The following is a 72089-nucleotide window of genomic DNA, read 5'->3' on the forward strand; positions in this document are numbered from 1 at the left end:
ACACCTCCTTGCAAATATTTGATGGCTCAGGAAGAATTCTAATTAAATTAAATAATAAAATTATCATAAAAGCAATGTAAATTCTAACAACTTTTAAAAATCACTTTATGAACTGAGTCCATAGAATCAAGACTGTTTTCCAATGGACTTATGCCAAGAGCATGTGAATGGGGGTGAGTCCCATGCCCCTGTTTTTGTTGCATTCAGACCCTTCCACTGCCAGAAACTTTCTCCCTGGTCTGAAACCATACCCACTGTTGTCAGCTTAGTATGTACGTTTGCAAGCATATGTGCCTTAGTTTTATGTGTTTGTCTTACACGCACAAACATAAAATTATCTTATGGGTGCTACACCTTGTTTTTCTTCAAAGTATGCTGGAGCTCTTTTTATCAGTACATAAAGGTCTGCCTTTATGTAACATAGGATTCCATTTCGTGACTGCGCCATTGTTTGTATAATCATAGCCCCACTAATAGGCGTTTAGGTAGCTTTAGATTTGGGGTTATTAATAATAATAGTGTTGAACATCTTGTGTAAGTCTCTTTGTATATATGTGTAATTATTTCCCATAGGATAGAAACCTTACAGTGTAATTGCTGGGTCAAAGGATGTGTCATTTTTAATGTAAATAGATACTGCCAAAATGTCCTCCAAAAAAATTATATCCTCTTAAGGAGTGCATGGCATCATTTTTTATCTTGCGAACACTGGACATAACCAGTCTGAAATATTTGCCAATCAGATGGGTGAAACATGGTATTTCATTGGGGGTTAAATTTACCTTTTTATGCATATGAGTGAATATGAGTGAGATTGAGATATTATTGTATGGCATGTTGTTTCTGCAGAATGGCAATTCACCTTGTCCTTTGTCTCATTGAGTTGTAGTTTTTTTTTTTTTTTTGTATTTTGAGTATTGAGACTTGGTGCTATATATTGCAAACATTTTCTCTCATCTTGTGCATTTTTAGTCTTTTAATTACAAATGCTTTTAATTTAAATTCAACTTAATATAAACTCATTTACTATAGTCAGATTTATAAATCATTTACATTATGTGATCAATTTTTTTAATCATAAAAAGGTCTTCCCTTTCCCATAACTATAAGCCTTTCTCTATATTTTCTTCTAAAATTTTCTAATTATTTTTTACCTTAAGCTCTTTAATAATCTGAGTATCTTGTCAGGAAAAATACTTATTTTCCCCCCAAAGATAGCTAATTCCTCCAACATAATTTATTGTAATTGATTTATTCTTATTCTCCACTGAATAGAATATTCCTTTTTATCACACAATGGATTGACAAAGTTGAATTGAAAAAGTCCATCAGTCTGTTTAAAAAAAATTCTCCCTCTGAGAGGATTGAGCACTGCTCTGTTGTCTATTCCTGCACCAAATCAACACTTTTGTTTATTTCAGGTTTTTCTACAGTATGCTTTGATAGCTAGTAAAGCAAGTATCAGTTCATTTCTATTCTTTAAACATTTTATTTTGGTTATTTTTATACATTTTATCTTCCTGAAGAAATTTTAGGACCAACTTGTCAGGTTTTCATTAAAAATACCTGGATATTTGATAGGGATAGCATTGAGAGAATATTGAATTTATCAGTTAAATTGTCAAGAATGAGCAGTTTTAAACACTGAGTTTTCCCATTCAGGAACTTATGTATTCTTCAATAAAATTGTATCTTTTTCTTCATATGGGTCTTGCATATTTCTGGTGAGGTTTGTTATATATATTTTCTCTGCTATTTTGATGTGATGTGATTTTTTTCCTCCTGGACATTTTCAGATTGCTTATTGATAGTGCATAGGAAAACTGTTATTTTCATGTCTGGCTCCTACACCTCTGCACTCAGTGGACTCTCTCCACCTGTTAGAATACAGGGCTCAGACATGAAGCTTTGCAGGTTTTTTTCAAGGGTCAAGTAGATCACGGGCTAGTGGGGTAAATAAGACATAGAGGTATTAAAATGGTAGATCCTTTCACATCGTCAAATGTTAGCTTCCCTGAGTCCTTTCGATCACTTGGGAACACTATCAGGCTAGGCAGGGAAGGTTTCCAGTGGCCCACGCCACATGTCGGGATGGAGGGACCCCTGGCCTTTAGCATCAGCTTCAAGGCTGTTCGCTGCTGAGTGGGGCTTGTTGTGTGATGTTCAAAGGCACGTGGAGAGCTGATCTCTACCTCATGTGAAGCCACAGGGGCAGTGAAAACATCAGGATTCAAACCTTACTTCTAGCATTTGCTGTGTAAAGTTGAGGAAGGGACTAAGCTCTCTGGGCTTCAGATGTTAACGCCTTCTTCACTGTGGGTCACGTTAAATAAAATACTGCATGAAAAGTGCCAGCTATACAATAAGTGCCCCGAAAATGGTGGCCCTTGTTGTCCTTGGTAAGATGATGGTAGTGGACATGAATTTTGAGTCTGAGAGTCCTGGTTTTGAGCCCTAGCTCTACCACTTCCTGAAGGCATGACCTTGGATGAGCTATTTGGACTCTTTAAGAAAGTCGGGCTGGTCATAATTTAAAGATTCAGTGAGAAAATGTATGTGTTAGTACTTTGTGAACTGTAATATTTCATGTGACAGTAGCTGGTAGTCATGTCACTTCTGACAGTCTTCCTTCTCTAGGAAAGAAAAAAAATGCTCTTGTTGAGATGTAGATAAGAAATATATTTTACTAGTTCACATTAAAATCACATTTGTAATTAGAATATTTAAAGGGAACTTCAAATAATATGTGTAACCAGTGAAGAATTTCAGGATTTTGGATGACTGGAGTTGTGTGCATTTTAAAGATGTTCTCAGCTAGGCCATTTCCCATAAAGATGTGTAATAGGGATCCAAGGTAATCATCCAAGCCATTTGCTCAAAAAGCTCATGTCTGACTTCTCTCTTGAAGCTGAGCCTCACAGGACACTGCTTTTCAAAGACATAATGACACTGAGTACAGCCTTGGTTTCATGTCCAAGCCACACCATCATGGATTACTTGATGGGGGGGGGGAATGAAGACATCTCAGTTGCTTGGGTTCAGTATTCTTCCCCTATTACCATCAGAGTAGAAATAATTCTTTTCTTTTATTCACTGAATGTAGTCTGACATAAGAGGCATTTCAATTACTGTTATTAAAATGGAATAATTGATTATCACAAATGTTGCATCTGAGTCAGAAGTTCTTTAAAACTGGGCACAGTGGGCTGCAGTGTAAGAACTAACACTTGATTGAAGGAAAGCTTATTGCTGAGACACTGTTTTTTTCAAAGTATCCTATCCGGATAGAGTCTGCAACCAGGCAGTGGCCGAAATTTTAGAGGTGAAGCCAGATGCTAGCCATCCACCAACATGTGGCAACCATGTATTCTAGCCTTGAAACAAATAGAGAATTTTGTAAAGAAGCCATTAGAAGTAATGAACTTTTTCCAAGTTGAGCTTTAAGACTGCCAATTAATTCTTCACATTTGTTGCCAATACTCCTGAGCTTTAAATCTATTGCTCAGTGATTTTCAGAGAAGTAACATACTTCAAAGGTTGACTGGAAAAATCCACGTCCTGGTCAAATGCATGTGGAAATGACATGCATATACAGACAGAGGTAGAATTATAGGCAGGCATCTTTGGGATACTGATGTTTGTTTACCAAACATCAAATGACTCACCTGAAATTTCACAACCACAAGTGGTGATTCTGAGAGAAGTCAGAGGCATGTCCCCACCCTGCTTGTGAAAGACTTTTGTACGTGGTGTAGGGGGGTGGAGTCGAAGATCCATGGCTTATCGACAGGTGTTTGTTAAACTTGGATTTTTATATCACTGAGTATCTATATGAAACAGAAACAGACTCACAGACATAGAAAACAAACGTGGTTACCAAAGGGGAGGGGGAAGGGAGGAAGGACAATTTAGGAGTATGGAATTAAGAGATATAAACTACTACATATAAAACAGATAAGCAACAAAGATACACTGTATAGCACAGGGGATTATACCCATTTTCTTGTAATAACCTATAATGGAATATAATCTGCAAAAATACTGAATCACTATGCTGTACACCTGAAACTAACACAATATTATAAACCAACTACACTTCAATAAAAATTTATTTTTATTAGTATTTTTTCAGGTTTCATGTTTAGGACGTAAACAGGATTGTACCCGAGGGAAAAGCATACAAATAGAAGATTTTCTTCATCTCACTTTACCCTGGGTTGTGCACATCTGCTTCCAATACAGAGGGCTTGCTGAGAGGGGCAGGGGAAGGCAGAGTAGTGCTTATCGCAGTACTGCTGGATTACTGCTTATCGCAGACCCAGTTTAGGCAAAATCACCCTAGAGCAGTGGTTCTGATGCACTTTAGAATTGCCTGGGAGCTTTAAAAATATAGATGCTTTTGTTCCACCCAAACAAAAAGAATCACAGCCTCTGGCCTGCGCACTGGTGTTTATTGTGAGCTTTCCTGGAAATTCCAGCTTAAGCAGCACATCTGATGTGAGGACCACTGCTCCGAACATTCATTGTCTGAAAGATGAGTTAGTTCTCACTGGAAATGGAAAACTACCTGGTATTCCTTATTTTTTAGAAACAATGGTGGTGTCAGGGTTTAAAGTTATGGATTCAAAGAAGAAAAAAAATATGGGAAGTGCCAGGCATGAGTTCTTAACCTTAGGTCCCTGAGAACATACAGATTCTGTAAGCCCCTGAAATTGTGTGCCAAGTTTTGAGCTTATCTCTACATTTGGGGGATGGGGAGAGAGGGGTAAAGATTCATCCATTTCAGATGATTCTCAGAAGAAGCCACAAAGGGAAAAACCACCTCCCTGAAATCATACCCACACAAAGATGCACAGTTTTTAAGAAAAACACCCTACAGGTGGGAGGGTCCTGAGTGCTTCCCCAAACGTTCACTTTTCTTCTGTTTCTCCTGTATTCCCTGATTGCTCTGGTCTGGTCATCATTTCCTGGTTCCCAGGGGACTGCAGCAGCTCCCATCTGCAGTCCTGACCCAGAGAAAGTCATCTTTCCTTGGGACACCTCAGCACAGCTGAGTGGGTCTGACCTTCTCAAAACTACAAATGATGAAGTAGAACAGACAATCAAGATGAGCCAACACGAAGGAAATCATGACAAGATACATCATAAGACTCAAGGGTCACATGGAGCATCTTCTAATTCTTACCATGCTCCAGCTCCAAATGTCTGTTCCACTTCCCAGGTATCTTTACTGGCTGCTTTCGAACCTGCCATCTCCACTTGGCTGGGACCGTCTTAGTTCTGGCTACACGGCAACCTTCTCATGAGCCAAAAGTCTCTGGTATCATTGCCACTTAGAGACTCAGGTATCATTTCTGAAATAAAGGACATCTTCATGCCTTCAGCACCCCCAATCTCAGTCTGTTTTCAAAGCAAGGATGGCAAATATTGATAGGTTTGAACTCACATTCTCAATCCCACCAATCGATAGAGTGTCCTCGGGCTTCCCTGGTAGCGCAGTGGTTGAGAGTCCGCCTGCTGATGCAGGGGATACGGGTTCATGCCCCGGTCTGGGAAGATCCCACATGCCATGGAGCGGCTGGGCCCGTGAGCCATGGCCGCTGAGCCTGCGCGTCTGGAGCCTGTGCTCCGCAGTGGGAGAGGCCACAACAGTGAGAGGTGCGCGTACCGCAAAAAAAAAAAAAAGAAAAAAAAAAAAAGAACCTGGCTGGCACACTTTTTGCATACAGATGACTGCTTGCAGTTTAAATATCCGAGAAGGGAGTTGATACCTTCTGTCATCCCCGATTGGTATAGCGAATTAGGAAGGAAACATGATCAGCTGAAAGTGGAAACCATGTCAGGCCCGGAGTGACTGTAAAAATAGCCTGAAATAGATGAGCGAATGGAGCAGCGACCTGAAGCTGCCATATGTCCACAGGAAGCAGGCGGTGCGATGCCATCACCTTCATAGCCTGAATATGAATATTTGGTCCAAGTGCCAGAAACTTTGGCCTCTCCTAGTATATGATATCCCTGGCATACAGCAGCATTGCCACATGGAAATGCTGCCAGACAATGCAGCCTTTGCAGAAAATACCATTTTAGGGTAGTTTCTATAGCATTAATTGCGATTGCTTTGCATTTTTATTACATTTGTCCTTAAGTATGTTTAAAGTGTTTTCAAAGTTATTTTTTAAGAGCCAGTCATCATCTGAGGGATCTCTCAGTGCTTTGTTTATGGCATCTTCTGGTCCTTACCTTTGGAAGGAACACCAGAGCTTGTGTGGACATGAGCTGAGTGCTTCCAAGGTCACTGGATTCTCTGGCTGGGTTCTTTGATGGTAAGCAGCAGAAATGGACTCTGACTAACTTAAGCAGGAAAGAATGGGCATTTATAAGAAAGCATGTGCTAGTTTACACAAGGAATAGCTGAAGAACCAGACGGGACAGGAAGTAGGAAATCTCCAGAAATCTAGGTGTCAAGAACTAGTGCTCTGTCTTTTCAAACTGCTCATTGGTCAGGATGAAACCATTCATTTTTCCTCTTGAGTCATCCAGTCAAAATTCCTGGGGTGGGGCTTCTCTGGTGGTGCAGTGGTTGAGAGTCCGCCTGCTGATGCAGGGGACACGGGTTCATGCCTCGGTCCAGGAAGATCCCACATGCTGCGGAGCGGCTAGGCCCGTGAGCCATGGCCGCTGAGCCTGTGTGTCCGGAGCCCGTGCTCCGCAACGGGAGAGGCCACAACAGTGAGAGGCCCACGTACCACAAAAAAAAAAAAAAAAAAAAAATTCCTGGGGTGGAGAGCAAACTCTCCTTGCTGCAGTCAAGAGCCCACTCTTGGGACCAAGGAGGGGAAATACCTTGACTGACATAATTCTGTTATGGTAGCTTGATTGTCACAATGGCCCCAATTATTCCCCTCCCTTTATCCATGCCCCTTGTAATGTGACTACAGCTTTTTCCATCAAGGGGAGGTGATTGTTTCTTCACCCTTGAACCTGGCTGGCTTGATGACTTGCTTTAACCAACAGTAGGTTGCATGCCATTTCTGAGGCTGGGCCTTGGGGTCCTCATAAGCTTCTGCTTTCTCTCTTGGGCAACTGTCAAGCCATGAGAACAAATCCAGACCAGCATGATGGGGGATGAGAGGCCATGTGGAGTGGAGATGAGCTGTCCCAGCTGAGTCATCTTAGCCAGTGTATCCATTATCTATCACTGTGCCTCAGACTACTCCCCAAACTCAGTAGCTCAACTCAACAATCCCCATTTATTACCTCACACAGTTTCTGAAGGTCAGGAATCCAGTTGCAGCTTAGATGGGGCGTTCTGGCTTGGGGTCTCTCATGAGGTTTTTGGACAAATGTTGGCTGGGCCTGTAGTCATCTGAGGCTGGAAGATTCTCTTCCAAGGTGACTCCCTTACATGGCTGGCAAGTTGGCATTGCTTGCGGTTGGAGGCCTCCGTTACTCCTCACAGGGGCCCCTCTCCACAGGCTGCTTGTGTCCTAACAACAAGATGCCCCCAGCCCCACCCTCCCACCCCCGAGCAAGCAATCCAGGAGCGCAAGTTGGAAGCAGCAATGCCTTTTGTGACCTCGCCTCAGAAACTTCATACTTTCACTCTGCCACATTCTATTAGAAATGAGTCATTACCTTTGGCCAATATTCAAGGGGAGGAGAATTATGCTCCACCTTTTGAAAGGAAGAATGTGAAAGAATTTCCAGACACATCTTGAAACCACTAGAAAAAGCCAGCTTCCAGTCACCGCTCCAGCTGACCACAGAGGCATAGGCCCCTGGGATCAGCCAGGTCAGCCGACATCAGCAGAAAGTCCCAGCCAACCTGCAGATACATAAGGTTAAAAAATGTGTGTTTAAGCCACAAGGTTTTAGCATAGTTTGTTATACAGCAATAGTTAATTAGTACACTTGTTAAGACTGCATGCTGTGAGGGAGGGCTAGTTCTCCAAAAGAAAGTCAGACACAGAGATCTGCTAACATACCTGTTTTCACAGAGCAGGCAGTTCTGTGAAGGAATGGCACAGGTAGATGTCATACAGTGAAAGAATCATAGGAGTAGAAGCATTGCAAGGCCCAGACTTCTGTCAGACTATAAGCTCCCAGAGCACAACTGTCATGTTTATCTTCAGTAGCCCTGTGAAGGAGATCACAGTGCGGATGCCAAGTGATTGACTCTTTCTTAAAATTTATTTTATTGAAGTATAGTTGATTTAACAATGTTGTGCTAATTTCTGCTATACTGCAAAGTGATTCAGTTTTACATGTATATACATTCTTTTTCATATTCTTTTCCATTATGGTTTATCACAGGATATTGAATATAGTTGAATATAACTATATTGAGTTTAGTTCCCAGCAGGACCTTGTTGTTTATCCATTCTAAATGTAACAGTTTGCATCTGCTAACCCCAAACTCCCAATCCATCCCTCCGCTATCCCCCTCCCTCTTGGCAACCACAGATCTGTTCTCTATGCGTGTGAGTCTGTTTCTCTTTCGTAGATAGGTTCATTTGTGTCATATTTTAGATTCTACATATAAGTGACATCAGATGGTATTTGTATTTCTGACTTACTTCACTTAGTATGATAATCTCTAGGTCCATCCATGTTGCTGCAAGTGGCATTATTTCATTTTTTTAATGGCTAATATTGCATTGTATATATATGTACCACATCTTCTTTAACCATTCATCTGTTGATGGACATTTAGGTTGTTTCCATGTCTTGGTTACTGTGAATAGTGCTGCTATGAACATTGGATTGCATGTTTCTTTTTGAATTATAGTTTTGTCCAGATATATACCCAGGAGTGGGATTGCTGGATCATATGGCAACTCTATTTTTAGTTTTTTGAGGAACCTCCATACTGTTTTCCATAGTAGCTGTACCAATTTACATTCCCACCAACAGTGTAAGAGGGTTCCCTTTTTTTCACACCCTCTCCAGCATTTGTTATTTGTAGACTTCTTAATGATGGCCATTCTGACCGGTGTGAGGTGGTACCTCACTGTAGTTTTGACTTACATTTCTCTAACAATTAGCAATGCTGAGCATCTTTTCATGTGCCTGTTAGCCATCTGTATGTCAAGTGACTGACTCTTGATTAAAAGAAGAAACTGGTCATCCCTGGAGGGACATTAGCCTTGGCCTTTCCTAAGAGGTGCCATCTGAGCAGGGTTTCAAAGCTCCATAGAAATTTCTGAAGTACTCAGTTTTAAATACTGAATTATTCAAAGGGTTTGAATACGCAAAGCCTTAATGGTGTAAAGCAGGATGGCATAGTTTAGAAACCAGAGGTAGTTCAGAATTCCTAGGACTTGAGGTCCAAGGAAATACTGGTGGAAAAGCAGCATAAGCAGGTAGAAAAGGGGCAGACCATCAAAAGCTTTCCATGCAGGTGATCATTCATCTTAGGGTTCCCAGGACAGCCTTAGTGGAGGCATGCAGTCCTAGTGATGCTATTAATAGGGCTCCCTTTTGATATAAAATAAGTCCTGGTTTAGACAATAAGTTATATGGTCAGCTCAGTCCTATGCCATGATGAGAAGAACCAGTGTTCAAGTTTAATCAATGACTGGGCTTTTCAGTCTATAATGAAACAATGAAAAAATATAACTTTATTTTTGAGTTGAGAGTAAATTAGAGAGAAAACTAAGAATTATGAAAGTTATTTTTGGTGAGAGATTGGCAATTCAAGACTTTCAAAAAAATCTTGGGGCTTCCCTGGTGGCGCAGTGGTTGAGAGTCTGCCTGCCGATGCAGGGGATACAGGTTCGTGCCCCAGTCCGGGAAGATCCCACATGCCGTGGAGCAGCTGGGCCCGTGAGCCATGGCCGCTGAGCCTGCGCATCCGGAGCTGGGAGAGGCCACAACAGTGAGAGGCCCGTGTACTGCAAAAAAAAAAAAAAAAAAAAAAAAAAGTCTCCTTAACTCTGTTTTTCACATTTTTCACAAGATTATATTTTTTCCCTACAGCTTTCTGTTAGAAATGCAAACAATTTGTAATATGAACTGAAAATTTTCATTTGCTACATGCACCAGTGAACAACTGTCATGACACCACCATTATTTTTAAAAGTTGCATGAAATAACTACATTTTTTTCTCTGATCAGAGAAAATGGTCATGGGAGAAACTTCATTGTTTTTATTTTTCTAATTAATATTTAGTTACAGGAGTATGCTCCTAATGATGGCTCAAATGATGCAGACAAGTTTATAGTAAAAATTATTATTTAATTCCCTCCTGATTGTCAATTAACTCCTCTGAGTTAGGTAATGGTCTTTCTTACCCACAAAGTTATCAAGATATTGTCATATATTTTATTGAAATATTCTATAGTTTTATTTATAATTTCATTTCATTTAAGCATTTAAATATAGGTAAACTTGGGATATGATATGAGGTAGGAATCTAATTTTATAATTTTTTTCATTAGACAATTTTAATCACTAATTTAAATACTTACCTTTATTCTCATAAATATATGTTTAGTTTGGGGACTTGTGTTGTGTCCCATTAATCTAAGTACATATAGTTTTGTATTTATACTCCACTGTTTAAATTTCTATGGCTTTTTATTATGTTTTGGTCATTGATAGGACAAAGCCTCCCTTATCGTTCTATTTCTCAAAAATTCCTTATTGGCTTTTCACACATTTTTTTTTCTTTCAAATAATTTTACAATCAGGTCATCAAGTTCCAGTTTTAAAAATTCCTCTTGTGCACAGGGGATTCTGAGGACAGTGAAACTATTCTGTATGATACTGTAATAGTGGACATTACAAATTATGATATTATACATTCATGAACACTGAAAAAAACCTGTACTATATGAAGAGTGAACCTTAAAGTAAACTATGGATTTTAGTTAATAGTGACTCATCAATATTGGTTCAACAGTTGACACTAATGCAAGATGGTAACAAAGGGGACACTGAGGGCAGGGGGAGAGGAAGTATATGAGAACTCTCCACTTTCTGCTCAATTTTTCTGTAAACCAAAACTGCCCTAAAAAATAAAGTCTATTAATTTTAAAAAGTCCTGTTGGGACTTTAGTTGGGGGGTTGCACTGATTAACTTGTGGAGAATTGACATCTTTAAAATGGCAAGTCTTTGCATCCTGGAACATGGTGTGTCTTCCATTAGTTCATGTATCCTTTGATGTCCTTCATTAATGTTTTATTGTTTATTTCAGGTATGCCTTCCACACTTTTATTTATTCCTAGGTATATGATGACTTTTTTTTGCCATAGTGAATAGCATTTCTCTTATTTCTACCATATCTTCTTGTTGGCTGTCTCTGCTATTTAAGAAAGTTGTTGGCCCCGGAGGAAGATGGCGGAAGAGTAAGACGCGGAGATCACCTTCCTCCCCACAGATACATCAGAAATTCATCTACACGTGGAACAACTCCTACAGAACACCTACTGAACGCTGACAGAAGACCTCAGACCCCCCAAAAGGCAAGAAACTCCCCACATACCTGGGTAGGGCAAAAGAAAAAAAGAATAAACAGAGACAATAGGATAGGGACGGGACCTGCACCAGTGGGAGGGAGCCGTGAAGGGGGGAAGGTTTCTACACACTACAAGCCCCTTCGCGGGCGGAGACTGCAGGTGGCGGAGGGGGAAAGCTTCGGAGTAGCGGAGGAGAGCACAGCAACAGGGGTGCGGAGGGCAAAGCGGAGAGATTCTGGCACAGAGGACCGGTGCCCTCAGGCACACACCAGCCCGAGAGGCTTGTCTGCTCGGCCGCCGTGGCGGGCGGGGCTGGGAGCTGAGGCTCGGGTATCGGCTTTCAGTCGGAGCGCAGGGAGAGGACTGGGGCTGGCGGCAGGAAGAGAGCCTGAAGGGGTTAGTGCACCACGGCTAGCCCGGAGTGAGTCCGGGGAAAGGGTCTGGAGCTGCTGAAGAGGCAAGAGACTTTTTTCCCTTTTGTTTCCTGGTGCGCGAGGAGAGGGCATTAAGAGGGCTGCTTGGGGAAGCGCCGGAGACAGGCACGAGCCGCGGGTAAGGCGCGGACCTCGGAGACGGCCGTGGGCCGCCGCCACCACCGCCCGCCGCGGGGCCTGTGTGTGAGCGCGGGTCACTCTCCGCCCCGCCTTCCGGGGGGCCTGTGCACCCCGCCACTGCCGGGGTCCCGAGACCCGGGGACGGCTTTCCCGGGAAAGCGCACGGAGCGCCACGGGCTGCTGCAACGTCACGCCGGCCTCTGCCGCCGCAGGCCCGCCCCACACTGCGCGCCCCTCCCTCCCCTCTGCCTGAGTGAGCCAGAGCCCCCGAATCAGCGGCTCCTTTAAACCCGTCCTGTCTGAGCAAAGAACGGACGCCCTCCGGCGACCTACGCGCAGAGGCGGGGCCAGGTCCAAGGCTGAGACCCGGGAGCTGTGAGAGCAGAGACAGGGAAATCTCTCTGTGCAGCCTCGGAGGCAGCGGATTAAAGCTCCACGGTCCATTTGATGTGCCCTGCGTCTGTGGAGTGCATGAATGGACAGCGAATCATCCCAAATCGAGGAAGTGGACTTTGAGGACAAGATTTAAGACTTTCCCCCCTTTTCCTCTTTTTACAACGAATTATCCCAAATTGAGGAGGTGGACTTGGAGAGCAAGATTTTTGATTTTTCCCCCTGCTCTCTTTTTGTGAATGTGTATATGTAATCTTCTGTGTAAGATTCTCTCTGTATAGCTTTGCTTCCACCATATGTCCCAGGGTTCTATCGGTCCGTTTTTTTTTTTTTCAATAATTACTTTCTAATTTTAATAACGCTACTATATTTCATACTTTATTCTATTTTACTTTACCTGCTCTTTCTTTTTTTCCTACTTTCCCTTCCTCCCTCCCTCCCTCCGCTCCTCCTTTCCTTCTTTCTTTTTCTTTCCTCCCTCCCACCCTTCTTCTTTCCACTTTCTTTTTCTTTCCTTCCTCCCTCCCTCCCTCCTGTCTTTCTTTCTTTCCTTCCTCCCTCCCTCCCTCCTTTCTTTCCTTTCTTTCCATCCTTCCTCCGTCCCTCCCTCCTTTCTTTCTTCCTTCTTCCTTCCTTCCTTTCTTCCCTTCTTCCTTTCTTTCCCTCTCTCTTTCTTTCTTCTACTAATTCTTTCTTTCTACTTTTTCTCCCTGTTATTCTGAGCCGGGTGGATGAAAGGCTCTTGGTGCTGCAGCCAGGAGCCAGTGCTGTGCCTCTGAAGTGGGAGAGCCAACTTCAGGACACGGGTCCACAAGAGACCTCCCAGCTCCACATAATATCAAGCAGTGACAATCTCCCAGAGATCTCCATCCCAACACCAGCACCCAGCTTCAGTCAATGACCAGCAAGCTACAGTGCGGGTCACCCTATGCCAAGCAACTAGCAAGGCAGGAACACAACCCCACCCATTAGCAGAGAGGCTACCTAAAAACATAATAAGGCCATAGGCACCCCAAAACACACCACCAGACGTGGACCTGTCCACCAGAAAGACAAGATCGAGCCTCAACCACCAGAGCACAGGAATTAGTCCCCCCCACCAGGAAGCCTACACAACCTACTGCAACAACCTTAGCCACTGGGGTCAGACACCAAAAACAACGGGAACTACGAATCTGCAGCCGGCAAAAAGGAGACCCCAAACACAGTAACATAAGCAAAATGAGAAGACAGAAAAACACACAGCAGGTGAAGGAGCAAGATAAACACCTACCAGACCTAACAAATGAAGAGGTAATAGGCAGTCTACCTGAAAAAGAATTCAGAATAATGATAGTAAAGCTGATCCAAGATTCTATTTCCAAGATCCATAATCTTGGAAATAGAATAGACAAAATGCAAGAAACAGTTAACAAGGATCTAGAAGAACTAAAGATGAATCAAGCATCAATTAAAAACACAATACATGAAATGAAAAATACTCTAGATGGGATCAATAGCAGAATAACTGAGGCAGAAGAACGGATAAGTGAGGTGGAAGATAAAATGGTGGAAATAACTGCTGCAGAGCAAAATAAAGAAAAAAGAATGAAAAGAACAGAGGACAGTCTCAGAGACCTCTGGGACAACACTAAACGCACCAACATTCGAATTATAGGGGTTCCAGAAGAAGAAGAGAAAAAGAAAGGGACTGAGAAAATATTTGAAGAGATTATAGTTGAAAACTTCCCCAATATGGGAAAGGAAATAGTTAATCCAGTCCAGGAGGCACAGAGAGTCCCATACAGAATAAATCCAAGGAGAAATACGCCAAGACACATATTAATCAAACTGTCAAAAATTAAACACAAAGAAATCATATTAAAAGCAGCAAGGCAAAAACAACAAATAACACATAAGGGAATCCCCATCAGGTTAACAGCTGATCTCTCAGCAGAAACTCTACAAGCCAGAAGGGAGTGGCAGGACATAATTAAAGTGATGAAGGAGAGAAAACTGCAACCAAGATTACTCTACCCAGCAAGGATCTCATTCAGATTTGATGGAGAAATTAAAACCTTTACAGACAAGCAGAAGCTGAGAGAGTTCAGCACCACCAAACCAGCTTTACAACAAATGCTAAAGGAACTTCTCTAGGCAAGAAACACAACAGAAGGAATATACCTACAATAACGAACCCAAAGCAATTAAGGAAATGGGAATAGGAACATACATATCAATAATTACCTTAAATGTAAATGGACTAAATGCTCCCACCAAAAGACACAGAGTGGCTGAATGGATACAAAAACAAGACCCATATATATGCTGTCTACAAGAGACCCACTTCAGACCTAGAGACACATACAGATTGAAAGTAAAGGGATGGAAAAAGATATTCCATGCAAATGGAAATCAAAAGAAAGCTGGAGTAGCAATTCTTATATCAGACAAAATAGACTTTAAAATAAAGACTATTAGAAGAGACAAAGAAGGACACTACATAACGATAAAGGGATCAATCCAAGAAGAAGATATAACAATTGTAAATATTTATGCACCCAACATAGGAGCACCTGAATACATAAGGCAAATAGTAACAGCCATAAAAGGGGAAATCGACAGTAACACAATCATAGTAGGGGGCTTTAACACCCCACTTTCACCAATGGACAGATCATCCAAAATGAAAATAAATAAGGAAACACAAGCTTTAAATGATACATTAAACGAGATGGACTTCGTTGATATTTATAGGACATTCCATCCAAAAACAACAGAATACACATTTTTCTCAAGTGCTCATGGAACATTCTCCAGGATAGATCATATCTTGGGTCACAAATCAAGCCTTGGTAAATTTAAGAAAATTGAAATTGTATCAAGTATCTTCTCCGACCACAATGCTATGAGACTAGACATCAATTACAGGAAAAGATCTGTAAAAAATACAAAGACATGGAGGCTAAACAATACACTACTCAATAACGAAGTGATCACTGAAGAAATCAAAGGGGAAATTTAAAAATACCTAGAAACAAATGACAATGGAGGCATGACGACCCAAAACCTATGGGACGCAGCAAAAGCAGTTCTAAGGGGGAAGTTTATAGCAATACAATCCCACCTTAAGAAACAGGAAGCATTTCGAGTAAACAACCTGACCCTGCACCTAAAGCAATTAGAGAAAGAAGAACAAAAAAACCCCAAAGCTAGCAGAAGGAAAGAAATCATAAAGATCAGATCAGAAACAAATGAAAAAGAAACGAAGGAAACGATAGCAAGGATCAATAAAACTAAAAGCTGGTTCTTTGAGAAGATAAACAAAATTGACAAACCATTAGCCAGACTCATCAAGAAAAAAAGGGAGAAGACTCAAATCAATAGAATTAGAAATGAAAAAGGAGAAGTAACAACTGACACTGCAGAAATACAAAAGATCATGAGAGATTACTACAAGCAACTCTATGCCAATAAAATGGACAACCTGGAAGAAATGGACAAATTCTTAGAAATGCACAACCTGCCAAGACTGAATCAGGAAGAAATAGAAAATATGAACAGACCAATCACAAGCACTGAAATTGAAACTGTGATAAAAAATCTTCCAACAAACAAAAGCCCAGGACCAGATGGCTTCACAGGTGAATTCTATCAAACATTTAGAGAAGAGCTAACACCGATCCTTCTCAAACTCTTCCAAAATATAGCAGAGGGAGGAACACTCCCAAACTCATTCTACGAGGCCGACATCACCTTGATACCAAAACCAGGCAAGGATGTCACCAAGAAAGAAAACTACAGGCCAATATCACTGATGAACATAGATGCAAAAATCCTCAACAAACTACTAGCAAACAGAATCCAACAGCACATTAAAAGGATCATACACCATGATCAAGTGGGGTTTATCCCAGGAATGCAAGGATTCTTTAATATATGCAAATCAATCAATGTAATACACCATATTAACAAGTTGAAGGAGAAAAACCATATGATCATCTCAATAGATGCAGAGAAAGCTTTCGACAAAATTCAACACCCATTTATGATAAAAACCCTGCAGAAAGTAGGCATAGAGGGATCTTTCCTCAACATAATAAAGGCCATATATGACAAACCCACAGCCAACATTGTCCTCAACGGTGAAAAACTGAAACCATTTCCACTAAGATCAGGAACAAGACAAGGCTGCCCACTCTCACCACTCTTATTCAACATAGTTTTGGAAGTTTTAGCCACAGCAATCAGAGAAGAAAAGGAAATAAAAGGAATCCAAATTGGAAAAGAAGAAGTAAAGCTGTCACTGTTTGCAGATGACATGATACTATACATAGAGAATCCTAAAGATGCTACCGAAAAACTACTAGAGCTAATCAATGAATTTGGTAAAGTAGCAGGATACAAAATTAATGTACAGAAATCTCTGGCATTCCTGTACACTAATGATGAAAAATCTGAAAATGAAATCAAGAAAACACTCCCATTTACCATCGCAACAAAAAGAATAAAATATCTAGGAATAAACCTACCTAAGGAGACAAAAGACCTGTATGCAGAAAATTATAAGACACTGATGAAAGAAATTAGAGATGATACAAATAGATGGAGAGATATACCATGCTCCTGGATTGGAGGAATCAATATTGTGAAAATGACTCTACTACCCAAAGCAATCTACAGATTCAATGCAATCCATATCAAACTACCACTGGCATTTTTCACAGAACTAGAACAAAAAATTTCAAAATTTGTTTGGAAAAACAAAAGACCCCGAATAGCCAAAGCAATCTTGAGAACGAAAAACGGAGCTGGAGGAATCAGGCTCCCTGACTTCAGACAATACTACAAAGCTACAGTAATTAAGACAGTCTGGTACTGGCATAAAAACAGAAAGATAGATCAGTGGATCAGGATAGAAAGCCCAGAGATAAACCCACGCACATATGGCCAACTTATCTTTGATAAAGGAGGCAGGAATGTACAGTGGAGAAAGGACAGCCTCTTCAATAAGTGGTGCTGGGAAAACTGGACAGGGACATGTAAAAGTTTGAGATTAGATCATTCCCTAGCACCATACACAAAAATAAGCTCAAAATGGATTAAAGACTTAAATGTAAGGCCAGAAACTATCAAACTCTTAGAGGAAAACATAGGTAGAACACTCTATGACATAAATCACAGCAAGATCCTTTTGGACCCACCTCCTAGAGAAATGGAAATAAAAACAAAGATAAACAAATGAGACCTAATGAAACTTCAAAGCTTTTGCACAGCAAAGGAAACCATAAACAAGACCAAAAGACAACCCTCAGAATGGGAGAAAATATTTGCAAATGAAGCAACTGACAAAGGATTAATCTCCAAAATTTATAAACAGCTCATGCAGCTCAATAGCAAAAAAACAAACAACCCAATCCAAAAATGGGCAGAAGACTTAAATAGGCATTTCTCCAAAGAAGATATACAGACTGCCAACAAACACATGAAAGAATGCTCAACATCATTAATCATTAGAGAAATGCAAATCAAAACTACAATGAGATATCATCTCACACCAGTCAGAATGGCCATCATCAAGAAATCTAGAAACAATAAATGCTGGAGAGGGTGTGGAGAAAAGGGAACACTCTTGCACTGCTGGTGGGAATGTGAATTGGTACAGCCACTATGGAGAACAGTATGGAGGTTCCTTAAAAAACTACAAATAGAACTACCATATGACCCAGCAATCCCACTACTAGGCATATACCCTGAGAAAACCATAATTCAAAAAGAGACATGTACCAAAATGTTCATTGCAGCTCTATTCACAATAGCCCGGAGCTGGAAACAACCTAAGTGTCCATCATCGGATGAATGGATAAAGAAGATGTGGCACATATATACAATGGAATATTACTCAGCCATAAAAAGAAACGAAACTGAGCTATTTGTAATGAGGTGGATAGACCTAGAGTCTGTCATACAGAGTGAAGTTAGTCAGAAAGAGAAAGACAAATACCGTATGCTAACACATATATACGGAATTAAAAAAAAAATGTCATGAAAAACCTAGGGGCAAAACGGGAATAAAGACACAGACCTACTTGAGAATGGACTTGAGGATATGGGGAGGGGGAAGGGTAAGCTGTGACAAAGCGAAAGAGAGGCATGGACATATATACACTACCAAACGTAAGGTGGATAGATAATGGGAAGCAGCCGCAGAGCACAGGGAGATCAGCTCGGTGCTTTGTGACCGCCTGGAGGGGTGGGATGGGGAGGGTGGGAGGGAGGGAGATGCATGAGGGAAGGGATGTGGGAACAGATGTATATGTATGACTGATTCACTTTGTTATAAAGCAGAAACTAATTAAAAAAAAAAGAAAGTTGTTGATAATTTTAGTGTAATTTAAAGTAGTTTATTAATATATACCATGTTGTTAATGTTTTCCATTAATCACTAAATCTATATTGTTCCAAAATCAGAATTTTTTAATAGTTACCTTTTTTCTTTATGTCTTATCTCTAGTTTTTCATAACATACAACACATGTAGGCATATGGGCTAAAACCAAAATATTTTTACACTGACTGAAAAGAACTTTTAAGTCTCTCTCTCCAGGGACTTCAAGTAGAGATTTTTAACTCAGAAAATAGCAGTTTTGTGATGAGCTACAAGAGAATTTACATTATCTGTCAATAATGGTATTGCTTATGCACTTCCTTTCAGATCCCCAGTTATTAAAAATAGAATTCAGTTAGTGTTTGTTGCTTTGGAAGTTCTGACATTTATGATTCAACTCAAAAGGACAGCATTACATAGACAACTAAGTGATTATAACAATACTTCTGAGTACGTTGGAGGAATTTCAACACACTTACTGAATAGAAAATAATTTTTCTCATGTATGAAAGTAAATAAATTAGTTATATATTTAGATGATGTTGTCCATCTTTAAATCAAAGATTTTAAAGTCTCTTCAGTGTCTCCAAGATTTTAATTCTTTACCTTGGTCAGATTCTTTACCTTGGTTATTACTCATCTATAAGGTTCCTATATATTTTTTGCACTCATAGTTATTTAAGTTTTATCTTAAAAATTTAGATTGATACATCTTCCCTTAGTTTCAAAGTAAAATTAAAGCAGAAAATAAAGAGATAAGGGCAAATATAATGTAATCCAGTATGATTTTATTTTTAATCCCCTTTGCTGGCTTAATGGTTTTATAGAGTATATCTTTACTGACCACAGTCTACTTCAAAGTGCTAATATGCCAGTTCATAAATAGTTAAAGAACCTTACACTAATATACTCCAGTTTCTCTCCCTGCAGCCTTTGTATTATTATTGTGATACATTTTACTTTTTTATATATTATAAACTATACTACATTGTTATTAGTTTTGTTTTAAATAATCAATTATATTTTAACAGTGGAAATCACTTTTCTATTTACCCATGCAGTCACAGTTTATAGTGCTCTTCATTTCTTTGTGTAGATCCACATTCCCTGCTTTGGAGGAACTTCCTTTGGCATATTTTGTAGTTAGGGCCACTGGTAATAAATTCCTTTAGCTTTTGTAAACCAGAAAAGGTTTCTATTTCACCTTCAGTTTTCTTAAAATATTAATTTTTTTGGAGTATAGTTGATTTACAATGTTGTGTTAGTTTCAGATGTATAGCAAAATGATTCAGTTATACATATACGTATAATTCATTCTTTTTAGATTCTTTTCTCATATAGGTTATCACAGAATATTGAGTAGAGTTCCCTGTGCTATACAGTAGCTCCTTGTTGGTTATCTATCTTATATATAGTAGTGTGTGTGTGTGTTCATTCAAACTCCTGATTTATCCCTCCCCACATTTCCCTTTCGGTCATCTTTAGTTTCTTTTTTAACATCTTTTTTGGAGTATAATTGCTTTACAGTGGTGTGTTAGTTTCTGCTGTATCACAAAGTGAATCAGCTATATGTATACATATATTCCCATACCATCTTCAGTTTTTAGAGCCATTTTCACAGGTTATAGAACTCTAGGTTGGCAGTTTTTTCTTTCACTACTTTAAAGATGTTACTCCACTGCCTTCTTTCTAGCATTGTTTACTTGGAGAAATATGCTGACATTCTTATCTTTGTTCCTCTGTACAGAATATGTTTTTTCCTTCTGCTTGCTTTAAAAATGTTCTCTTTATCACTGTTTTTGAGGAGTTGATTATGATGTGGGGTTTACTGAGTTCTTAGATCAGTGAATTTAGAGTATACATCACATTTGGAAGACTTTGAACCATTATTCTTTTCAAACGTTTTTTCTTTTTTTGCTTATCCCCTGTCCCTCAGGCACTACAACTGCATGTATATTAGGCTGATTGAAGTTGTCCTATAGCCCTCTGAAGCTCTGTTCATTTTTGAGTTTTTCTTTTTTTCTATGTTTCATTTTAGTTTTTTTTTGTTATTTCTTTAAGTTTACTAATCTTTTCTTCTTCAATGTCTAACTTGCCATTAATCCCATCTAGTGTTTTTTTATTTTAATATTTTTATTTTATTTTATTTTTAGCCCAATGCATTGTAGTTTTTAATCTCTTGATCTTCCATTTGGGTCTTCTTTTTTTTTTTTTTTTTTTTTTTTTTTTGCGGTACGCGGGCCTCTCACTGCTGTGGCCTCTCCCGCTGCGGAGCACAGCCTCCGGATACGCAGGCTCAGCGGCCATGGCCCACGGGCCCAGCCGCTCCACGGCACGTGGGATCCTCCCGGACCGGGGCACGAACCCGCGTCCCCTGCTTCGGCAGGCGGACTCCCAACCACCGCGCCACCAGGGAAGCCCTGGGTCTTCTTTATATCTTTTGTCTCTGTAACTTTTTGCACATATGGAATACAGCTATAATAAATGTTTTAATGTATTTGTCTGTCTAACATTCATGTTAGTTCTGGGTTGGTTTCTGTTGAATTTTCTCTTTATTATGGGTTGTATTTTTCTGCTTCTTTGCATGCCTGGTAATTTTAATTAGATGCCAGACCATGTGAATTTTTTGTTTTTTGGATGCTGTATATTTTTGTATTCCTATAGATCCTCTTGAGCTCTGTTCTGGGATAAAGTTAAGCTAATTGGAAAGAATTTGACAGTTTCACATCTCACAGTTTTAGGGTTTGTTTAGAGGAACTAAAGCAATGATCAGTCTATGGTTAATCATTTCCAACTACAAGGCCCTCTTTGGACTCTACCCAGCACCTTGAGAATTGTGAGCATTTCCAGTTTGACCACTTGGGACAAACATTATTTCCAGTCTTATGTGAGTACAGAGCCCTGTTACCTCTAATACTTCCAGGTGATTCTGCCCCCAGCCTTAAGTAGTTTCTTCACACACATGCACTGATTGGTACTCAGCTGAATCCTTGAGGGAGAACCTCTACAGACCCATAGTGCCATCTCTGTCCTGCTCTCTTCTCTCTGTCACTCTATTCTACAGACTCTAGCCACCTTGGTCCCCCAGACTGTTGGCTGTATCTCTGAATTAGGAAGTTTGCCTATTTTCCTGTGGGTCCCTTCTCCCTGCTTGTTGAATTAGAAAATCTCTTCAGGCTGTAAGTGTCAAAAATCACAGGGCTTACCTTGTGATTTTTCCATCTGTTAGGGACCACTGCTCTTCATTACCTAATGTCCATTGTCTTGAAAAACCCGCAAAACTATTGATTTTTATTTATTTATTTTCTAACCTAGTGCCTTAATGACTCTTTTGTGTTTCTAAAATTTACTGAATGATATTCTTAGATTTTCTAGGAAAGAATCATATCAGTATAAAAAGAGATACTTTTTTTTCCATTTTAAATTTAGTACTTTGGTTTTTTTCTTATCTTCTTCTAGAAGGTAATACTTTTAGTTCAGTAATGAATAGTAGGGGTAAAAGGATAGTTGGTCTTTTCTCAAACTTTAATGAGAATGCTTCTAAGCTTTCATAATTAAGTATGGTATTTGCTGTACATTTTAAAAAAATTATTATCCATTCCTAAACAAGTTAAGAATTTTTCTTCTATGCAATGTATAGCATCAGATATTTTTGTTTTTGTGAAAATACAAGTATTACATCTTTCTAAATGCTTTAAGAGTCTATTCAGATGATCATGTGATTTTTTTTCTTGTTTAATATATCAATATAATTAATTCCATTAGCATATTTCCTAATGTTGAACCAACGTTGCATTCCTGAACAAATCATCAGTGGCCAAACTGTATTTAAAAAAAAAATCATTGGGCTTCCCTGGTGGCACAGTTGTTGAGAGTCTGCCTGCCGATGCAGGAGACACGGGTTCGTGCCCCGGTCCAGGAGGATCCCACGTGCCGTGGAGCAGCTGGGCCCGTGAGCCATGGCCGCTGAGCCTGTGCGTCCAGAGCCTGTGCTCTGCAATGGGAGGGGCCACACAGTGAGAGGCCCGCGTACCGCAAAAAAAAAAAAAAAAAAATCATTAAATTTTACTTGCCAATAACATACAATCTTAAAATCTATGTAAGTGGGAGTGGCTGATAAAATATGTGTGTATGCACATGTGAGCACATGGGTATTCGATCTGTGTCTAGTTTTGGAATCAAAGTTATACTAGAGTCATAACAATAGCAAGTTGGTAAGTGACTATGTTCAAGAAGTAATAGAATACATGAATAGCCCTATAACCAATAAAAAATTACATCAATATTAAAAAAATCCCCAGTGAGTACTATCAAACCTTCAAGTAGCTAATAATTGTAGTCTTATACAAATTCTCCCATAAAATAAAAAATATAGGACACTAAAAAACTAATTTTATGAAGCTAGAATAACTGGGATTCTCAGACCAGACAAAATTTATAAATCACACACACACACACACACACACACACACACACACCTAATCTCTGTGTAGGAAAGGATTAATAAAACTAAGGAAATAGGGGAGTTAAACAGAGAAGTTCAAATTGAAGAAGTCTATTCATTATAAAGTTTAAACAGGGAAGAAGCTATTTTCATAGTATATAACTTTCAAAGGGTCAGTATGAAAAACAGGTTTTAGAAAGGCCTTCTAAAATCAATGAGAGAGACAAAGTTTATCAGTACAAATAAGGGAAATTCTGACAAAAATGTTGCTTTAAAAACCATCAAGCAACCATAATACACCTTGCTGGTTAGAATGTAAATTCATGCAAGCATTTTGTAAAACAATTTGTCATTTAAAAAAAATTGAAGATGCATATAATCTACAACCGATTCCTAGGGATATATGCAATGCACTGAGGTGTGTTCAAGAGTGTTCATAGCAACATCATTTGTAATAGTAAAGTTTTAACAACAAGAAAATGTCCATTGATAGGAAGATGAATGGACTGTGGTATATTCACATAATAGAATCCTGTGCAGCAATGAAAATGAGTTGAATACAGCTCTATATATCTCAATAGGAATAAGTCTCATGATAGTGTTAAATGAAGAAATCATGTTGCAGTAAAACCAGACATTTATATGAAGCTCAAAGGCATATAAAGTATAAATAATATATTATTGAGGGATTCATACGTTATGACAGTAAATGAGAAAATGATGCATATAAATTTTAGAAGACTAGTTACTCTTAAGAGGTGATGAGAGAGAGAGAGGGGAGTTGGTATAGAGAGGAAAGAGGGTACAACCCATGGGGGACTTCAAAAGTATTGTTAAAACTCTATTAACCTTTGTGAAAGGTTTATGAGTATTTTACAATTATTTTTATACCTTTATATTATTTATTTTTCAGATATATAAAGTATTTCATAATAATAAAAATAAATGAAATAAATTTTGCATTCATACTAGCTGTATAGGTAATGGAATTTTAATTGTTTAACTCTATCTTACTCAGCCTCCTAAAAGACATGTCCTTAAAACTATAATTTATTCAAATGCGTTATAAACTAATTGAATTTTAAGATGATATTTGGAGGTCTCAAGTTCTTGAAAATAATTTTGTCTTTTGAAAAGTTACCTTATGAGCAACCAATTAAAATATTTAATTGAAAATATTAACCTTACATTGGCAGAATGTGTAAACACAATCAACTTCTTTTAAAATCCCTGTTTGAAATAATTAACATGTCTTTTGAAAATGAAAGTTATAATTTTTATTCATTTAAAGATAAATTCCTAACAGTAATATTAAAATGCAATTATAATTCAAACTGTGTTTTAACTATTAATTTTGTTTTTAACTGTAACATTACATTAAAAAAGAAGAAATATGGGCTTCCCTGGTGGCACAGTGGTTAAGAATCTGCCTGCCAGTGCAGGGGACACAGGTTCAAGCCCTGGTCTGGGAAGATCCCACATGCCGCAGAGCAACTAAACCCATGCGCCACAACTACTGAGCCTGTGCTCTAGAGCTTGCAAGCCACAACTACTGAGCCCACATGCCACAACTACTGAAACCTGTGCGCCTAGAGCCTGTGCTCCACAACAAGACAAGCCACCACAATGAGAAGTCTGCGCATGGCAACAAAGAGTAGCCCCCGCTTGCCGCAACTAGAGAAAGCCTGCGTGCATCGACGAAGACCCAACACAGCCAAAAATAAATAAATTAAATAAATAACTTTAAAAAAAAGAAATATAACTTCTATGTTGTTAGAACTGACAAAATGCCAAAAAGTGTACTCATACAATAATAAGACACAAAATTAAACAAGTTTGATGTGAGTGCGTGAGTGTGTGTGTTCAGCGTGTATTTTACATGTAACATTCTCCACAGGCTAACATCTTAAGGGAAAATAACTATCATTGTGAGTCCAAGAAGTCATGATTTTGAATTGACAGGAAGAACTCAATCTTCTCTCACATCACGCATGCTGACCTCAGGGTCTTTGCAGGAGTTGTTGCCTTTGCCTAGAATGTTCTCTTTCCCTAGGTATCCTTAAGGTTACCATCCTCACTTTATTCAGATCTCCACTCACCTTTTCAGAGAGATCGTCCCTTGTCATTCCATCTAAAATATTAACTTATCCCTTAATAGTTCATATCTCCTTATCTGTCTTCATTTTTCCTCCATCACGCTTATTGTTTTCTAACATGCTATTTATTTTACTTTTTTTCCCACTATCTGTCTCCAAAACATAATTTAATTTAACTTTCTCAAGGACAGGGATATTTGTATTTTCTTTTCTATCTATCTATCTATCTATCTAATGACTGTATCACCAATATTTTAATAAATATATCAAATATTTGTCAAATGAACAAAATATGAGTGAATGCCATTATGAAATAAGAACTATCCATCATTAGAAGTTGAACAGCTTTGATTAAAATAAACTTAAGTAACTGGGCTAAAGTACACCATAGACATGTATCTTCTGCAAGTTCACTGGAATCCAAATTGTTACAAATAATGCAAAATGAACTAATTTTATCATAAAGTATTAGGAGATATATTTAAAAATTGTCACAAAAGACTTTAGTGTAAGAATTATATATCACAGTGTTACATTGGTAAGTTTTAGACATATTTTGTTGTTGGAACAATAAATAAATATTCACATTTGTTTTAATTAAGATTTTATTTAAAGGCGTATTGCATGGCTTATTGATTTAGAATAGTTTAGGTAGAAGATTAAATATTCAATTGGGCACATAATGCAAAAATGTTAACAGTAAATTTAAAATACTAGTTTAAACTCTTGATTTAAAAATTACATATTATTTCTATCTTTTGTCACCATGTACGCAAACATCACCTGTACTCACAACAAATGATGTGATTTATATCCCTAGCCCCAGGTTTGGGCTCTAATACTCTTCTTGCTATATGTTATCTGGGCTGCTGGGAAAGAAGTTGAATCCATGTTTTGGAATAGGGAGTTTTCAAAGTGGGTTGGGATTTTTGTTGTTCAAAAAAGCAAAGAGTGTTTTAAAGGTTTAAAAGTGGTATAAACAATTTTCAGAAACCACTTGAAAGGTGGCTTTCATTGGAAAAATTGTGATAATTTGGCCAATTCAGATAAAAGTAAATTGTAGATAAGACAGCTTACCTCTGTGAAAGCAGGGGTCAATAATGATATTGGAAATAAAATAAATATCTTTAAAGATAACTAGTACTGTATTTTGTGTGATTATATTCAAATAGAAAACTCTTCTTAAGTTTAATTGTATCTATCTACCTGCCTATACTCCTGCTTTGTGATGCCGGGATGTGCCTGGGATTCTGCAAAACACATTCCTTTTCTGCCAGCTGCCTTCATGTTAGGTTTTTGTCAATCAGGACCCTGAAGAGAGCCTGCAGGACTGATGGAGGGAGACTTGACAGGCTCCTTCACTTCTGTCCCTGTGGGTTTTGCATCTGGTTCCTTCTCCTGTAGCAGTTGACTGAAGTTTGCATATTTTCTCATATATGCAGAACAGACTTCACAGCACCCCTCAGATTCACCAGCTGGCTAGCACCTCCTCCTGAGATATGAGCCCCAGGCCCGCAATACCCCTCTTCTGAGTGGTCTCCTGCAATTTCTCCTTTGTGATACCTCAGAGTTCTCTTTCTGCCCTTTCAGTTACCTAGTTAACAACCTTATACCTAGTTAACATTTTTTTTCATATTAAATTCTTTAAAATAAGTTTTATGATTCTGTCTTCTGACTGGTTCCTGACTGATATCTCTCATCCATTCCTACTCTTGTCTACAAGGTAACAACCATCAAAAGTTGGTCTGAATCCTTCTATACATTTCACCCTGCTTTTAGAATTATACATACATGCAAACACACACATACACACACATAGAGACACACACACCATGCAATCTACAGAACTTTGAATATTTTATCATATAATGTTTAGGGAAGCCCAAACCTCTCCAGGATTCTTTTTAATTCTTTGGACCCTCTCTTTCATGTATCTTTCTTCTCTGTGTGCTGTGGCTTTGCTGCATGACTCTATACTGTACCATGTTAACCCCATGTGAAGTACAAAAATCTCTCTGAGTTCCCCTTAGAGAGTGCAGTCACACAAAAGCACTGGTGGGCATTAGACTTTACTCAATATTCCATATGGGGATGGAAGAAGTGTTTACACTAGTTTGTATTAAAGATTTCTGTTCCCCAAAGTTTCCTCTAACTTGTTTCATCAATGGAGGTTTTCACTTTATATATATATTTTAAAGCTATCTTGTTCGAGGCGTAGAGATTCATGCTTATTTTATGATTTTGGTGGGTTATACCTTTTATCTACATTAAAAACATTCCTTTCAACATTCTTTGTTCATCCTAGACCTTTTTGTCCCTATACCCATTCCTTACCCAACTATGTTCTTCACTGTATTATGGGGCACTGATGTATGAGGCTGTGTTTCCCAGGCTACCTGGCTTCAGGTGGGTTTGGCCAGTGCGAGGCTGTGGAGGGACATGCGAGTGTGCAGGAAGAGAACAATTAGGGTACTTATCCCCTTTGCTTTTTTTGCCTCTTGTCTAGGCTTCTTCTCCTGGTGACTCCAGCTTCCACCAGTCAGCTCACAGTGGTTTTAGAGACAAGACACTGGGAACATTGCCTCCTTCCTTTGTCCCTCAGCCTAGTGCCACCACACCCTCTCCCCTTTTGATATCTCAGCCACTCCACACCTATGAATAGTTCTCTCCATTAAATTCTCTCTATTGAAAATACTTGCAGTGGTTTCCATTTTCCTGGTTAGACAGGAGGAAAACGCCATTTCATGCCTTCTAACTTGTCTGACATGGACGCTGCCATTTTTTTTCTTTTTGTTAGTATTCACCCGACATATCTTCATCTATTCCTGTGTTATGTCTCTCTTGTTTTAGTGCTTTTCTATTAAACAGCATGGACTGGGTTTTACTTTTTTACTTAATTGGAAAGGATTATTTACTGTTAAAAGGTGAAGTTAGCCCTTTTGCATTTATTGTGATCACTGATTTTTGTTATATTATTTTATAATCTTCTAATTATTATATTTCTGTTTTTCTTCCAGTCCCTTTCTTGACTTTTGACTGATGGATAAAACTTTCTTTGTTCTCTTTAACTATAGCAGTTTGAAATTTCTAAACTTGTGTTTCGGCATTGAGTTTTTTTCAGACTTTAGTTTTTAGAGCAGTTCTATGTTCACAGCAAAATTGAGAGGAAGGTACAGAGATTTCCCATATTCTCATGCCCCCATACATGCATATAGTCTCCCCCATTTACAACACCCCCCTCCAATGGTACATTTGTTATAAAAGATGAACTGACATTGACACATCATAATCACCCAAAGTCCATAGTTCACATTACGGTTCCCTCTTGGTGCTGTAGGACAAATGCATAATGACATGTATTTACTATTATAGCATCAGGCAGAAAGTGTTCACTACCCTAAAAATTTTCATTCTTCTCCTTCTACCACTGATCTTTTTTACTGTCTTCATAATTTTGCCTTTTACAAAGGCAAAATATCATATATTTGAATATCATACATTTGAAATCATACACTATGTATCCTTCTCAGATTGGCTTCTTTCATTTACTAATACACATTTAAAGTTCCTCCAAGTCTTTTCATGGCTCAGTAGCTCATTTCTTTTTAGTGCTGAATATTCCATTGTCTGAAAGTACAGCAGTTTATTTATTCATTAATCTACTGAAGAATATCTTGGTTTCTTACAAGTTTGGGCAATTATGAGTAAAGCTGCTAAAAACATCTAAGTGTAGGGTTTTTGGACAAAGTTTTCAAATCCTTTGGGTAAACACCAAGGAGTGCATTGCTGAATGGTATACTATGTTTAGTTTTTAAAGAAACCACCAAACTGTCTTCCAAAGTGGCTGTACCATTTTGCATTCCTACCAGAAATGAATGAAAGTTCCTGTTGCTTCCACATCCTTGCCAGCATTTGGTGTTGTCAGTGTTCTGGAATTTGGTCATTCTAACAGGTGTGTAGAGGTATTAGTTGTTGTTTTGATTTACATTTTCCTGATGACATATGATGTAGAATGTCTTTCCATATACCTTTTTGCCATCTGTATATCTTCTTTGGTGAGGTGACTTAAGGTGTTTGGCCCATTTTTTAATCAGGTTGTTTGTTTTCTTATTGTTGAGTTTTAAGAGTTCTTTGTATATTTTGGAAAACTATCTTTATCAGATATGTCTTTTACAAATATTTTTTTCCAGCATGTGAGTTGTCTTCTCATTCACTTGAGACTGTCTTTGACAGAACAGAAGTTTTAAATTTTAATGTGCTCTAACTTACTTCTTTCATGGAGTGTGCTTTTGGTATTATATCTAAAAATCATCACCATATCCAAGGTCATTTAGGTTTTCTCCTGTTATCTTCTAGAGGTTTTATAGTTTTGTGTTTTATACTTAGGTCTATGATCTCTTTTGAGTAATTATTGTGGCAATATTGAGTCTTCCTATCCATGAACATGGAATATCTCTTTACTTCTATAGGTCTTCTTTGATTTTGTTCATCACAGTTTTGTGATTTTCTTTATATAGGTCTTATACATATTTTGTTAGAGTTATACCTAGGTATTTCTCTATTTGTGTACTAATAAAATGGTGTTGTATTTTTAATTTCAAATTCCACTTGTTGATTGCTGGTGTATAGGAAAGCAATTGATTTTTGTATATTAACCTTGTATTCTGCAACTTTGTTATAATCAATTTTAAGTTCCTGAGTTTAAGATCAATCTTTTGAAAATAACTTTTAATTAAAGTGTAATATATATATATATATATGTATATAATTGCTCAAATCAAAAGTGTACAGCAAGATGAATTTTCAAAATGTGAGCAGCCTGTGTAATCAGCAACCCAGAAAATTCCTTCTTCTTTTTTAGTCACTTTTTCCCCCAAAAAAGTTACCCCTAATTTTTGGTAAGCTTTTTTGTGTTTATGTTTTTCTGTCACATCAATATTTATAATCTCTGAAGAAAATAAAACCTTTAGCATTTCTAAAAATTTCTATTTGTCCTCCTGCTCCCCAAGACTCAGGTTTTGATAATATCTGTTATTTAAAAAAACTCTATGTTTTAGCTCCAGATTTTAAAAAAATGGTTTAAAAATTTTCATTATGCCTCTTGTTTTTAAAAGCATCTATTCTGAGCAGTTGCAGTAAACGGTAGAAGTACACTGTCACCCTTGTTTTGAAGTAACTCTAGGGTTTATTGGTTGTTCTACCTCCAGTGTGTTTCATATACAAGATTTTTCTCTTTTTTGGATTATATATATTAGATTATATATTATATATATTTATATTGGATTATATAGTTTGGATTATATATACTTTTTTTATTTGGCTTGACTATATAATTGAATAATTTTCCTTTTCAAAAAACCCAAATTTGTTGGTATTTTTTTTTGAGTCCTAAGAATGTTTAGCTTGTCTTCATGTGCAAATGATAGAGTAGGTTGTTAACGAATTCAAGGATAGCAGAATTTTCTTCAGAACAAGATAGACATTTCTTCATTGTGTTTTAGTATTTAATATTTTATGATACATTCAGTATATGTTTATTTCTCTTCCTTTTTTAATACTGTTTTTTGTCATTCTAGAAGTTCTTAGTAGTATTTTTTACTACTCTGAACCTCTGAATTCAGAAACAATTGCAGGATCCATCTGGGAATATGTGACTACTTTCAGTATTTCTTTTTAATATTTAGCTGACACTTTAGTTATGGAAACTCAAGTCTTTCTCATATAATTTACATATATATCACTTGTCTTTTCCTTTACATTCTCAAATTGGACTTTTAAATTAATGCTTTGGTTGTTGAGTGTGTGTACATTTTGTTATTCCATCTTTCACTGTTTTATATTATGCTAAACATATTTTTGTATAAGAATTAAAAACATTCTAATTGTACCTCTTTATCAACCTGCTCTTATTATATGATGCAATATTGCTTTCAATATCAAAAGCAATATTCAGATTTTTGGCAACATTTTCTTCTCTTCCCTACATTAATGCTGTTTTCTTGGGAAACCATTTGTTTTGCTTTTACAGGGCAACACATCACTTTCATGCCATTATTTTTCTTTAAATCCCTGGTGAATCTTGCTTGTCTGTATATATATATATCTATGTATTAGTATCTAGAATAGTCAATAGTAGTAGTTGATGTAGAGCTCTACCTTAACATATGTTGACTTTATTATAAAATGCTAAATACTAAAACACAATGAAGAAATTCCTATATAGCAGCTGTAGGTTCCCCTTCCTCCAGTCATAAATGGGAGTATTATCTACAGTTTTAATGGGGTGAAGAGATGTGGGTCAACTTCTGTTAGGGTGTACAGACCCGTATCTACTGTGATGGCCTGAAATTGCCTGGGAACTACTCCATTTTTCTTTTTGGCTTTAATACCCATGCCAGGAACCCACACTTTGTTCTTGCTCCGTGAACCTGCTGACTCTGTAATTGAAGATTTTGGGGGCTTTCTTGCAAAAATTATTATTCATTCCTTCAGCTCCATCCTTGTTTGCCTGGATTAGGTTACAACTCAGTTTGATCACAACCTCAGTTCTGTCCCACTGTTTGGTGCCCTGTAGATAATTTCCAATGTTTCTTGTCTTCTAGTGGAAAAGTTTTGGCTCTTTACTGCTTCTATCAGATAATTACTATTTATTATTTTGCTTTTATCACTCAGGGGGATTTTTTTGGGGAAGATAAATTGGTAAATTTTGTTTATTTATTTATTTACTTCCTTATTTATTTAATTGGAGTATAATTGTTTTACAATGTTGTGTTAGTTTCTGCTGTACAATGAAGTGAATCAGCTATATGTATACCTATATCCCCTCTCTCTAGATCCTCCCTCCCACCCACCCAATCTCATCCATCTAGGTTGTCACAGAGCACCAAGCTGAGCTTCCTGTACTTTATAGCACGTTCCCACTAGCTATCTATTCTATGCATGGTAGTGTATATATGTCGACTCTAATCTCCCAGTTTGACCCACCCTCACCTTCCCACCCTGTGTCCACATGTCCGTTCTCTACGTCTATGTCTCAATTTCTGCCCTGCAAACGGTTCATCTGTACCGTTTTTCTAGATTCCAAATATATGCGTTAATATATGATATTTGTTTTTCTCTTTCTGGCTTACTTCACTCTGTATGACAGACTCTAGGTCCATCCGCATCTCTGCAAATGACCCAATTTCGTTCCTTTTTATGGCCGAGTAATATTCTATTGTATATATGTACCACATCTTCTTTATCCGTTCATCTACCGTTGGACATTTAGGTTGTTTCCATGTCCTGGCTATTGTAAATGGTGCTGCAATGAACATTGGGGTACATAAATCCTTTTGAATTATGGTTTTCTCAGGGTATATGCCCAGTAGTGGGATTGCTGGGTCATATGGTAGCTCAATTTTTAGTTTTTTAAGGAACCTCCATACTGTTCTCCATAGTGGCTGTGTCAATTTACATTCCCACCAACAGTACAAGAGTGTTCCTTTTTCTCCACACCCTCTCCAGCATTTATTGTTTGTAGAATTTTTGATGATGGCCATTCTGACTAGTGTGTAGGTTTTTTTTTTTTTCTTCTTCTGTAGGTGAGCCTCTCACTGTTGTGGTCTCTCCTGTTGCGGAGCACAGGCTCTGGACTTGCAGGCTCAGTGGCCATGGCTCATGGGCCTCGCTGCTCTGTGGCATGTGAGATCTTCCCGGACTGAGGCACGAATCAATGTCCCCTGCATCGGCAGGCAGACTCTCAACCACTGCGCCACCAGGGAAGCCCTGGTGTGTAGTTTTGATTTGCATTTCTCTGGTGATTAGTGATGTTGAGGATTCTTTCATGTGTTTGTTGGCAATCTGTATCTTATTTGGAGAAATGTCTGTTTAGGTCATCTGCCCATTTTTGGATTGGGTTGTTGTTTTGATATTGAGCTGCATGAGCTGCTTGTAAATTTTGAGATTAATCCTTTGACAGTTGCTTCATTTGCAAATATTTTCCCCCATGTTGAGGGTTGTCTTTTTGTCTTGTTTATGGTTTCCTTTGCTATGCAAAAGCTTTTAAGTTTCCTTAGGTCCCATTTGTTTATTTTTGTTTTTATTTCCATTACTCTAGGAAGTGGGTCAAAAAGGATCTTGCTGTGATTTATGTCATAGAGTGTTCTGCCTATGTTTTCCTCTAAGAGTTTTATAGTATCTGGCCTTACATTTAAGTCTTTAATCCATTTTGAGTTTATTTTTGTGTATGGTGTTAGGAAGTGTTCTAATTTCATTCTTTTACATGTAGCTGTCAGGTTTTCCCAGCACCACTTATTGAAGAGGCAGTCTTTTCTCCACTGTATATTCTTGCCTCCTTAATCAAAAATAAGGTGACCATATGTTCATGGGTTTATCTCTGGGCTTTCTATCCTCTTCCATTGATCTATATTTCTGTTTTGGTGCCAGTACCATACTGTCTTGATTACTGTAGCTTTGTAGTATAGTCTGAAGTCAGGGAGTCTGATTCTTCCAGCTCCATTTTCCTTTCTCAAGATTGCTTTGGCTATTCGGGGTCTTTTGTGTTTCCATACAAATTGTGAAATTTTTTGTTCTAGTTCTGTGAAAAATGCCATTGGTTGTTTGATAGGGATTGCATTGAATCTGTAGATTGCTTTGGGTAGTAGAGTCATTTTCACAATGTTGATTCTTCCAATCCAAGAACATGGTATATCTCTCCATCTGTTTGTACCATCTTTAATTTCTTTCATCAGTGTCTTATAGTTTTCTGCATACAGGTCTTTTGTCTCCTTAGGTATGTTAATTCCTAGGTATTTTATTCTTTTTGTTGCAATGGTAAATGGGAGTGTTTCCTTAATTTCTCTTACAGATTTTTCATCATTAGTGTATAGAAATGCAAGAGATTTCTGTGCCTTAATTTTGTATCCTGCTACTTTACCAAATTCATTGATTAGCTCTAGTAGTTTTCTGGTAGCAACTTTAGGATTCTCTATGTATAGTATCATGTCATCTGCAAACAGTGACAATTTACTTCTTCTTTTCTGACTTGGATTTCTTTTATTTCTCTTTTCTTCTCTGATTGCTGTGCTTAAAACTTTCAAAACTATGTTGAACAATAGTGGTGAGAGTGGACAACCTTGTCTTGTTCCTGATCTTAGAGGAAATGCTTTCAGTTTTTCACCATTGAGAATGATGTTGGCTGTGGGTTTGTCATATATGGTCTTTATTATGTTGAGGTAAGTTCCCTCTATTTATTTATCATAAATGGGTGTTGAATTTTGTCAAAAGCTTATCCTTCATCTATTGAGACGATCATATTTTTTTCTCCTTCAGTTTTTTAATATGGTTTATCACATTGATTGATTTGCATATATTGGAGAATCCTTGCATTCCTGGGGTAAACCCCACTTGATCATAGTGTATGATCCTTTTAATGTGCTGTTGGGTTCTGTTTCCTAGTATTTTGTTGAGGATTTTTACATCTATGTTCATCAGTGATATTGGCCGTAGTTTTATTTATTTATTTAGGACTGTGTTACATCTTTGTTGCTGCATGCAGGCCCTCTCTAGTTGCAGAGAGTGGGCTACCCTTTGTTGCACCTCTTGGGCTTCTCATTGTGGTGGCTTCTCCTGTTGTGGAGCACAGGATCTAGGTGCGCAGGCTTCAATAGTTGTGGCTCACGTGCTCCAGAGTCCAGGCTCATTAGTTGTGGCACACCGGCCCAGTTGCCACGGCATGTGGGATCTTCCTGGACCAGAGTTTGAGCCCATGTCCCCTGCATTGGCAGGCAGACTCTTAACCACTCCTTCACCAGGGAAGTCCCTGTGGTTTCCTTTCTTTGTGACATCTTTGTCTGGTTTTGGTATCAGGGTGATGGTTGCCTCGAAGAATGAGCTTGAAAGTGTTCCTCCCTCTGTTATATTTTGAATGAGTTTGAGAAGTTAGGTGTTAGCTCTTCTCTAAACGTTTGATAGAATTCACATGTGAAGCCATCTGGTCCTTGGATTTTTTTGGAAGATTTTTAATCACAGTCTCAATTTCAGTGCTTAGATTGGTCTGTTTATATTTTCTGTTTCTTCCTGGTTCAGTCTCAGAAGGTTGTGCTTTTCTAAGATTTTGTCCATTTCTTCCAGGTTGTCCGTTTTATTGGCATACAGTTGCTTGTAGTAGTCTCTCATGATCCTTTGTATTTTTACAGTGTCAGTTGTTACTTCTTCTTTTTCATTTCTAATTCTATTGATTTGGGTCTTCTTCCTTTTTTTCTTGATGAGTCTGGCTAATGGTTTATCAATTTTGTTTATCTTCTCAAAGAACCAGCTTTTAGTTTTATTGATCTTTGCTATCGTTTCCTTCATTTCTTTTTTATTTATTTCTGATCTGATCTTTATGATTTCATTCCTCCTGCTAACTTTGAGGTTTTTTTTTTTTGTTCTTCTTTCTCTAATTACTTTAGGTGTAAGATTAGGTTGTTTATTTGAGATGTTTCTTGTTTCTTGAGGTAGGATTGTATTGCTATAAACTTCCCTCTTAGAATTGCTTTTGCTGCATCCCATAGGTTTTGGGTTGTCGTGTTTTCATTGTCATTTGTTTCTAGGTATTTTTTGATTTCCTCTCTGATGTCTTCAGTGATCTCTTGGTTATTAAGTAGTATACTGTTTAGCCTCTATGTGTTTGTCTGTGTTACAGGTTTTTTCCTGTAATTGATATCTAGCCTCATGGAATTGTTGTCAGAAAAGGTACTTGATACGATTTCAATTTTCTTAAATTTAACAAGGCTTGATTTGTGACCCAAGATATGATCTATCCTGGAGAATGTTCAGTCAGCAATTGAGAAGAAAATGTATTCTGTTGTTTTAGGAAGAAATGTCCTATAAATATCAATTAAGTCCATCTTTTTTTGTTTGTTTGTTTTTTGTTTTTTGTTTTGCGGTACACGGGCCTCTCACTGTTGTGGCCTCTCCCATTGCGGAGCACAGGCTCCGGATGCACAGGCTCAGTGGCCATGGCTCACGGGCTCAGCCGCTCCACGGCATGTGGGATCTTCCCGGATTGGGGCATGAACCCGTGTCCCCTGCATCGGCAGGCAGACTCTCAACCACTGCGCCACCGGGGAGGCCCCATCTTTTTAAATGTACCATTTAAAGCTTGGTTTCCTTATTTATTTTTATTTTGGATGATCTGCCCATTGTTGAAAGTGGGGTGTTAAAGTCCCATACTATGATTGTGTTCCTGTTGATTTCCCCTTTTATGGCTGTTAGCATTTGCCTTATGTATTGAGGTGTTCCTAGGTTGGGTGCATAAATGTTTACAATTGTTATATCTTCTTCTTGGATTGATCCCTTGATTATTATGTAGTGCCCTTCTTTGTCTCTTGTAATAGACTTTGTTTAAAGTCTATTTTGCCTGTTATGAGAATTGCTACTCCAGCTTTCTTTTGATTTCCATTTCATGGAATATCCTTTTCCATCCCCTCACTTTGAGTCTGTATCTGTCACTAGATCTGAACTGGGTCTCTTGTAGACAGCATATATAAAAGTCTTGTGTATGTATCCATTCAAGCAGTCTGTGTCTTCTGGTTGGAACATTTAATCCATTTACATTTAAGGTAATTATCGATATGAATGTTCCTATTACCATTTTCTTAATTGTTTTGGGTTTGTTTTGTAGGTCTTTCCTTTCCCTTGTGTTTCCTGCCTAGAGAAGTTCCTTTAGCATTTGTTGTAAAGCTGGTTTGGTGATGTTGAATTCTCACAGCTTTTGCTTGCCTGTAAAGGTTTTAATTTCTCTGTCGAATCTGAATGAGATCCTTGCTGGGTAGAGTAATCTTGGTTGTAGGTTTTTCCCTTTCATCACTTTAAATATGTCCTGCCACTCCCTTCTGGCTTGCAGAGTTTCTGCTGAAAGATCAGCTTTTAACCTTATGGGGATTCCCTTGTATGTTTTTTGTTGCTTTTAATATATTTTCTTTGTTTTTAATTTTTGATAGCATGATTAGTATGTGTCTTGACATGTTTCTCCTTGGATTTATCCTGTATGGACTCTGCCTTTCCTGGACTTGATTAACTATTTCCTTTCCCATATTAGGGAAGTTTTCAACTATAATCTCTTCAAATATTTTCTCAGTCCCTTTCTTTTTCTCTGCTTCTCTGGGACCCTTATAATTCAATTGTTGGTGCATTTAATGTTGTCCCAGAGGTCTCTGAGACTATCCTCAATTCTTTTCATTCCTTTTTCTTTATTCTTCTCTGCAGTAATTGTTTCCACTATTTTATCTTCCAGGTAACATATCCATTCTTCTGCCTCAGTTATTCTGCTATTGATCCATTCTAAAGAATTTTTAATTTCATTTATTGTGTTGTTCATCATTGTTTGTTTGCCCTTTAGTTTTTCTAGGTCCTTGTTAACATTTCTTGTATTTTCTCCATTTTATGTCTAAGATTTTGGATCATCTTTACTGTCATTATTATGAATTATTTTTCAGGTCGACTGCCTATTTGCTCTTCATTTGGTTGGTCTGGTGGGTTTTTACCTTGCTCCTTCATCTGCTGTGTGTTTCTCTGTCTTCTCATTTTGCTTAACTTACTGTGTTTGGGGTCTCCTTTTTGCAAGCTGCAGGTTAATAATTCCCGTTGTTTTTGGTGTCTGCCCCCAGTGGCTAAGGTTTGTTCAGTGGGTTGTGTAGGCTTCCCGGTGGAGGGGACTAGTGTCTGTGTTCTGGTGGATGAGGGTGGATCTTGTCTTTCTGGTGGGCAGGTCTGCATCAGGTAGTGTGTTTTGGGGTATCTGTGTCCTTATTATGATTTTAGGCAGCCTCTCTGCTAATGGTTGGGGTTGTGTTCCTGTCTTGCTAGTTGTTTGGCATAGGGTGTCCAGCACTGTAGCTTGCTGGTCGTTGAGTGGAGCTGGGACTTGTTGCTCAGATGGAGGTCTCTGGGAGATTTTTGCTGTTTGATATTACATGGAGCTGGGAGGTCTCTGGTGTACCAATGTCCTGAACTCAGCTTTCCCCCCCTCAGAGGCACAGGCCTGATGCCCATCCAGAGAACTGGGACACTGTCATCCACATGGATCACAGTAAAAGGGAGAAAAAAAGAAAGAAAGAAAGAAAGAAAAAATAAAATAAAGTTATTAAAATAAAAGATAAAAAATTGTTATTAAAAAAATTTAAGAAGTAATAAAAAAAGAAAGAAAGAAGAGAGCAACCAAACCAAAAAACAAATCCACCAATGATAATCAGAGCTAAAAACTATGCTAACAAACAAACAAACAAAACAAACAAACAAGTGGACAGACAGAACCCTAGGACAAATGGTAAAAGCAAAGCTATACAGACAAAATCACACACAGAAGCATACACATACACACTCACAAAAAGAGAAAAAGGAAAAAAAATATACATGTTGTTGCTTCCAAAGTCCACCACCTCAATTTGGGATGATTTGTTTTCTATTCAAGTATTCCACAGACGCACGGTACATCAAGTTGACTGTGGACATTTAATCCATTGCTCCTGAGGTTGCTGGGAGAGATTTCCCTTTCTCTTCTTTGTTTGCACAGCTCCTGGGTTTCAGCTTTGGATTTGTCCCCGTCTCATGTGTAGGTTGCCTGAGGGTGTCTGTTCTTCGCTCAGACTGGACGGAGTTAAAGTAGCAGCTGATTAGGGGGCTCTGGCTCACTCAGGCTGGGGGGAGGGAGGGGTATGGGATGTGTGGCGAGCCTGCGGCAGTAGAGGCTAGCATGACCTTGCACCAGCCTGAGATGTGCTGTGTGTTCTCCTAGGGAAGTTGTCCCTGGATCACAGGACCCTGGCAGTGGCGGGCTGCACAGGCTCCCAGGAGGAGAGGTGTGGATAGTGACCTGTGCTTGCACACAGCCTTCTTGGTGGCTGTAGCGGCAGCCTTAGCATTTCATGTCCATCTCTGGTGTCCGTGCTGATAGTTGTGGCTCGCGCCCGTCTCTGGAGCTTGTTTAGGCGGAGCTCTGAATCCCCTCTCCTCACGCACTCCGAAACAATGGTCTCTTGCCTCTTAGGCAGGTCCAGTCTTTTTCCCGGACTCCCTCCTGGCTAGCTGTGGCGCACTAGCCTCCTTCAGGCTGTGTTCATGCAGCCAACCCCAGTCCTCTCCCTGGGATCTGAACTCCAAAGCCTGAGCCTCAGCTCCTAGCCCCCACCTGCCCCAGTGGGTGAGCAGACAAGCCTCTCAGGCTGGTGAGTACTGGTTGGCACCGATCTTCTGTGCGGGAATCTCTCTGCTTTGTCCTCTGCACCCCTGTTGCTGTGCTGCCCTTCATGGCTCCGAAGCTTTCCCCCTCCGCCACCCATAGTCTCCGCCCGTGAACGGGCTTCCTAGTGTGTGGAAACCTTTCCTCCTTCACAGGTCCCTCCCACTGGTGCAGGTCCTGTCCCTATTCTTTTGTCTCTGTTTTTTCTTTTTTCTTTTGCCCTACCCAGGTACGTGGGGAGTTTCTTGCCTTTTGGGAAGTCTGGGGTCTTCTGCCAGCTTTCAGTAGGTGTTCTATAGGAGTTGTTCCACATGTAGATGTATTTCTGATGTATTTGTGGGGAGGAAGGTGATCTCCATGTCTTACTCTTCCGTCATCTTGAAGGTCTCTCCCCAATAAATTCGCCAAAATTTTTATATTAAATAAATGTTTGTATTTGAAAATTTTCTACATCTATTGAGATAATCATATCATTTTGTCCTTTCCTCTTAGTGTTAATTTATTTTATAATTTTGAAATATCTTTGCCTTACTAATATAAATTCAACTCATTCATGATATGTTATTTTTAGATGCTATTGATTTGACTTGATACTATTTTTTTATTCTGGCATTAATGTTTATAAATGATTTGGACTTCTAATCATCTGTGGCATGGCCCTTGACTGGTCTCAACCTAAGGTTATAACAACATCAAAAAAATGAGTTGGAGAAATTTCCCTATTTCATTTTTTCTGGAAAGTTTGTTAAAAAAAAAAAAGAGAGAGAGAGAGATTTGGGCTTTGTGAGTTAAAATTTTCCCATGAAATTGGTTGGGGAGGGAGAGTTTTCAGACTGTTGATTCAAATTATTTAATGTGTGTGGGCTTATTCAAAAGTTATTTGTTTTTGAGGTATTTTGATTAAAATATTTTTTAGAAAAATTTACATTTAATGTATCTTTTCAAATTTATTGATACAAAAATGTTCCTAGTATTAACTTATAACATCTATATTTATGTATAAGTTTTCTATAACATTTCTTTTCCATTCTTAATTTTGCTAATTCGTGGCTTCTCTGTTTTTTCTTCATCAGTCTGGCTAGGGATTTATAAATAGTACTTATGTTTTCAAGGACCTAGATTTTGGTTTTGTTGTTCATCTCTCTCTCTATATATATATATGTGTACATATATAAGGTATGAATTTTTATTCTTATGCTTATTCCCTTTCCACTACTTTATTTGGATTTGTTTTCTTGGCCCTTTTTATGTGTGCTTTAGTTGAATATTTGGTTCGCTTTTTTTCTTTTTTTGGATGATTTTTTATTTTGCATTTCATATATTATTCAGTTTCACATTCTCACAGGATCAGCAATTACAACAGCCTCCTCGTCTCCCAAGTCTGAAAACGGCAAGACAGCCACAGCTGCGGCCAAAGGCAATGCACTGATGTGCACATGAAACAAAAAATTGCACAATTTTTACTTCATTTTTCTTAAACTAACGGATGACGCTAAGGCTCACTGCTGGAGGATGGAAACCCTTTTCTTCTTCATGCCTCAAACTAAAATGTTAAAATTATCTTACAGGGCGGACAATGTCTCTTCAATAATTAATTGCACACACACATGAAAAATCCTTCATGTTGCATAAATATTTTGTTACACAGGGTACAAAAATACTTTCAGTTTTTGGTTGGTTTTGAAGTTTGCAATTTGAAGTTTGGAAAGCATGAGGAACCATGGCAGGGGTGGGGTGCGCCACGGAGAGGTTCACTTATTTTTAATTTTAGAAAAGGTTTATTAAGCCTTCAAAATTTCCTCAAAGTACACATTTAGCTGTAACTTACATATTTTGATACTTGCTAACACCTAATTATAAATATTTTATGTCTTATAATTCAGGAGTGTGTTTTTTTAGTCTCCAGTGTGTGGTGGTATTTTGGGAATTTTATTGTAAATTAAAAATTACATTGCAGGTGATTTAATAATATTTTCATTATATCAAATTTGTGTTGAGACTTTCTATGTACCCCTGTGTAAGATAAAAACATCTGTCCTACATTCCTTGGCGTGCTGGGGTGGTGCAGCATAAAGGATCAGTGAATTCACATATGGGTAGGTTCAGAGATGCTCCAGAGTGGATGTAGGCTTACCAAGGAAGCAAGCCTGTATTGTTCTTCAATAATCTTCAGCTTTCTCATTTGTCAACCTATCAAACTTTATGATGCAGATTTTTGTAGTATAATGTCTTGCATTTTTACATTCTCCACCTTGGCATTAGGTATGTATTTTACTTAAGGACAATTTACAAATCAAAACAGAAACTTGCAATAAACTCCCTTTACAGTTGTGATTATAAGAAGCCTCAAATTCCCTTAGGCTTGATTGATAAAACATGGCATTTATCCTATTCCTATGATGATGTTCAGCAAGCTTTATGACAGAGGGAAACAGCTGGTGAAGTGGGTTCATTGAAAGGTAACGGTAACATAGCCATAAAAAACAAGAGGATAATGATTTTAAAAGGGATAGTGGTTGTAACAACACCATTAACCTTTTGGTTCAAATTATTGACTGTGTGGTCTTTTTCAGAGGTCTAATCAAAGGTTTTCAGTAACTGCAATGCGGGGAAAAGAAGAAGCAATATAAAAATTGCCGTAATTATTTCCCTTCACATTATTTTTTTCCCTAACCCATTAAGAGATCAAGACCATTACTGGATTTGGACTTTTTATGAGAGTTTATATAATTTGCTTTATAGTGGAGAGAATGTTAAAGAACTATACATATATCCATACAGTAGAACAGGATTCAAACACCTGGTTGTAAGAATACACAGCAATGCTGAGAGGGTATGGCATTTTTTAGGAAGCCTAAACATAGCACAGTGTTTTCTATTTTAGGTTTATAAATCCATCTGGAAGTTTGTATGCCATTTGGGCAATAGTTCAATTTAGTGGAAATTGGAATCAGTCTCCTTTTTAACTTTGTGATTTTAGAACTGATGGAGGTTGCATGCATGCAGGAAAGGTGAAGTTAATTGCAGAGTGAATGGGATGAATGAAACACAGATAATGTAAACATTAATGGGGCTAATTTAGATGATAAACTATGATAACAGAATTTTTGTTGAGGGAAAGGAGAATTATTGAGACTGGGAGCTCTTAAGCTGACATCCAGGGTCAGGTTGATGTCCTCAGACTTTTGTGAATCTCTTGAAATATTCTGCACAATTATGTGGGAAGGTACCTTTTTGGAGGAGGCTTATAGTGTTCAGCACCTTCTCAAAGTTATGGGGGGTATGGGTCTGTGACCCCCATAAAGGTTAAGAACAAATAATCTAGATTTTTCTTTCCATATTTACCTTGTTACCTGATAACTGCTCAATTTTCTGCTTACATTTCTATAGCTAGAGTTTTGAGACATAATGTTTCTCAATACCCTCTTCTCCCCCCAAAAGCTATTAAAAATCTTCTTTGACCACCTTCTCAGAGACTTGAATGTATATGGAATTTACTTTTCAAACCAAACTTTGGGGTATATGGTCCATCAAGTAAGAGAGCACTTGTAAGTTCAAGAAGATGCAAGAAGATGAGATACTGAAGTCTGGCCCATCTTGGAATATCTGTTGCAAGGCTCCTATACACACATGAATTTCTCTACTTTATGTATGAAATATGAACCAAATATAGTTGCCCTATTGTTAAGGCCTTTGCTCATTTTTTTAATTAAATGCAAATATTGCATTTAAATTCCTATTTGTTTTATATATGACTCCTATACAACTCTTACATATCTCTATTTATTTAAAAATTCCACTTTTGTGAACTGAGCTTAGGTCAAATGATTTTCAACTGCAGAATGTTATTGTTTCAACTTTAGAATGTTTTGGGCTTCGTTGAGAACCTGGGGAAATGTACAGAGTCTTTCCTCAGAGACATGCTCATTCCCACATTTGGGACATGTAGTCCAAGGACGCCCATAAATCCTTCAAAAAGTGTGGGTCCCAGAAGAAGTACTCTCAGTTGAGGCCCTGCTCATTTCTCACCTGGTTGCACAGCCTCTGACTTTGGAAACTGCAGCCCCAATTCCACGGTGGTCTTTCTCAAAGACCAATATGGTTATTTTGCACACCTGCTATAAAACCTTCCAGTGGCTCCCAGCGCTTACAGGCTAAAATCCATAAAGCCCAGCCTCATTCAGGTGCTGCATACTTGCTGGGATCGTCTTCTTGTCTACCTCCCCCGCTGTACCCCATCTCACTCTGTATGCTCTAGTCATGTGCACACCCTGACTCTTTTGCCCTTATGCATACATCCTGCCCAGCTTTTACTGAACCAGCCATGCTGTTCTGGAGCCTGGTCCTGGCATTTGCTGCTCTCTGCTTGGCTAGCTACCACCTGAGTATGTTTTGTGATCACGCATCCACCCTCTGAGACCCATCCATCTCTTCCCGTGTGAAGCCACACTGACACCTTCCCTGCCCACTCACACCTAGTATGGTGGCTCTTGGCTCCTTTGTACCACATGGGTCCTTGTACTGGACTCTATGAGCACAATGGAGTTTGCTTATTTGTTTACATGTTTGTAATCTTACTGTAGTTGGAAACTAATTTTTTATTTCTATCTGTAAACTACTTCCTAGTAGGCTTCCTTTCAGTCAGGTTTTTTTTCTTTCTTTCTTTTTTTTTTTTTTTTTGTGGTACGCAGGCATCTCACTGCTGTGGTCTCTCCCGTTGCGGAGCACAGGCTCCGGACGCGCAGGCCCAGCGGCCATGGCTCACGGGCCCAGCTACTCCACGGCATGTGGGATCCTCCCAGACTGGGGCACGAACCCGTGTCCCCTGCATGGGCAGGCGGACTCTCAACCACTGCGCCACCAGGGAAGCCCTCAGTCAGGTTTTTTGTTGAATTTTAAGTTCGTTGAATGAATGTTTCATTTGGGCTTGGGTACCATGGGAAATTTATTAGCAGGAAAGTCTCAAAAACTTGAAGAGAGAATTATCAGTAGATAATATACAATCACTCTATCTTCTTCCTATTTTGCTTTTGTTTTAGCACATGGCACCAAAATATTTTAAAGGTCCAAGAAATGTTATCAAGAGAAATTTTCTTTTCATTTTTTTTGCAAGAGTACTATTGTGCAGGGGAGTGAAAAGAATATCTTGTTGAGGCTGAGAAACAAAATTCAGATTCTGTATCTGCCATTTATTATTAGGTAACTTTAATGGAAGCCCATTATTCAACTTAAAACTTAACCTCTTCATCTCTAAATTAGGGATCATAAAAATACTTTTTATCTTGCAAGAAAGCTGTTAGGATGGAAATGGTACATATAGGCATATATTGTTTTGGGTAGTGTGCCATAGAAATGTTTGTATCATTAGTTATTATCATACTGCTGGACTTGTAGAACCATTACCTTAATTTGAAAGTGAATGCCAAATGAGAGTGTTAGAACAGGGATATAAGAGAAGGCATCTTCACCCCCACTCCCTCTTCCTGTGGGTACCCATTACAGGTATCACCAATGGATAGCAGAGCTCTTTGTCACTGAGGCCACACTTTGTTTCAGACTCTCTCAAGCAGTCATTAATCAGGGTTAATGATTAATCAAACAGTCATCAATCAGGTTAAAGTATTAATCAGGGTTGCCTCAAGATAAAACCTATGCACTATTTTTAATGCTAGAGTCTGTAACTGATGAAAGAAACATTGAGTAAGGAAGAACCTTGTTAATGATTAAAAGTCTGCAGGCAAATGCACATTTCACCATCCACAGCAACTGTGCTGTTCCATTGTTTTCTTGCATAATGGTTGGATTTTGCCTGGGCACATGGTTCCTCAGAATAAAAACGCAATGTTCTGGTCTGTTCTTTGCAGCTGGACGTGGCTGTGGACGATAAGTTTTGGTCAACGGGATGGGAGCTGCAGTGTGGTGTGGCAGTTTCTGGGAACCATTTTTTGGAGGCAGTTGGTGTCAGCTTTTTGTTCCTCTTTCTCTTGATCTCTTCCTGTATCCTGCTGCCTGAACCGTGAGGAGGGATGACAAAACAACAAGCTGGAGGAGCTTATGTCCTTGAGGACATTACTTAGCAGGGCCTCTGTACCAGCCCCAGACTAAACTTCTATTTTGTTTAACACTCTGTTAAATAGTCATTGCAATCTGCTGCAAGTCCGCTGTCCACTATAGTGGTTTGTTTATTTAACCCCCTCAAAAGAGTTCTTAGCACATTAAAACATTGTTAAGGCAAAACACATTCACTGCAGGGATAGAAAAGCATACAAAGTCTTTCTGTGGAGAAGGATTTTTGTACACTTTTCCAGTTTGGAGAAACATGTAATATTGTGTCCATGAGGACAGTTGTCATAAATGGCAGCAGGTATGAGATGATTTGGTAGACAGAGCTATGGATTGAGAAATGGGGATGATGAATTTTGGTTTTGGCCTTAGATCAGTTGTCTGAAATTGTTCTAACTACCTAGAACCTCAATTTTCTGTTGAAAATGATGTGTACCTCTGAGGGGAAGTGGTAAGAAGTTTGTGCTGATGGGGGGAGGGGGAGGGAGGTGAGGGTTTGAGGAGGGAGCAAGGCCTTTCCAAATCCGAGATAACCCACCCCCAGATTGGGGACTGACCTGTTGGCTGGCAGAGGCCCTGTCAGGGGATCTGCTAACAAGGGATAGGAGGTAAGTGATACTTGTTATTGTGACATCCCCATATTATACTCATATTGTGACATCCCCATATTGTAACGCACCTCATAAATTTCCACAGTGAATAGCTTTCTACATTTTGTTATGCACTGCTCAATTTACATTTCTATCCCAAAGCCCCACTTTTACTCTTGTGTTTCTATATATTCTGTTTATGTTTGAAAGCTCTATTTATACTGACTGCAGTAAAAAAAAAAAAAAAAAAAAAAAATATATATATATATATATATAATAAAGTCATCCAACAACAAGAACAGCTTTTTATCAGCTTTGTCAGAATACCGTTTAGAGAGCTACATTCTCCTAATGCACAGTAGTTAATAAACTTCAATATTCTTATTCTGCAGTAACCCATTAAATCATCTTAAATACTATGTCATAATGACAACTTGATGCAACCAGATGTGATATTTGGGGATTTGAAAGGAATACTTTTCTAAAGACATAGCTTCCTGATTTTATGTTCTTGAGCCCGTTCGCACAGCTGTTCTATCACACTGTGCCACTCTCCGTGGGTGTGTATCACTTATGTGCTGCCTTATATATGGCTTTACTGAAGTACAGACGAATGTTCCCCAGGACATTGGGATAGGCAATTTTGTTAGATACACACTGGTTGTGATTTTGTTCCCACGGCATGATTTTCTCATGCTGGAAATGCACAAATATGTGTATCAACCTGAGGACATTGACATCAGACCTTGCAAGGGCCCCCTGGTCTCGGAGTCATGTTTAAGTCAGCTGAGCCCGAAAGGACAGTACTCATTGTACCCAGGGCTAGAGAGAAGGCAGGTGGCTTGTGTAATATACATCTGAAATGTACTAATCCACCCTTGGGTTAAGTATTATCTCCTGATAGTGTTTTTAACAGCATCAAAATAGTAACCTAATACCTCCAGTTTCTACCCTGTATTGCAATTTATTATTTATCAAAGGTGTAAGCATTATGATATTTGAAGTTTCGATGTCACATGGGATTGGAAGTGAACTTTTGAACTTCTGATCTGATCAGTTGGTATACAAGTTGGCACAATTTAAAGTTGTGTATGTGATGAACCATCAAAGAGAGAGAACCCATTTGACAACCATGTGATACACTGTGTGCAGGGGAAAATAATGCCACCATCAAGCAGGAATCCTAGAAAATAGGTCAGAACAAGCAGTGGAAGTGGGCCCTAATGAACCTGGATTCATGTCTGTGGTGAAATTATATGCTGGATAATGTCCTCAGAAAAGCTGCCATGTTTCAGTCTGGAGAGAAGCCCACTGCTGATACAACAAATCAATTGATATGAAGTGTCTTTATCGTGCTCACTAAAAAAAAACACAACCCCAAATAAACATACACGGCTCATAAAACAAATTGCTCACCGAAAATGAATTACACTCCAAGTTTTTTTTAAAAGTAAATTACACCACAGAATCTTCAGTGATGTTTCCATCCACTCTTATAAAGAGTAAGATTATAAACAACACTAAAGTAAATGTTTTCACGTTTCTTTTTAGTTTCATTTTTTTCCCAATCTACAGGATTACCAAGAGCAAAATATAAAAGAAAAAAATAAGTGGTAGAAATTGCCTGTTTTGTGAAATATAGGAAAAAAATATACCATCTGTGATTTAGCACAGTTCTTAATATCCCATCTGTGGCCTAAACGCCGTTTTTCACAAAGGCTGAATCCATTGTTGTTCAGTATGATTTTTAAAAAAGTTTTTCTAAGAAAACTACTTCTGTAAGACACTATTATTCTTGGCATGGAGTTTCTTTTGAATGAAATAATAAATATGGCCTTTACAACTGTTTTGAGGATTTCTTGTTGTTGTTGTATGCAAGGGCTTAAAATTCTGAAAATCACCTCCTTCTTCTATCACCTATCCCTAGCAAACTTCACTATATAAAATGTATTTTGAACCCTGTGTGATGGGATTTTGTTTCTTTGTACATTGATTAAGCAAATATTTATTACTGAGAATCTTGTTGGAGGGGTTTCCATGTATAAAGGAATCCCGAAGTGTTAAATGGCATTATTAGGCTGCTCAGTCAGTGTAGTTTGATTCAGTATTAATTAGAAAACACAATGGTGCATTTCACAGTGACTATTGGTCTTTTCTTAGGATGATGCTGCCATCTACTCACTGCCCTTTGATGAACTCATCTGGTGATATGAAGCCATACATGGGCAGCTTTACCAGTCACCATCATATAATACAGAAGTGTCACCATTACTGACACTTTAGACTGGCTAATTCTTTGTTGTGAGAGGCTGTCCTGTACACTGTAGGAGGCTGAGCAGCACCCCTGGCCTCTACCCACTAGATGCCAGTAGTACCCCACTCCCCTAATTTTTTTTTTTTTTTTCTGGTACGCGGGCCTCTCACTGTTGTGGCCTCTCCCATTGTGGAGCACAGGCTCCGGACGCACAGGCTCAGCGGCCATGGCTCATGGGCCCAGCCGCTCCGTGGCATGTAGGATCTTCTCAGACCGGGGCACGAACCTGCGACCCCTGCATCAGCAGGCAGGCTCTCAACCACCACGCCACCAGGGAAGCCCCCACTCCCCTAGTTTTGACAACCACAAAAGTCTCTAGAAATTGTCGTATGTCCTCCAGGGGAAAATTCACTTTTGAGTGAGAACCACTCATAGGAAAGGAACCACCAAATGTTCATATTAACAACTGTCGAACACTATTACATTTTCTTTTCTTTTTCTTTCTCTTGGCAGGGTAATAGCCAATGACTTGTACCTAGCTTTTGCAGTAGATGAGTTTGTGATGGGAATTGCTACTGAACATAGAAAGAAAAAGTGGGAGATGGTTTAGGAGATGCTAGGGCTGTGAGACCCACTTTGTAATGTAGGAAAAGCAACTGGCCCTGTTGTCATTAAACACAGTTCCGTTCTCCAACCACCTAGGGTTATTCGGAAGCTAACCATGCTGTCTCAAGGCATCATTACTTTATTCATGATGGATCCTTGGTGTGGAGGTCCAGCCTCCCTTGCTTGGAAAAATTGTCTTCAAAATGAAGAGGCTGGACAGCTCCAATGTCTTTTCCATGTTTTCTGTGAGTTTCCTGGGTCCCACCAGTAACACAAAATTTCTCTTTCTGCTTCCATGCTGTGGACTTATTTCAAATGAGTACTTTTTGTATTCTGCTCGATATTTTAGTTAATTGGTTAGATATCTGCCTGCCTTAGATGTTATATACTCTTTGCCGCTAGGCTACTCTTATTGGGCCTGTCATCTAGTTTAGGGATTGCATTTGACTGTGAGTAACAGAAATCTGGCTTCAAGTAACTTAAATAGGGAACTTTCCCCCCTTACATTATAAGTAGACAGCTAAAGTCATTGGCTTAGCAGCTCAACAACAACTAAGTTAAATCTCCGAAGTTCTCTTAGCATTTCCTTCTTGGTTGCAAGATGGCAGCTATGCAGCCAGCCTTTACCCGTGCATTCCAGAGGTGGGAGGAAGATTCTGAAGAGACCAGCAGACTTCCCTTACGTCTTGTAGGTCAGAGTTGAGTTGAACGGCAATTTCTGACTGTAGCAGAGGTGAGGGAGTGGAGTTGTGTAGTCTGTAGTAGAAAATGGCAAAGAAAAGAAGGTTGGAATAGATTTCGAATTACTCATCCTCCACTGGCTAACAACACTGTAAGGGCTTGTGGAATGAATGCAAGTTAGACTCTGCTCAGACTGGAACTCTTCATCCCATGGCCTTTGGTACAGGAGGAACAAACACAAACACTTAACCAAAGAAGATTCCTCAAGTGTGACATGAAACTATAAATTAGACCTTAATTTGGCTGTTGCTTTCAAACAAGAGTTTATTAAAGATTCATGTGTCCTTATCATTGTTTGCTTTGATTCTTCATGGTGCAGGGAAGGGATGCGATAAAAGGAATCTATAGGAGAAGGTGCAGAAGTCAGAGGAGAAAAGTGTGGGGCAGAAATGAAGGCCCTACTGAGCCAGGAGGACTTTGAAGGCAGAAAGAAAGTCGGAAGAGCAGATGTGAACAGTGGGATTTGGATAAAGACATCAAATGTTAAAACGTGATTTTAATATCAATCTGCCAGAGCAAAGGAGCACTTAGTTCTGTCTCAGACCACCTGAAAACTCACATAAAGACAACACATCTAATAACTATTTGACATTTAGTCTACCCTTGCCTTTTGGTCTTAAATTGAACACTTCTCCAAATAGCCATATATGAAGCTCACAAACTTGTGTTTTAGGCTGTGCGCTTGTGTTTTTATTCTTTCCCAAATATGCACGTTGAGGTATTTTACCCCACAATCACAGGGTTAAGCAGGATACATTCTTTTTTTTTTTTTCTTCTTCAGTGAGTGTGACAGTGTGGACAGAAATGGCCAGATTGCTTTCTCATCTTTTCTTTTTTTTGTCCTAAATCAAACTCTTTATTCAGAAGAGGATCACTTTGTGGTTCCATTAAACAAAATAACAGGTTCTGCTCTGATATGTAATGGGGAGACCCTCAGCCTCCCATCTCTTGGCTTCGCTGACATGAGAGCTCACTGAGGGAACAGTTTCCTTCATAGAAATCTCTGGAGACCCACAGTTTTTCTTTTCCCCAGAGATTTCTGCAGCTTCAGCTAGTCTTGGGTATGATGAATGATGAATGACATGTGACTTGTTGTGGCCTTTATGAAAACTCAGAGAAAGAAAAATGGAGGTAGAAAAATAATATTTCCCTTTTCTTATCCAAAATAATAAACTTGTACTTAATTCATGGGGTCTTTTCTCATGAAACAGTAGACATACTAGAAAAGAGACAAGATAATAAGTGGTGGGGGATCTTTGCAAAGTTTTGTCATTGGTGGTAATAATAGTAGGAAGGCATAGATTACTCACACCTGGCTGGCTCTGGTTTCTTCTAGTTCAATGGCCCGTCATTGGCAGCTGTGCCAAGAAAAATGATTGTTCATGATATTTCCATTAAATGCAGTTTGTCCCTAATCAACCCAATGGACAATTAATGCTGGGACATCTATGCGTTTGCCTAAACTACAGATTTATGTTTGTACTTTCTACAATCTCCTGAAGAAAATGACTATTGTTTTGTGTGTGTGTGTGTGTGTGTGTGCTTTGGCTTTATTATTCACCTTGAGGTGTCCTGATATTTGCTTGCAAGTTGGACTTTAAGGGATTAACTATGTAGAATTCTTGGGTTTGGAAAGCAAGTTTATGTTCCTCTTATTCTTACTCTGGTTGGTTTCAAAATTATTTCATGTTATGAAAGCAATACAACATCTTCAAAAGTACACACGATAGGGAAAAATCATAAAGAACCCTTCGTGAGCATGAACAGGTGTGCAGAAGGTTGTGCATTGTAGTGTAGATGCCAAGAGTGAGCGTGGGAGAAGAAACTACACGTCCATCAATAAGGAAACAGTTCCATAACTGTTGTCACGAACATATTAGGGAACATATTGATTAATTAACTATTAACATAACATCTTAATTTTAACATATTAATGTATTAATATTAACATATTAATTAGTTATTAACAAATAAGGTAGGCATTTGTGTCTGATATAGGTATTGCCAAAGAAACTTTGTCCAAGACCTAGTTTTAATTGCAAAAATGCACTTGCAGAACAATACAAGAAGTGTGATAACACTTCTATTGTTAAAAACACCACACAATTATACATTTCTATAATTATTCATGAGTCTATGTCAATGCACAGGTAAAGGTCTGGAAATATGCCCACTGCCCTGGAGAGAGGGAGAAGGATTACAAGAATATATTCATTTTGAACTATATCATTTTATGTTTGAAAATAAATATAAAAGAATGGTTTAAAATGAAGGAGGAAAAAGATCCTGAATCTTCCTACTCTAACAAAAGTGCTATCAGAATTGTTGATTTTCCTTCTAATCTGTTTTCATCTGTATATATCTTACATATTTGTGCTAAGAGTGAACGTAACATTTGAAAGTGTAACATTGTTTAAATACAGAAAAGGGTGAAAAAGAAAACCAAAGTGTCCTGTAACTCCACTGTCTGCACACACAGTCCTATGGATTATGTAGAAGTTCAGGGCATGCAAGCAGCTCAGAAGTGAAAGCTGCCCTCCCTTTGCCTAAGAGCACACTCCACCCATCGCTGTCTCTCCCCCAATTTCCAAAGAACAATTACTGATAATGTTTTCTTTCAGGAAAAAAAGTATGTACCAACATGTATAAAATAATCACCATTGCCAACGTTTAGTGAGCATTTATCATATGACTGTTAGACAATGTTCCAAAGCTCTTTGGATGAATTAACCCATTTACTCCCCATAGTTCTCTGAGTTAGGCTCTATTGTTGTTACCATTTTACTGATGAGGAGACTGAGGCACAGAGAAGCTAAGGAAACTGCTGACAATCACAGAATAGAAAGTGGTGGAGAAGGGATCCAAATGTAGGGAATCTGGCTCCAGGATCTCATTATTAACTAGTACACTACATCACCCCAGTGGTCATAGACCCTTAAAACCATAAACATATAACACTATGTGTCAATATGAGTCTGTAAATTTTTTTTTTAAGCTTAGTTCGAAGATGACATTTATTTAATTAAAAACAAATGGTAATATGTGAAATACTGGAGTGGAATGAGTTTTTGTCCTATCGATGACTGCATTTCAGTGTATGAAAGATTGACCTTTTTCATAGATTTACTGCAATAACTATCTAATTTACATAAATTTCCTTAGAAACAATTGCTCTGTTTTTTTTTACCCTCATTCCTTATTTTTTTATTTCCATCATAAGCCTATTATTTTCTTAGACTTATACCACTGATAAATAGAATCTGTCATTCGCAAAATCCTTTGCAATTTACAAAGAATATCATGTTATCTTTTTTTTTTGCTTTATAACAAATTTAATCAGTTATACATATACATATGTTCCCATATCCCCTCCCTTTTGCGTCTCCCTCCCACCCTCCCTATCCCACCCCTCCAGGCGGTCACAAAGTACCGAGCTGATCTCCCTGTGCTATGCGGCTGCTTCCCACTAGCTATCTACCTTACGTTTGGTAGTGTATATATGTCCATGCCGCTCTTTCACTTTGTCACAGCTTACCCTTCCCCCTCCCCATATCCTCAAGTCCATTCTCTAGTAGGTCTGTGTCTTTATTCCTGTCTTACCCCTATGTTCTTCATGACATTATTTTTTCTTAAATGCCATATATATGTGTCAGCATACAGTATTTGTCTTTCTCTTTCTGACTTACTTCACTCTGTATGACAGACTCTAGGTCCATCCACCTCATTAAAAATAGCTCAATTTCATTTCTTTTTATGGCTGAGTAATATTCCATTGTATATATGTGCCACATCTTCTTTATCCATTCATCCGATGATGGACACTTAGGTTGTTTCCATCTCCGGGCTATTGTAAATAGGGCTGCTATGAACATTTTGGTACGTGACCCTTTTTGAATTATGGTTTTCTCAGGGTATATGCCCAGTAGTGGGATTGCTGGGTCATACGGTAGTTCTATTTGTAGTTTTTTTAAGGAACCTCCATACTGTTCTCCATAGTGGCTGTACCAATTCACATTCCTACCAGCAGTGCAAGAGTGTTCCCTTTTTTCCACACCCTCTCCAGCATTTATTGTTTCTAGATTTTTTGATGATGGCCATTCTGACTGGTGTGAGATGATATCTCATTGTAGGTTTGATTTGCATTTCTCTAATGATTCATGATGTTGAGCATCCTTTCATGTGTTTGTTGGCAATCTGTATATCTTCTGTGGAGAAATGTCTATTTAGATCTTCTGCCCATTTTTGGATTGGGTTGTTTGTTTTTTTGTTATTGAGCTGCATGAGCTGCTTATAAATTTTGGAGATTAATCCTTTGTCAGTTGCTTTATTTGCAAATATTTTCTCCCATTCTGAGGGTTGTCTTTTGGTCTTGTTCATGGTTTCCTTTGCTGTGCAAAAGCTTTTAAGTTTCATTTAGGTCCCATGTGTTTATTTTTGTCTTTATTTCCATTTCTCTAGGAGGTGGGTCCAAAAGGATCTTGCTGTGATTTATGTCATAGAGTGTTCTGCCTATGTTTTCCTCTAAGAGTTTGATAGTGTCTGGCCTTACATTTAGGTCTTTAATCCATTTTGAGCTTATTTTTGTGTATGGTGTTAGGGAGTGATCTAATCTCATACTTTTAAATGTCCCTGTCCAGTTTTCCCAGCACCACTTATTGAAGAGACTGTCCTTTCTCCACTGTACATTCCTGCCTCCTTTATCAAAGATAAGGTGACCATATGTGTGTGGTTTTATCTCTGAGCTTTCTATCCTGTTCCATTGATCTATCTTTCTGTTTTTGTGCCAGTACCATACTGTCTTGATTACTGTAGCTTTGTAGTATAGTCTGAAGTCAGGGAGCCTGATTCCTCCAGCTCCATTTTTCGTTCTCAAGATTGCTTTGGCTATTCGGGGTCTTTTGTGTTTCCATACAAATTGTGAAATTTTTTGTTCTACTTCTGTGAAAAATGCCAGTGGTAGTTTGATAGGGATTGCATTGAATCTGTAGATTGCTTTGGTAGTAGAGTCATTTTCACAATGTTGATTCTTCCAATCCAAGAACATGGAGTCTCTCTCCATCTATTTGTATCATCTTTAATTTCTTTCATCAGTGTCTTATAATTTTCTGCATACAGGTCTTTTGTCTCCTTAGGTAGGTTTATTCCTAGATATTTTATTCTTTTTATTGCAGTGGTAAATGGGAGTGTTTCCTTGATTTCACTTTCAGATTTTTCATCATTAGTATATAGGAATGCCAGAGATTTCTGTGCATTAATTTTGTATCCTGCTACTTTACCAAATTCATTGATTAGCTCTAGTAGTTTTCTGGTAGCATCTTTAGGATTCTCTATGTATAGTATCATGTCATCTGCAAACAGTGACAGCTTTACTTCTTCTTTTCCAGTTTGGATTCCTTTTATTTCCTTTTCTTCTCTGATTGCTGTGGCTAGAACTTCCAAAACTATGTTGAATAAGAGTGGTGAGAGTGGGCAGCCTTGTCTTGTTCCTGATTTTAGTGGAAATGGTTTCAGTTTTTCACCATTGAGGATGATGCTGGCTGTGGGTTTGTCATATATGGCCTTTATTATGTTGAGGAAAGTTCCCTCTATGCCTACTTTCTGCAGGGTTTTTATCATGAATGGGTGTTGAATTTTGTCGAAAGCTTTCTCTGCATCTATTGAGATGATCATATGGTTTTTCTCCTTCAGTTTGTTAATATGGTGTATCATGTTGATTGATTTGCGTATATTGAAGAATCCTTGCATTCCTGGAATAAACCCCACTTGATCATGGTGTATGATCCTTTTAATGTGCTGTTGGATTCTGTTTGCTAGTATTTTGTTGAGGATTTTTGCTTCTATGTTCATCAGTGATATTGGCCTGTAGTTTTCTTTCTTTGTGACATCCTTGCCTGGTTTTGGTATCAAGGTGATGATGGCCTCGTAGAATGAGTTTGGGAGTGTTCCTCCCTCTGCTATATTTTGGAAGAGTTTGAGAAGGATAGGTGTTAGCTCTTCTCTAAATGCTTGATAGAATTCGCCTGTGAAGCCATCTGGTCCTGGGCTTTTGTTTGTTGGAAGATTTTTTATCACAGTTTCAATTTCAGTGCTTGTGATGGGTCTGTTCATATTTTCTATTTCTTCCTGATTCAGTCTTGGCAGGTTGTGCATTTCTAAGAATTTGTCCATTTCTTCCAGGTTGTCCATTTTATTGGCATAGAGTTGCTTGTAGTAATCTCTCATGATCTTTTGTATTTCTGCAGTGTCAGTTGTTACTTCTCCTTTTTCATTTCTAATTCTATTGATTTGAGTCTTTTCCCTTTTTTTCTTGATGAGTCTGGCTAATGGTTTATCAATTTTGTTTATCTTCTCAAAGAACCAGCTTTTAGTTTTATTGATCTTTGCTATCGTTTCCTTCATTTCTTTTTCATTTATTTCTGATCTGATCTTTATGATTTCTTTCCTTCTGCTAACTTTGGGGGGTTTTTGTTCTTCTTTCTCTAATTGCTTTAGGTGCAAGGTTAGGTTGTTTATTCGAGATGTTTCCTGTTTCTTAAGGTGGGATTGTATTGTTATAAACTTCCCTCTTAGAACTGCTTTTGCTGCATCCCATAGGTTTTGGGTCGTCGTGTCTCCATTGTCATTTGTTTCTAGGTATTTTTTAATTTCCTCTTTGATTTCTTCAGTGATCACTTCGTTATTAAGTAGTGTATTGTTTAGCCTCCATGTGTTTGTATTTTTTACAGCTCTTTTCCTGTAATTGATATCTAGTCTCATAGCATTGTGGTTGGAAAAGATACTTGATACAATTTCAATTTTCTTAAATTTACCATGGCTTGATTTGTGACCCAAGATATGATCTATCCTGGAGAATGTTCCATGAGCACTTGAGAAAAATGTGTATTCTGTTGTTTTTGGATGGAATGTCCTATAAATATCAATTAAGTCCATCTTGTTTAATGTATCATTTAAAGCTTGTGTTTCCTTATTTATTTTCATTTTGGATGATCTGTCCATTGGTGAAAGTGGGGTGTTAAAGTCCCCTACTATGATTGTGTTACTGTCGATTTCTCCTTTTATGGCTGTTAGTATTTGCCTTATGTATTCAGGTGCTCCTATGTTGGGTGCATAAATATTTACAATTGTTATATCTTCTTCTTGGATCGATCCCTTGATCATTAGGTAGTGTCCTTCTTTGTCTCTTCTAGTAGTCTTTGTTTTAAAGTCTATTTTGTCTGATACGAGAATTGCTACTCCAGCTTTCTTTTGATTTCCATTTGCATGGAATATCTTTTTCCATCCCCTTACTTTCAGTCTGTATGTGTCTCTAGGTCTGAAGTGGGTCTCTTGTAGACAGCATATAGATGGGTCTTGTTTTTGTATCCATTCAGCCAATCTGCATCTTTTGGTGGGAGCATTTAGTCCATTTACATTTAAGGTAATTATCGATATGTATGTTCCTATTCCCATTTTCTTAATTGTTTTGGGTTCGTTATTGTAGGTCTTTTACTTCTGTTGTGTTTCTTGCCTAGAGAAGTTCCTTTAGCATTTGTTGTAAAGCTGGTTTGGTGGTGCTGAAGTCTCTCAGCTTTTGCTTGTCTGTAAACGTTTTAATTTCTCCATCAAATCTGAATGAGATCCTTGCTGGGTAGAGTAATCTTGGTTGCAGGTTTTTCTCCTTCATCACTTTAATTACGTCCTGCCACTCCCTTCTGGCTTGTAGAGTTTCTGCTGAGAGATCAGCTGTTATCCTGATGGGGATTCCCTTGTGTGTTATTTGTTGTTTTTGCCTTGCTGCTTTTAATAGGATTTCTTTGTGTTTAATTTTTGACAGTTTGATTAATATGTGTCTTGGTGTATTTCTCCTTGGATTTATTCTGTATGGGACTCTCTGTGCCTCCTGGACTTGATTAACTATTTCCTTTCCCATATTAGGGAAGTTTTCAACTATGATCTCTTCAAATATTTTCTCAGTCCCTTTCTTTTTCTCTTCTTCCTCTGGAACCCCTATAATTCGAATGTTGCTGCGTTTAATGTTGTCCCAGAGGTCTCTGAGACTGTCCTCTGTTCTTTTCATTCTTTTTTCTGTATTTTGCTCTGCATCAGTTATTTCCACTATTTTATCTTCCACCTCACCTATCCATTCTTCTGCCTCAGTTATTCTGCTATTGATCCCATCTAGAGTATTTTTTATTTCATGTATTGTGTTTTTAATTGATGCTTGATTCATCTTTAGTTCTTCTGGGTCCTTGTTAACTGTTTCTTGCATTTTGTCTTTTCTATTTCCAAGATTTTGGATCTTGGAAATAGAATCTTGGATCATCTTTACTATCATTATTCTGAATTCTTTTTCAGGTAGACTGCCTATTACCTCTTCATTTGTTAGGTCTGGTGGGTTTTTATCTTGCTCTTTCTCCTGCTGTGTGTTTTTCTGTCTTCTCATTTTGCTTATGTTACTGTGTTTGGGGTCTCCTTTTTGCAGGCTGCAGGTTCGTAGTTCCTGTTGTTTTTGGTGTCTGTCCCCAGTGGCTAAGGTTGGTTTAGTGGGTTGTGTAGGCTTCCTGGTGGAGGGGACTAGTGCCTGTGTTCTGGTGGATGAGGCTGGATCTTGTCTTTCTGGTGGGCAGGTCCACGTCTGGTGGTGTGTTTTGGGGTGTCTGCGGAATTTTTATGATTTTAGGCAGCCTCTCTGCTAATGGGTGGCATTGTGTTCCCGTCTTGCTAGTTGTTTGGCATAGGGTGTCCAGCACTGTAGCTTGCTGGTCGTTGAGTGAAGCTGGGTGCTGGTGTTGAGATGGAGATCTCTGGAAGATTTTCGCCATTTGATATTATGTGGAGCTGGGAGGTCTCTTGTGGACCAGTGTCCTGATGTTGGCTCTCCCACCTCAGAGGCACAGCACTGACTCCTGGCTCCTCAATTTGGGATGATTTGTTGTGTATTCATGTATTCCAAAGATGCAGGGTACATCAAGTTGATTGTGGAGCTTTAATCCGCTGCTTCTGAGGCTGCTGGGAGAGGTTTCCCTTTCTCTTCTTTGTTCTCACAGCTCCTGGGTCTCAGCTTTGGATTTGGCCCCGCCTCTGCGTGTAGGTCGCCGGAGGGCGTCTGTTCTTTGCTCAGACAGGACAGGGTTAAAGGAGCAGCCTCTTCGGGGACTCTGGCTCACTCAGGCCGGGCGGGAGGGAGGGGCACGGAGTGCGGGTCGAGCCTGCAGCGGCAGAGGTCAGCATGATGTTGCACCAGCCCGAGGCGCGCCGTGCGTTCTCCCAGGGAAGCCGCCCCTGGATCCCGGGACCCCGGCAGTGGCGGGCTGCACAGGCTCCCGGAAGGGCGGTGTGGACAGTGACCTGCGCTCGCACAGAGGCTTCTTGGCAGCGGCAGCAGCAGCCCCAGCGTCCCACACCCGTCTCTGGGCTCCGCACTTTCAGCCGCGACTCGCGCCCGTCTGTGGAGCCCCTTTAAGCAGCGCTCTTAATCCCCTCTCCTCGCGAAACCAAGAGGGAAGAAAAAGTCTCTTGCCTCTTCGGCAGCTCCAGAGTTTTCCCGGACTCCCTCCCGGCTAGCTGTGGCACATTAGCCCCCTTCAAGCTGAGTTCTCGCCGCCAGCCCCAGTCCTCTCCCTGCGCTCTGACCGAAGCCCGAGCCTCAGCTTCCAGCGCTGCCCTCCCCGGCGGGCGAGCAGACAAGCCTCTCGGGCTGGTGAGTGCCGCTCGGCACCGCTCCTCTGTGCGGGAATCTCTCCGCTTTGCCCTACCCAGGTATGTGGGGAGTTTCTTGCCTTTTGGGAGGTCTGGGGTCTTCTGCCAGCGTTCAGTAGGTGTTCTGTAGGAGTTGTTCCACGTGTAGCTGTATTTCTGGTGTATCCGCGGGGGAGGAAGGTGATCTCCGCGTCTTACTCTTCCGCCATCTTCGAGTCTGTAAATTTTACACAAAGGAGGTCACACCATATCAGCTACTCCGTACCTCGCTTTTTGCCTTTAAAAAATGTTACTTTAATTTTAGCTCATTCAAAGCAACTTCATTCTTTTATGTATTGCAGAGTTTTCGATTGTAGGGATGCAACTCTTTTCATGAATGCTGTAGTCATTTTCTATTTCTTTCTTTGTTCTTTTTTCACTTGTATTGTTTTATTGATGTTTTCTTCCTCTTCAGAGGTCAATTTTGTACCTTATATTTTCCTAGAAAATGCTGCATTTCCTTCTTTTCTGTTTTGTATTTGTTTCAGTTCTGCTCTAACCTTTATTATTCTCTTCTGAGTATCTTTTATTGTTATTTTTCTTAACTTCTCAGATTGGATGTTTAAATAATTCATTTTTCTTATTTAATTATGTAAGTTTTTAATGCCATACATCTAGAACAACACATTTTCCCTCAGATATTCTGCTTAAAATATCCAAGAATAATTTAAGAGATAGTTTAAAACTTTCTAGGTGGTTGGCTTTTTCCCTTCTAATTTACATTTACACTTCTTGTCTTGTACAACTATTCTTGCTCCTACCTTGCATTTCCTGTTTGATGATTGTTACATCTTCATATTTTATATTATCAAGGTTTATAACATCTATCTATTCTAGCCATACTTCCCATAGTAATTTGGTTTTAATTGCATATTTAAATAAATTTAATGCTCATACATAGCATTTTTATCCAACATTTAAAACTAAACATGATAGTTTTGTTCTTTATCATTTCCAAAGAAAGAAACCATAGTATTCTACATATGTCATCATTTCCTTGGCCGTTCCTTCATCATTGCACATTCTGATTGCTTCCAGTTTTTCTCTCTTGCCAGTTATACTGTAATCACTGGTCTTAAGGATGTATCCTCAACCCCACATTTTGCATTATTTTCACAACAAGAGAGCCCACTAAGTGGGACTGTGAGTGTTGGTCTTTTTGAAGCCTGAGGTAGTTTATACCTCTCAGTCTTGAGCGTCCTGACTCTTGCGGGAACCGTGTTAGACTGCCCTCCTTTGGCAGCCGTTGTAACTGCACTGCATATTAGTTCTGGCTTACTTCTATCTGATTAACATTGGCAGCCAGAGCTGCACCAGGTATTCAGTGAGAGATAGCTCTCCTTGTAGTGAGGTGGGTTTCTCTTTATTTCCAGGACCTTCTTTCTTTTTTTTTTTTAATGTGTAATGTATTTATTCTGACTGCTAAAATTAAAAATTCCTCCAGAGAAGTGTCTTTATTCTTACCAATTTAATTAACATTTCCGCGGCTGTGAGAAGCATCTTTTATACCAATGTTTAATTCACACATCAATAAGTACTAATGATAACTGTACTACCATATCAACTTCTAGCAGTTAGTATGTCAGTGACAGGCATCATAAAGTCAAATAGATCATGATATTCAAAGAGAATGCAATAAAAAATTATTGTGGTAATTACCAATGCCAAAAGTAAAGAGTTTTAATCAAATTACTTTCTTGGGTTCCTATATTTTTATTTAAAAATTAGTTTGAGGGCTTCCCTGATGGCACAGTGGTTGAGAGTCCACCTGCCGATGCAGGGGACATGGGTTTGTGCCCCGGCAGGACCTTCTTTCTTGATGTTCGGCATATTTCATGTACTGAATCTCGGAACCTTTACCTAAATGGTCCCTGAGAGTTGAGACTGACAACACTTCTTGAAGAGAACCATAGAATCTGGACTCTAAAAATAGTTGGGATCATTTATTCTATAAGATAATTGCCATGTACTTATCTGTAGAAATATCTACTCACCACTTTTTACTTTCACACAAAAACTTGAAAAAATTTCTCTTTATTCCCTGGCAGGTGTTAGCCTCATATATCACATGTTGCCTTGGTGCATGAGAAAAGGCTTTCCTTACCTCTTTTCAGTAATCAAGGGTAACTGGGCTGGAGCTGACCCATTGATACACCAACAAGTAAGGTGAGAAAACGATCTGTTGCTAAGAAATAAGATTTTTCTGCAGTGGTGATGAACGCAGTGTGGCCCAGATGAGCTGATTCTCATGTCCCCAGATCGGTTCAAGCTGTTACTGAAATTCAGCCTCTGTTCACAGGTGCCGGATTAAATCTCAGAGGTAGAGTTTTGAGTGAAGTAGAAAGAAATAGCTTTATTGCTTTTCCAGGTAAAGGGGGCCACAACAGGCTAATGCCCTCTAGACTGTGTGCCCGACCGGGAGAGGGTAATGAGAAGTGTTATACTATTCAAGGAGCAGGGCGTGGTCAGCTCGTGGACACTTTTCTGATTGGCTGGTGGTGAGGTAATAGGGAGTCAGCATCCCCAACCTTTGTTCCAACTGGTCTGGGGTCTACATGCTTGTGGGCAGCATACATTTAACTTCTTCCACCTGGTGGGAGATTCAGTATCTGCAAAACAGCTCAAAGGACCTGGCTCAGAATATTCTCCATAGCTCTTGAGGAGGAACTAAAAGTCCTTGACTTTGTTTAATGGCTAAGGTATTATTATTTTGTCTTGCTTGACTGTTTCCTTTCTTTTTGCATTTTCTCACTTCTTTGATTAAATTTATTCTTTAGAACTTGGGGAAGGCCTAGGAGGCTAAAGTTCTTCTACAGACAAGAGGCAGGTGGAGGACGCAGGTGGGAGTCTATTCTGGGAAGGCCTCATAGGGTCCTGCTCAGCTACAAAGCCAGTACACTGAGCCCCTCTCATGACTCTTCCTATCCCCTTCCCTTCACGTCCTGTCAGTTCTATCTGCCAAGGGTCACTCAGATGCATCCCTTTCTCTCTCTCCCACTGCCAGCACCCTGCCGGGTCCCTGCTGCTCTGGTATCTCACCCATGTCCCTGCACTGGCCTCCTGCTTTCAAACTTGCCTTTTTAGTCCCTTCTCAGCATAGCAACCAGAGGGATTTTTCTAACATGAATATTTTTACTTACAGGCCTTCAGCAGCCTCTATCACTGTTGTGATAAATTTTGAATTCGTTAGCAGGACAGAGGATGCTCCCTGTCCTGCCTGTGGGTCCTTACACATGCTCTTTCCTCTCCTGGAATGTTCTCCTCTCCCCTCTCTGTGTGACTAAATCCAGTCCACTGTTAATTCTAACCTTAGATTTTACTTCTCTGGAGAAATCTTCCTGCATCTTGCAGGTTCCCTGGATTTATGGTTCCTATAATCCTCTATCCCATGTTTGTCACATTGCATTAATTCCAGCTGATGAGCCTCTAGGCTCTGAAAAGTCAGGGTATCTTGGTCTGTTTGCTGTATCAGTTAGAAATTGTATTTGACTGCTACAGCAGAGACTCAACAGATTAAGATAAGAGGATATTTTTTCTCACATATCTCAGTCCAGAGAGTAGTATCTAGAGCTGGTATAGGGGTTCCAGGCACCCACTGGAGAGCCAACAGCAAGAGCTGCTCTCATCCCTAGTCCTTGGCTCTGTTCTGTGAGGTTGCTCTGTGATCCAATAGCTGCTAGAGCTCCAGCCATTACATCCATGATCCAGATGGAAACAGGAAGCAGGAGAGAAGGGTAAAAAGAGTTTGCACAGCCATTTGTCTCCCCTTTAAAGAAATTTCTCATAATACTCACTAGCAATGTCTTCTTCTCTTTCATTAGTACTTATATCTAGCTGAAAGGTAAGTTGGGAGGTAGTCTTTACCTAGGTACAATACCACCCCAATTAAAGCTGGGGTTCTGTTACTGGGAAAGAAGATAGAATGGGTGTTTTGAAACAACCAGCAGCCTCTACTCTCTCATTAGAGTATTTCAAAGTCTACCTATTTGGGTTCTCAGTAGATGTTTGTGAGAGAGCGAACTTGCTTCACTCCATCCAAAGGCACAGACAGCCCTGGACACAGAGTGTAAATGAGATAAAATAGTTAGGGTAGGAAATGTCATACTGTAGTGAATGGAAACCATCTCCCTTATAAGGACAAGCATGGCCCATCTGTACCTGACATGGCCTGTTTCACGGAGCTGCCCTTTGTTGAGTCTAGCACAAAGAAGCAGGTATGTGTAATGCAGAGATTCCTGAACTTGGAGTCAAAGGCTGGGGTCCCATGGCTGCTCTGTACCTAACAAGCTAAATGGCTTTGCTCAAGTCGCTTGTCCTTCTGAATCATTTTCTTCCTTTGTAAAATAGGGCCTGTAGCATCAATTCTATTCATCTGCTGTAGGGTTGGGGGAGGGTATGAGAACCCAATACGATGATACATGGATATGCAGGCCTGATTATCAATGGGTGAGCACCCACATGGGCCAGGTGCTTACAGCGGTGCTTTTCAGACTCTAATGTGTCTGTGCATCACCTGGGATCTGGTAATTTGCAGATCTGATTCAGTAGTTCTGGTGTGAGGTCTTGTGCTCTGCCCTTTGAAGCTCCAGGTCCAGCTCCCTCTGATGGAACTGGAGGGTGTGGGGTGAGCAAGGTGAGGTCTCAGCCCCAGCAGTCCACGGATTCTGTTCCCACCTGGAGAGCTGCACTGTATCAGCCTCACTTCTCAAGCTTATTCTTGACCTCTAATGAGCGTGTTCACACAGTTCTCACGGACCCGCAGGTGGCCCTTAGGGAAGCTTTTTTCCATGCTTTGGGACTGTGGCCTTGACCTTCATGTCTTTGCTTGGCTGGGCCAAGTGGTATCCAGACCATCACTGATGGCCAGGTCAGTTTTTAACCTTTATGTGGCAAAATCCTCCACTTCAAATAAATGGAAACCTTAAAAATAAACTCATATAAAAATGAAGTGGATAGAGCAAATAAAATATATAAAGTCAGGTTGGTTTGCCAACAAATCAATAAAAACCTTGGTAAGACTTTGTGTGGATGGTCCAGCTTTCCCCCCTTTAATTTTTGCAAGGAGATTACATGCAATAGAGCCCCAACCTCAGCCTCAGACCCCATGTTCTGAGACCATTTCTGGGCCAAGGCAGGAAGGGAAGAAATAGGGATTTTTGTTTCACTAGTGTCACAACACTGGCTTGATTTTTAAAATTATGCTAAATTTTTCTGATTATGAAAACAATATGTACTTATTTAAAAGTGAAGCTGGGGGAATAGAAAAAGTAGCAAACAAGCCCCTCATGATTTCATTTTTGAAAGGCAGTCATTTCAAATATTTTGATGTCTTGAAATGTTTTTTCTCTTTAAAATTATGTACATATAGACACATAACAATAGACTGCACCACACGGCTTGGGGAATCTTATTTCCCCCAACCAGGGACTGAACCCAGGCCGCAGCAGTGAAAATGCCGAGTCATAATCACTGGGCCACCAGGGAATTCCATAAAGTAACAGGCCAATAGCACTGATGAACATAGATGCAAAATCCTCAACAAAATACTAGCAATCCAAATCCAACAATACATTAAAAGGCTCATACACCATGATCGAGTGGGATTTATCCCAGGGATGTAATGATTTTTCAATATCTGCAAAAATCAATCAATGTGATAACACCACATCAACAAATTGTAGGATAAAAACCATATGATCATCTCAATAGATGTGGACAAAACTTTTGACAAAATTCAACAACGATTTATGATAAAAACTCTCCAGAATGTGGGCATAGAGGAAACATACCTCAACGTAATAAAGGCCATTTATGAGAAACACACAGCTAACATCATACTCAACGGGGAAAAGCTGAAAATATTTCCTCTAAGATCAGGAACAAGACAAGGATGTTCATTCTTGCCACTTCTATCCACCACAAAATTCTGTATAGACTTCCTCTTTTTACATAACTAGTATCTCCCATGAGAAGTAGGTAGAGAGGTGACTGGGAGATGGGCCAGGAGGGAAGGCAGGTACGAAGCTGGCCCTGTGTAGATTTCTGTGGGGGGAGCTTAAGCCAGTTTGCCAGGGGCCTGATGGGAGGCTGGTAACCAGCCTGAGATCTGGGTACCGGCCACACTGCTTCTTCTCTCTGTCTCCACCTCTGTTATCAATGTGGACAAGTTGTACCTTCAATTTCTTAGCAAAGTAGACTCTCACAGGGGCATAAAACACATGAGTGTTTTCTGTTTAGTCTTTGTGGCAACCCTTGAAGGTGGACACTTTGTTATTCCCATTTTATAGATGAGGAAACAGAAGCTACAACCTTATGAGTTATTGTGATGATTTTTTCTAAAACCTGCAATATACATAGGTGTGCATGTAAATTCTAGCACCATTTGTGATAATTATGATGGGACTTGATCTAAGGACTGGTGTTTTGGAGGGCTTTGGAGGGTCTCCCAACTCAAAAGAATCAAAAATGTCCTCTCAGAGGAAAGGCCAAACAGGAAGGGGCTTCATGAAGATGGTCGGATGGAAAGGGCTTAGCTTCCAGGTATCGTTGTACACTCCTTGGCTAGAATGTAAATTCCTTGTGGGGATGAGTGGGCCATCCACATCCTCTTCACATTCTTCACAGCTGGCCACTCAAAGTAGGTGTGTTGACCATAATAACAATACAATCTTCCAGAAGCCAAATCTGGGGCATTGCTAGCCTCAGCATGACTTGTGTAAATTACAAACAGACAGTATCTCTAGGTATAGGTGTCAGGCACAAGGAAAAATCTCCCTCCCTCTTGGTGGAGGAAAATTTCACACCTTAACCCCCCCTGCTCTAGGCTCTTTGGCTTTGGGCTTGGCTCCCACTTGCCCCTTGTTAGGTATCTTGTTTTGTGCACCCACATCATACCACTGCCCATCCAGAGTCCTTGGTCATAAACTCCAGGTTCCTGGTGCCTGGCCCCTGAATACAGTGACCCCATCTCTCTTATTCTTGTATCTCTGACACTGGGGAGAAGCAGCAAGTGGGGGTCCCATTGGCATGGAGGAGTAATGACCAACACCAGATTCTTCCAAGAGTGGGTTATGATGGGGGCAACAGGAAAAACACTCTCTGAAGGCCCCAAGTGCCTCAAGGGGGTGGGAAAAGAGTGACTCTGAAGATAAGAAAGGCAAGTCGAGGCACCCAGAGAAAACAGCTTCTGCTCCTTCCAGAGATGCCCAGGGCAGCCTTGCTTAACCATGCCCCTTCCTGTACCGTAGAAATAATTTCAGGGAAAATAAACTTTATTTGTCCCTCATTATTGTTATGTGTCTAATAAATTACATATCATTCCAGCACTCCTTCCTAATAGCGATTAGAATAAAGAATAAGAATCATTTCAGCTGCTTGACAATTAAGGTTCTAATGAGTGAAATGGAAGTCGTAGGATGAGGATTTGGACAATTCATTAGTTGGAAGCATAAGCACTATTAAAAAAAACTAATGAAGTCTTTAGCTAAATTATTCAAAACAAAACAAAAAAATGGACAGGAGGGACAGATGCCAGATATAGGCCATATTCTTCACATTAGAGGAAAAAATATGCTGAGAGAAATTCTAAAAAGGATATAGGAATCCACAGGAAATGCAGGAGTGGAAATGATCTGCCTCTTTTGCTCCTTCCTCTGTCTCTTTCTTTTAATTGAGGTATAGTTTCCTGTAGTGAAATGCACACATTTTACCAAGGTGTACAGCTCCATGAATATGTGCACGTATATACAGACCTGTGTAACCATCACTGAAATCAAGAACTAGAACTTTTCCATTGTTCCAGAAAGTTCTGTCGCGCCCCTTTCCAGGTAATCGGCACCTGCAGAGGCACTGATCTGCTTTACAGTGATCTGCTTTCTATCACTGTAAGTTAGTTTGCCTGATCTAGGACTTCATCAGAATGGAACCACAGATTATTTAGTGTTTGGTATCTGGTTCCTTTCACTTAACATAAAGCCATGCTGTTGCCCCTATCAGCAGATCATCCCTTTTTATTGCTGAGAGTGATTCTGTGGTATGAATATACCACAGTTTGTTCATCCATTCTGTTGACAGACATTTGGATTATTTCCAGCTTTGGACTATCATGAATGAATCTGCTTTGAGCATTCTTGTTTCATACACGTTTTTTGGACATCAACACTCTCCCGCAGGAGTGGAATTCCTGGGTCACCGGGTGGGCTATGATTCGTTTCATTGCCATATGATTTTTTTAGCTAGTTCTTTTCTTTTCTTTCTTTTTTTAAATCATCATCTTATAAATGTTAATTGTTCACTTCAGACTTTACCCACAGGCAAAGTCACAAAATTTAGAGTAATTTCATATCGTTTTGATTTCCTCCTGATCAGTTCAAATCTCATTTTAACTAAGGAAAAACTGATGAACGCATCAGTCTTGTGTACATGACGTTTTGCCTGTGTATCTCTGCTGAGAGTTCAATGTTAAAAAAAATAAAAGATGTTGGTTTACTCAGCAAATACTAATGGGAAGGCAGAAATAACCCAGGGATTGAGCAGAACCTGCTTTCTCCGAGGAGACGAGCAGTCTTGCGGGAACCTCCCACCGCCCGGCTGAGGCCGCCGCCTCGGGCTGCCTTGCTGAGCGGCGCCACCTAGCGTCGGCCGGGCGCAGTGCCGGGCATGCTCAGCGCCTCCTTTCCTCCTGGATTGTGAAAATCACCCAGAGTCCTGGCGACATATTTTTCCAAAAACCAGAGAGCTCTTTTCAGCCTCCTTGGCTTTAATCGTGCACAGTTCCCGACCCCTCTGGAAAAGGCCTCTGTTGAGCCCTTGGCCCCCAGTCCTCGCTGTACCTTTATTCAGCCTCTTCTCCCTGCAGCCCCAAGAGGATCGCCACCATGGACAGCACCCAGAGCCGAGCAAAACTCAGAACGTTCCCTTCCACACACACCCCCAACCCACCCCCCCTCCTTCCCGGCCCAGTCCTTCCACTGTCCCTCCCCCATCCTCCTAAAATCTCTTCTAAGGTGGTCTCATTTTAAAAGTCCTTCAGGGAAGCCAGAAAGGGAACTGACACTTACTGAGAATCTCTTGGATTAGGTGTGCCTCCTGGTGAGGCGTTTTATATTTAATGTTCCAACAAACCTGTGGGGCAGCTATTAATATCCCATTTTATAAATGGAGAAAGTGGGATGTAGAGAGGTTAAGTACTTTTTTTCCAGGTCACACAGCGGTTCTGGAAAGAACCATATCTCAAACTCATCACTGGCTTTTCTGCCCAGTACTATTATAGCACTTTTCGGTAGAGTGTTCCCCCTACTTTATTTATTCTCTCCTCCCCCTCCCCCTTTCACATCTTGTCCTGATCTCCTGGGATGCTCATAAACTGCCACTCTTCTCCTTCAGATGCCACATTTCACGTGGTTGTAAGGAACTCTAGCTGGCCCTTACAGACCATGGCCTGTTCCCCTAGCCTGCTGTCCTAGGTATCCCTGAGAGGCCCCGCCCAATCGCGGGCATACGCAGATTTCCGCCAATCTCCCCTGTGACCCAGGGCTCTTTGCTTGTGAAAAAAAGAAACTTTCTGGGATTTGAGATGCTTTTTTTTTTTTTTTTTTTTTTTTTTGCGGTACGCGGGCCTCTCACTGTTGTGGCCTCTCCCGTTGTGGAGCACAGGCTCCGGACGCGCAGGCTCAGCAGCCATGGCTCATGGGCCCAGCCGCTCCGCGGCATGTGGGATCTTCCAAGACCGGGGCACGAACCCGTGTCCCCTGCATCGGCAGGCGGACTCTCAACCACTGTGCCACCAGGGAAGCCCTGAGATGCTTTTTTAGTACTTTAACTCCATTCTCCCAGGAAGTGATGCTTGTGATGAAGCAAATAGAAAAAAAAAAATTAGAGCCGGAAGAGTTCTTGAAATTCACTTTAGTTCTGGTGCTGCAGTAATGAGGGAGGAGGAGCTTGTCTTCGGGGCTTTTGCAGCATGATTAGTGATGCTGATAACAGAGCCAGGATGGGTTACCTTGTCCTCTGCTGCTCAGGGGCTCTCTCTGTGCGAAGAGGGGCACACAGGTTGTCCACAAGGGGTGTACAATATATAACATGATTGGAGGAAGGTGTTGGTTTGGGGTTGGAGGGAGGGTAGCAAGATACACACAGACAAAAAAGAAATTTGAGGGAAACAGTCACCTGTCCAAGGGGCCTTGAGAGTCAACAGGTGTGTCCTTGACCAATCAGTGTAGAGACACTCTATTATGGATTCATTGGTGTCCCCTCAAATGCAAGCCCCAGCACCTCAAAATGTGACCTTATTTGGGGATAGGGTCCTTATAGGGGAAAATCAGGGCAAAAGGAGGTCATTAGGATGGGTCTTAATCCAATATGACTGGTATTTTAAAAAGAGGGGAGTTGCAGACCGACAGGTACTCAGGGAGAGCGTTGCGTGATGATGAAGGCAGAGGTCAGGTGATGTTTCAACACACCACGATGCTAAAGGTGGCCAGCAAGCCACCAGAATCAAGGAGAGAGGCCTGGAACAGATTGTCCCTCACAGCCCCCAGAAGGAACCAAGCCTGCCGACACCTTGATCTCAGACTTCCAGCTTCCGGAACCATAAGACAATATATTTCTGTTGTTTAAGTCCCCCAATCTGCAGTACTTTGTTCCCACAACCCTAGGAAATGAATGCATAATCTACTGTATTCCAGGAGTTGATGAAGACAGCAACTAGCTCTTGTGTGGAGGACTTTGTGCTGGTTATTACACCTCTATATCCGTGAGGAACTGTTATGCGTTTGCTAAAGATTGCAACCCCTTTCCTCATAAATTGGAATTGTTCCCACCTGGAAATGACCCTGATGCCACTATTAGAAATGTTCATTTTTTTTGTCTGCCAAACCATTCAGGTTGAAGAGAAATAACCTATATTTTCAGGGTCAGGACTAAGGAGAGGGAAGTGAGGCACCTGGGGCATAAAATTAAAGGAGGTTCCGCTCTCAAGTATTGACTCCACACCTACTCTGGGACTCTGCGCCCCCCTTAAACTATGCACCCTACATGCCTTCTTCGCCTTCCCCTAGTCCAGACCCTGTGCATTTGTACTTGGAGCCAGAGAAAATAATAGGTATAACGGGTGTCTAGAAACTGATATGTAATTGCTGGAACTGCGGTCACAAAACCTAAAATGATTATAGAAAATCTGCACAATGCCTTCATTTCCCCGAGGTTTTTCCATTTGCATGGCTGTGCACAGCACTGCTGTCAGGATTTTCATATTCGGTGATTCTCAGATGAAGGTTTGGGGAGAATTCAGGCAGAATACATCGGCAAATGAGTTCTGATTTCATGAACTGAAACTGACTTTGTAATGATGCTAGGAGGGCCGGAAGGGCTGCAGCCTCCCTCAGGGATGGCCAGAGTGGCCAGCGCACCAAGGACAATTATCTTCCATATGGCAGGACCAAGCCAGATGACAGAGCTTTTCTTTTAACTCTCAGTGAAATATCTACTCTCCTAGAAATTTCAGATGAGACACCTAACCCTGCACCTTTGAGCTGGGCTGAAGATTTAGTGCATAAAAATACAGGACACCCAGTAAAATTTGAGTCTTAGATAAGTAATGAATAATTTTTTTTAGTATAAGTATGGGTCATACTTACATAAAATGTTGCATGGGTCATACTTACACAAAAACTATTTATTGTTTATCTGAGACAAATGTAACTGAATATCCTATATTTTATCTGCCAGCTCTATCTGGATTATGTGTAAGGTACTGACCTGGACGGATTGCTGGTGTTTTAAGTGCACACTATAGTATGATGAGATATGAAGGGTTTCTGCTGGTGAAAGTTTTAGCCCACTTCTCTTGGGATTTAAATTATTCCAGGTCCCAAAACTGGCCATTAATCTTGGTAGATCAAGTGCCTCTAATTGTTTAGGCAGGTATGTTTCACCTGGAAGAATTCAAACCAGGATTTTTAGACTACAGCAGAGCTACATTTGTTGGTGACATAAAGAAATGGAGGCGGAAGAACTGCCTGTTTGATTTGGAAGCTAAATGTGGTCCGGCTTCAGAGACAAGTCTTTCATGATTTAGAGCTGTTTCCTTGAGGCTTTCTCCAAGGGTTAGTGTTCAGAAACTGTTTTTGAATGTAAATTAAACTGTCTTTAAAGTATAGTTTGGGGCTTCCCTGGTGGCGCAGTGGTTGAGAGTCCGCCTGCTGATGCAGGGGAAACGGGTTCGTGCCCCGGTCCGGGAGGATCCCACATGCCGCGGAGCAGCTGGGCCCGTGAGCCATAGCCGCTGAGCCTGTGCGTCCAGAGCCTGTGCTCCGTGACGGGAGGGGCCGCAGCAGTGAGAGGCCCGCGTACCACAAAAAAAAAAAAAAAAAGTATAGTTTGTTTTTAATAATTGTCCAAGCAATGTGGCTAAGAAGGACGTCCTCATGACAGCTGTGATTTGGACGATGTCTTTGGCAAGTCTGCAGGACAGCGGAAGTCAGGGTCCTCTTGTTGGGAGTGTTGCTAACTGTGCCTCTATCCACACATCCATCTCTCCATCCATCTGCCAAACACCTGGTCTGGGCGCATCGAGAAGAGAAAGAAAAACAATACAGTTATA

The sequence above is a fragment of the Mesoplodon bidens genome (genome assembly GCF_964165515.1).
Source record: "Mesoplodon bidens genome assembly, chromosome: 3".
Lineage (NCBI taxonomy): Eukaryota > Metazoa > Chordata > Mammalia > Artiodactyla > Ziphiidae > Mesoplodon > Mesoplodon bidens.